Source organism: Thamnophis sirtalis, unplaced genomic scaffold (genome assembly GCF_051295495.1).
Source record: "Thamnophis sirtalis isolate CommonGarterSnake01/CBP01778 unplaced genomic scaffold, rThaSir2_p1.2 scaffold_4, whole genome shotgun sequence".
NCBI classification, from domain to species: Eukaryota; Metazoa; Chordata; class Lepidosauria; order Squamata; family Natricidae; genus Thamnophis; species Thamnophis sirtalis.
Genome location: NW_028261384.1, coordinates 136,911,580 through 136,962,458, shown reverse-complemented (window position 1 = coordinate 136,962,458; position 50,879 = coordinate 136,911,580). Strand labels below are relative to the sequence as shown.

Below are 50,879 nucleotides of genomic sequence, written 5' to 3'. Positions count from 1 at the left end.
TGCATTCATCAAGAATCATAAGCTACAACACTTAGTGATAGACATAGGTTACCAATAAGCAAATCATCCTAGGAAATAGCTAAAACAATATAAAACAATCCTTACAGTGGTAAATCATAACGTTTTAGAGAAGGATGTTTTGTAAATTCAATTCCAAAAACGTTATGAATTATGTGAGATACCATCCCACCTATGATGAGGTCACCAGGCTGGCACCACTCATGGGGAACAGGTAAAATATTGCTCGCAGGGCAGCTCAGAGTAACTGCTTTCTGCACCAAGAGAATCAGAAGGAACAACATCTTCAGGCATTTGTCATAGGGAAAATATTTGTGTCTCCTGTCCATAAGGAAGTTTGTATTTCAGTGGTTCATTCAATGATTAAGCAAAGGTTTATATCTGACAATGCACCTAATAAGAAATCCCATCATTTGCTATCTGAAGTTCCATATGTGTAGCAAATTTGTACACTGATTATCACTAGGATTGAACAGATGTTCTAGGGGAAAAAAGGAGGGAGGAAACTTGTAAAAATGAGTCTATTAGAGCCATTATTATCCCTTTGTGCCAAACTCCCTGGAGTTCAAGAGTTACTTTATAGCCAAATAGATGCCTTAAGTGTTGCTGAATTTAAATACCTTTATGTACAGACCTTGAGGTTTTGGCTTAGCTAAAAAAAATACGTTGATTCCTGTAGGAGATAATTATTTTGTTTTTGCTGAGAGAATAAGGAATTCAAATGATGGTTCAACTTTGTTTAAATGAGAAATGCTAATAAAAGTAATCTAACATTGGCAATTAAAAACAGCCTCAAGTGTTGAAATTCATGTTCATTCCTTACAATGGAACAAGGTTCCCATTTTCCATATAAAATGAACAGAATTGTTTAGTAGAGAATAGGAAATATTTTTGACATGTTAAGGTCTGACAAATAAGTCAATAATTTTTTGGGAGGGTTTATCCACATTTTCAATCAAAGAATGTTGATGAATGAAACAACAACAATATCGATACTGATATTTGAAAAGTTGCATTAGCCATTGCCTTGAGCTTAATAATCTAATTTGTCACTTGACAAAGTGACATTAGTGGGCCAGAGGAATACTATTGATATAATTTACATGGACTACATAAGGCATTTGATAAAGTAGACCATAACCTACTACTACATAAAGTAGAAAAGTATGGGTTAGACAGCATCACCATCAGATGGAGTTGTAATTGGCTGACCAACCTCACTCAACATGAGGTCCTCAACGGAACTGCATCTACATGGAGTAAAGTATGCAGTGGAGTATCCAAAGGTTCTATTCTATTCCCAGTACTCTTCAACATCTTCATCAATGATTAGAGAGCATAGATGGGGAACTCATCAATTTTTCAGATGACAACAAACTGGTAGGAATAGCCAAAACTCCAGAATATAGGCTCAAGATACAGAAAGTTCTTGACAGACTTGAACATTGGGTGCTATCTAACAAAATTAAGTTCAATGGTGAAAAAAGTAAGGTTCTACATTGAAGCAAGAAAAACAAATTTCACAGGTACAATATATTTGGTACCTTGCTCAATAGTAGTAACTGTGAGAGAGATCTTGGAGTTCTAGTGGACAACCATTTAAATAGGAGCCAGCTGTGTGCAGCAGCTGCCAAAAAAGCCAACACAGTTCTAGGCTACATAAACAGAGGGATAGACTCAAGGTCACATGAAGTGTTAATACCACTTGGTAAGGCCACACTTGGAATATGGCATTCAGTTTTCATCATGAAGATGTAAAAAGACGCCAGAAACGGTGCAGGGAAGAGCAACAAAGATGAGTTGGGGACTGGAGTCTAAAACATATGAAGAATGGTTTCAGGAAATGGGTATGTCTAGTTTAATGAAAAGAAGAACTAGGGGAGACCTGATAGCAGTGTTCCAATATCTCAGGGGTTGCCACAAAGAAGAGGGAGTCAAACTATTCTCTGTTATTCTATTCTATTCCTCCAAATATTTAGGTATTTATTTACTTATTTTATTTGTATTATTATTATTATACAATTGTATCACAGCGGCCAGTTGTTTCGCTGGATGTGGCATTATTATTATTTGGTATTATTATTGTTATTATTGTTATTATTATTATTATTATTACTATTATTATTATTTATATATAACTCAAGGCAGAGAAAATATCTAACATACCCTACTGCTATGATAGTATATGATATAATATACTATGATGTGATAGCATATAATAGATATTATAGCAGTGTTCTGATATCTAAAGAAGAGGGCATAAATCTATTCTCCAAAGCACTTGAAGGCAGTACAAGAAGCGATGAGTGGAAACTAATCAAGGAGAGAAGCAACTTGGAACTTAGAAGAAATTTCCTGACAGTTAGAACAATTAATCAATGGAACAGCTTGCCTCCAGACTCCAATAGGAAGTTTCTTGAAAAGAGACTGGATAACCGCTTGTCTGAAGTGCTGTAGGTGTAAGGGCAACTTCCTTGGCCCTTCCAACTCTGTTATTCTGTTAGTCCTATTATCCTCACAACACAGAGGTAGATTCCTACCAGTTCGCATCTATTTGGTAGAACCGGTTCGTCAAATCTACCGAACCGGTTAGAAGAGGTTCCACAGTGGACCCGGAAAGCAGGCCATACCTACAGACGAGGTTCCAAACATTTTTGAAACCCACCACTGTCACAACAGCAAGAAAGTGAACTGATACTCAAAGGAAAGAAAAATTATGGTTGCTGCCTGTGACTGTCACAATTTCCATGGCTCTGTTTCAGTAGGCTGTGTGTTGCGCCATTGAATCCTTGTCTTCATGTGTAATGTCACACAAGGACACTTGAACGTCTTCTTTGAAACCTTCATCTCTCCCTTACCAAATTATAGTATGCAACATACCATATTTCTTGAGTACTGGTTCTATTATTGATGGTTGTCCCAAAGGTAATTTTTTCAAAAGGCGACTGAACTGGACATAGAAACTCTCTAAACATTCACATTTCAAAGACCCAGACCTATCCCAAAGAAATATCCCCCTGATACCATGTTAAATACATCTTCATAAAACATAATTCCCTTTTTACTACATTTATGAAGTCATTTCTAAATAGAAAATATAAAAAGCATGAAAATGGCAATGTCCCATTCTCTAAGGAGATAAATTTACTGGGACTAAGAAGGCAGGCCTTCTTCATGGTGGCTCCCACATCTGGAATATCATCCCTTCAGAAATTAGACTGTCCCCCACTTTGACACTCTTATGTAAAGTACTAAAGGCCTGGTTTTGCCAGCGGCCTAGGGAATCGTGGATGGGATGGAGCACATCAAATGACTTATTTGATTGTGTGTTGTCATTGGGGGGGGGGGGTGTGTATTATTTTTTTATTTTTGTTCGTATATTGTTTTATTGCTTATAAGCTGCCTAGAGTCACTGTGAGCAAGTAGGCAAGCATTTAGATTTGCTTCATAAATAAGTAAACTGCATACATTGGAAAAGATTTAATTCAATATCTCAAATATTCTGACACGACAACTGGATTCTCAACATCTTGCTATCTTGGGGAGTTGAAAGACAGAAGGTGTGTAATTAAATAATATTGGAGAATGATTACAAATACTGCCAAGGTGGCGCAGTGGTTAAAATGCAGCACTGCAGGCTACTGCTAGATCAGCAGGTCAGCGGTTCAAATCTCACCGGCTCAGGGTTGACTCAGCCTTCCATCCTTCCGAGGTGGGTAAAATGAGGACCCAGATTGTTGGGGGCAATATGCTGACTCTCTGTAAACCGCTTAGAGAGGCCTTTCAGGCCTATGAAGCGGTATATAAGTCCACTGCTATTGCTACTGCAGCAGGAGCATTTATTTTCCAATTGGCCACTATAATAAATCTTGGTGACTAGGATAATTTCTCCATTGTCAGAATTAATGACTTCTATATATCTCCAATAGATAGCAAACAATCCTTCTCTTTTTTTGTGTGAGCAATTTCTCAAAGCCAGAAAAATTAGATGATGTGCTATTTTCTCTTTTTGAGTTGCTCCCTGCGGTTGAGGTCAGGCCGCAAAATAATGATGTAGCATTTTGGGAGGAATATGCATCCCAGTAATGCAGCGCTGGAGGCCAAGATGGAGAAGACCTCCACGGCTACCATGAATTTTCCTTTTGTGCTCAGATAGGCTGGAAAGAAGGAGATCCACACACTGCAAAAGGCCAACATGCTGAAGGTGATGAACTTGGCTTCGTTAAAGCTGTCAGGTAATGTACGGGCAAAGAAAGCCACAATAAAGCTAGCGATGGCCAAGATACCCATGTAGCCCAAGACACAATAGAAGAAGAAAGCTGACCCCTCATTGCACTGTAAAATCATTTCTTCGGGCTGTGAATGCTTGTCCAACTCAGGGAATGGAGGTGATGTTGACCACCAAAGAATGCAAAGACATACTTGGAATAGAGAACAGGAAAGGACAGTACAAAAAGCCAATCTATTCCCCACCCATTTTCTCATCTGAGATCCTGGGTTAGTGGCCATGAAGGCTACAACCACAGTGATGGTTTTGACCAGGACACAAGAAATGGCCACTGAGAAGGTGATGCCAAACATTGATTGTCGGAGAAGGCAGGTCACTTTGCCAGGCTGGCTGAGGAAAAGCAAAGAGGAGAGAAAACAGAGCAGAAGAGAGACAAGGAGGGTGTAGGTGAGGGTTCTGTTGTTGGCTTTGACAATGGGAGTGTCCTTGTACTTAATAAAGGTTCCAAGTACCCAAGAGGTCAAGAAGAAGAAACCAAGGGCTGCTGAGGCTAAACCAATTCCTAAGGTTTCTTCAAAAGTTAGAAAGACCAGCAGTTTCAGGATACATCCATTCTTATCTTTATTTGGGTAATGATCTTCTGAACATTGAAAACAGTCATCCATATCTGAAAGGAAAGTCAAGGAAAGCTTTTATACATTCCATATTTCTGAAAATGATATTCTTTATGGGTGCTAAGCATTATCCCGCTCACATTTTTTTTAATTGGCTACCAGTTGGATCATGTTTCTATGGAAATGCAGTTTTTCCATCATTGTATCAGCTGGGACCAGCATAAAAGTAGTACAATGGGAAGGGCAATTATTCTATGAAATGCAGTCCTGTCTAGCACTTCAAAATTAGTAAAATTTAGACCATTTTGACTTTTCCCATTTTTCCAAAACAAAGAGAAGTAATCTGTGAGGTTGGATGTAAGAGCTCAGGTCTTATTGGGCAACCTTGGAATTGAGAATGACAGATTGCGATTCACAAGTATAGAAGTGAATATTCACCTTGAAGAACTCACAAAACTATTTGCTACATTAAAGTAGTGTATTACAGTTTCCTTAGGAGTATCTAATGACAACTGGAATGTCTAACCTACCCGTTTGATTTGAAATCTTTCCTTCTGGGCAAGGAACACAGTCGTAGCAACAGAATTGCTTTCCTTCCAAGCTTTTCTTGCAATATCCAGGGCAGCAGGGATCATTACACAGAGAAATTGGAATAACCTGGTGATAAACATAAATTCCTAAAGGATTAGTCCTGGTGTATGTACAAAGTACAGGTTTCCCTGTCCAGTCATATCCGACTGTAAGGCACAATGCTCATCTCTGTTTCCTTGGCTGAGGGAGCCAGCACTGTCTGAAGTTATTTTCCATGGTCATGTGGTCAACATATATGCAAAAGGAACACTGTTACCTTCCCACCAAAGTGGTACCTATGAATCTACTCACATTTGCATGCTTTTGAATTCCTAGATGAGAAGGAGCTGAGGAAAGAAAAGGAGCTCACCCTAGTGCATAACATGCAGGTGTCAAACCTGGGCTGTCAGCTTTACAGCTGACAAGCTCAGTGGATTTAACCATTGAGCCAAGACATATGTGTACTAGCCAATAAAATGTTGACATTATAAAGGATGTGCAAATCACGTGTTTGGAGAATGGCAGAGAGAATAAAGAAATATATGTGATTACAACTCCTGTGATTTCAAATGGAAATGTAACCCAAATGTGAATACCTATCTTTTAAATTGTAATGTCACTTTGATGAAAGCTTGATCATTGACAATATTTGCACAGAATATGCCCTTTCAAAATGAGAGAGAAAATTAGATTTCTAAAGAGATTATGTTCAATATTGGATCAAAATGGATCAGGGAAGAGTTGATTAAATGAGTCCATACCTGGCTGAAACCTGGATGCCAGACAATCACCTCTTCATCAATGATTAATTCCTTGGCATTTGAAATTTGAGGATCCAACTTTCCAACTCTAACTCTTTGAAAGGATCTGTTTGGAAAAGTGATCAAGTTGGTGATGTCGAATCCACCTGTTGCTTCCCCTTTCTCATTCAGGAATACTCTCTCCCCAGCTGAATTGTTAAAAGAAATTCCTTGAAGAAATGAATGGAGCTACTTGAAAGAGAATGAAAAGGAGAGAGAGAGACATAGAGATAGACAGAGACAGAGAGACAGAGATAGAGAAAATGAGTGAATTGGAAAGATAATAATAATAAAGTGGCCAACATATTTAACTTTCGCTTACTCATTCTTCCCGTTGCTTTAACAAATATCAAATAAGTTCAATTAAAATATAAATAATTTATATTTCAGAGTAAGACACAGGTCTGTTTTAGTATTAATGTAATGTTATTTCTTGGAAGGTGGGGACCAAAACAATAGCAGTTAACAAATTAAAACCAAAGCAAGGTATTGATATTATGCAATTTGATTCAGATATGATTTATATTCACCTTTTAAACAACTAGGCAATCAAATGTGAACCATATCTAAACTCATCATACATTGTTTGTTTTTCATTAGTTCAAAGATTCTTCACATCATGAGACCTCACAAATTTCCTTTAGCCAGATTTTATCATCTTACACTCAATTGTTGAGACAGAGAGAGTGTAAAGTACCCTAACAATGCCTGCTTCATAATAAGCGACCCAATATTGTAATACAAAAAACAGTGATTTATTAACAGCTTCATTAGGCATTCTTCATTAGGCATTTCTTATTTGCAACCATCTTTTTTTTGCTTTCTTTATCTGCTTTTGAACTTTGCCCTTGTTACTGTCCTCCCGTCATAAATCATGTTATCTAATAGCTTTATTCATTTCAACCCAGCTACTTTAATCTGAGATCTGGCTCGCTGCCACTCTGCATGGAATGTCAACACAGAGAGTTGACAGAGAGAGTGGGGGTGGGGGAGAGAGAGGGATGGAAAGAGAAAGAAGGATATAGATATTGAGAGAAAAAAGAGAGAAGGATGGAGAGAGAGATTGAGAGAAAGAGAGAGATGGGTGGGGAGATGGAGAGAATGAGAGAGAGAGAAGGATGGAGAGAGAGAAAGAAAGAGAGAGAGAAGGATGGAGGAGAGAATGAGAGAGAAAAGGATGGAGAGAGAGAAGGATGGAGAGAGAGGGAGAGAATGAGAGAGAGAGAAGGATGGAGAGAGAAGAATGGAGAGAGAGATATTGAGAGAGAGAAGGATGGAGAGAGAGAAAGAAGGAGATAGAGAGAGAAAAGGATGGAGAGAGTGAGAGAGAAAAAGATGGAGAGAGAGAGAGAAGGTTGAGAGAGAAGGATGGAGAAAAAGAGAGAGATGGGTGGAGAGAGGAAGAGAGAGAATGAGAAATTGAGAGAAAGATGGATGGAGAGAGAGAAGGAAGGAGATAGAGAGATTGAGAGAAAGAGAGAGAAATGGATGGAGAGAGGAAGAGAGCGAATGAGAAGAATGAGAGAGGAAGATGGAAAGAGAGAGTATAATGGAGAGAGAGTAGGAAAGAGAGAAGGATCAAGGGAGAGAATGAGAGAGAAAAGGATGGAGAGAGAGAGAAGGATGGAGTGAGGGAGAAGGATGGAGAGAGAGAAGGATGGAGAGAGAGAGAGATGGATGGATAGAGGCAGAGGGAGAACGAGAGAGAGAACGATGGATGGAGAGAGAGAAGGATGGAGAGAATGAGAGAGAAAGATGGAGAGAGAAGGACTGAGAGAGGATGGAGGGAAAGAGAGAATGAGAAAATGAGAGAAAGATGGATGGAGAGAGAGAAGGAAAGGGGGAGAGATTGAGAGAGAGAAAGAGAGAGATGGATGGAGAGAGGAAGAGAGACAATGAGAGAATGAGTGAGAGTGAGAGGAAGATGGAAAGAGAGAGAAAGATGGAGAGAGAAGGATTGAAAGAGAAGGATGGAGAGAAAGAGAGAAAGATGGATGTAGAGAGGGAGAGAGAGAATGAGAGAAAGATGGATGGAGAGAAAGAAGGAGGGAAGGAGAGAGAGCGATTGAGAGAAAGTGAGAGAGAAATAGATGGAGAGAGGAAGAGAGAGAATGAGAGAATGAGAGAGAGGAAGATGGAAAGAGAGAGAAGGATGGATAGATATCTGCATCCCAACTTTGAAATGTTCATGAGCCAAGGGCAAGTTTATTGGAGAACTGGCTGAGGATAATTTTGGACAGCAATAGCACTTAGACTCACATACTGCTTCACAGGGCTTTGCAACTCTCTCTAAGCAGTTTGAAGAGTCAGCATTTGTGCCCAACAACCTGGCTCCTCATTTTACGGAACTCAGAAGGATGGAAGGCTGAGTCAACCTTGAGCCAGTGAGCATTGAACTGCCAAACTGCTGGCAACCGGCAGCCAGTACAAGTAGCCTGCAGTACTTTCTCTAACCACTGCGCCACCATGGTTTATTCACAAGCTAATAAGAAAAGTGAAGTGTCCTACATTTCAGAATATTAGGGGGGGGGGGCACAAAAAGAAGAAAGAGTGCCTTCAGATACAATGCAATTAAATTCTTCTTGGAATCCAGATGGATAAATCCACAAGATAGGCCAATTCTATGTGGAAGTGAAAAGTTATTTATAAAACAAAAATTGATGCATACAGTACATTCCCTTGGCTATACTGAAATTAGTAAAGACACGGTTTAACTTTGTACTCTTATTTTATAAACCTAATAGCTTTGTTGCCTCAGTCTCTCTCAGTCTCTCTATTGAGTTGTAGCCATAAAGATAAAGGTTCCTCTCACACATATGTGCTAGTCATTCCCGACACTACAGGGGGATGCTCATTTCTGTTTCAAAGCCGAAGAGCCAGCGCTGTCTCCGTAGTCATGACTAATGCCAAAGGTGCACGGAAAATGGTTACCTTTCCCCAAAAGGTGGTTCCTATTTTTCTACTTGCATTTTTACATGCTTCCAAAGTGTTAGGTTGGCAGAAGCTGGGACAAGTCATTGGAACTCCCTCCATTAACGCGGCGCTCAGGTTTCAAACTGCCGAACTGCTGACCTTTCTGATCCACAAGCTCAGAGTCTTAGCCACTGAGCCACCATGTCTGTGGCCATAGGACAAGGTAAATAAGCTATGATGACTGAAATACAAGAGAGATGTAGCATGAAAAAATTACCTGCCAAGGCTGCAGATTTGGAAATTCAACACTTTGAACCTCCCTTGGTTGGGATTTTGAGCTCATGGCCTCGTGCAAAGAATGTGCCACGGCATAAACAGCATTGTAGATGCTGTAGCTTTGGCCAGTCATCTGCAACTCAAACAGAGGACCAGGTAGATTCTCCAACTTCTCTTCTCCAGTACAGGTTTCAGTAATCATAGGTGAAGACAATTCTCTATTTGGAAATGAACAATTGAACAATTGCCCCCAAACCTCTTGAAGAAATCCATCTTTGTGGGTTGAAGGTTTGATAACTTGAAGAAATTCTTTGAAGCCTTGAACTTCTCTGGAATGCACAGTAAAGGAAAGAGCCCCATGGAACATCAGGAGGTCCCATCTCCTTTGGATTCCCAACAGGATGAAATCAATCGGATTCATCAGGATCCAAACCTTCCTCAATAACGCACTCTCTTTATTTTCAGGATCCCATAGAAATATGATCGTTCTGAGCCACACTATTGTGGTTGACTCTCCGTGGACAAGAAAAACATTAGCTTTTTGATCCATCAATTTATTAGAAATAACTGAGATTGAATTTAACAATTCTGGCATGTGATCCAAGTCGAGATATTGTGGAATTTTTTGTGTGAAAGCTAAACACACTCCATTCTGTGAAAGCAACAGCTGCAGTTTCTGCAAAAACCGCTCTTCCTTATTTTCGAAAGCAAAGAGTCCAATCCACGTCCATCCAAAATGGAGAAGAAGTTGTATAAGTCCAGTGTACTGATGCTCCTCTTTGGGGACCATGCAATAAAGTGGAAATAACTCAGTAATCTGAAAATCTTCTTGGGCAAAGGAACCATAAATCAACTAAACGAACGGAAAAGAGAAATTCATTATTCATGAAAATCATGGGGAAAATATGAAGAAGACTGCGGGATAGAAACTCAATGAAGCTCTCCCTACATTGACCATTTGTCCAATTTTATGTAGATTATGACATTTTCTGGAAAAGAGAAGCAAGAAAAATTCCTTGATGATATATTTTCTCATCTGAAATATAACTAGATTACAATCACACTCACTTTCCTAATATAGAGGTACAGTATGTTCATCCCCTTAGAACATCTGGAAACTTGCTAACCATCTGAGTTTTTGAGCTCTTCTCAGCCTAAGGAAAGGACTCTTAAGAACTAGCCTTACTGGATTACCTTCTTCCCTTATTTGTAGCAGATAAAATAAAATAATTATACGTGGAAGACTATGCCCATGAGTTTTTGGAGAAGTAGAATTAATCATCTCTTCATTTACTACAATTATTATAGACATCTTCAAAAGTACCAGGTAGCCCCAATACTTCAACAATTTCCATCCAAATCAGTTGAGTTATAAATTCAATTCTTATTTTCAGACCCAACCAAGACGTAGCAAGTAGAGTTGTCACCTGTTTTCAGGTAGCTTGGTGGAATCTGGAGCTGAGTTGAGGATAGCAGTGAAAATGCTGATAGCTTTGATTTCAGGAAGTGGCTGAAAAGAGATCCTCGCTAAAACCACAAGACATGATAGCAGCGTTCCAATATTTGGGATACTCCTACAAAGACAGGGGGGCTCACTCTATTTTCCAAAGCGCCAAAATGCAACATGAGAAACCATGGATGGAAACTAACCAAGGAAAGAAGCAACCTAGAACTAGGAAGAAATTTCCTAACGGTGAAAACAATTAACCAATAGAACAACTTGTCTTCAGATGTTGTGGGTGCTCCATCACTGGAGGCTTTCAAAAAGAGACTGGACAGTAATTTGCCTGAAATGGTATAGGGTCTGTTGCTCGGAGAGGGGGTTGGAATAGAGGACCTCTAATGACTCTTCCAACTCAATAATTCTATCTCCTATGTGATAGCCAGCCTTCTCTATCCTCTTCACACAGCTCCATATCTCACCACAGATAGTGGTCAATGCAAATCGTCAGGTTGCTTTCTCTAGTAAGATTAATTTTGTACTGTAATTTGTGATTTAAATTTAAATTAATAAAGGGTTTAGATTTTCTTGACTGATTTTTTGAGCCAACATCTTGAGTTGTGGGAACTGCAGAAGGGATGGGAAAAAAAGAGAGCCAAATTCTGAAGTCCTGCAGAATGGCATGGCAAAATACTAATCTACAGCACTAGTCCTTCAAAAATGGCTAAGAAAAACACTAAATCACTTTCATCCTACACCAAGCAAATTGTAGCAAGAGTTGTGACCTATTGCTGATTTACAGTCAAAATATAAGTATGATTGTAATAAAAGATTTTGATTTAATTGGATTGGCTTGAGCCAGTCTATTGAGTTGTGGGAAAAACAGACAAGTGGTGATAAAAGTGTATTTAATTGAATTCCTACTGAAAGGAATGGCAAGCAACTAGTATATACTATTAATTACAAACTTCTTTTCTCTCTCACTCCACCCCAAACTACCTGTGGAACTTTGTAGATATGTACAGTTTCGGCCATAAAGGATGATGTCTCAGGACCTAGACCTCCAATGATGGCCATGAGATTCCTCTGGCTATCACATTTGTAGTTTGGGAGAAATTCCCGGGATTTGAAAAGCAGGTCCAGAGTGGTACGATAGGTCATCCTTGGGTTGTTGTAACTGTCATAGATTTGGAACCCGAGAGTGTTGTTAGGTAAGATCTGGGAGTCCTCATTGATCTCCTTCACAGCAAAGGCCAAGGCGAGGACGTGCTGGTAGAATTTGGTGATTATGCTGCAAATAGTTTAAACACCCCTATTAAACAATATAAGTTGACAATTCTATTATGGTGAAAGCATTGATATATGAGTAACAACCATTTCTGTCTTTGGTGTAAGTGAGAAGATGAGAGTCTTTGTAAAACACTCAATAATTTCTATAGTTTTCAACTACAGCATTTCCATGATTTGCAACAAAAATGTATAGAACAAAGTTGTGATTTTTGTTTCAATCATGTATTTCTATTATGTATTCTACAAAATAGAATACAGCCAGCAAGTATTACTCTTTTAATATATGTAAGCAATGCAAGGAGTGACTGCATAGACTGGATAATTATACTCACTAAATGTTCTCTGACAGAAAATGTTTACAAGATGTTCTATAGATGGCATTTAGATCCTAAAAAATTGGCTTCTATTTATTCAAGTTTACAACCCAAATGTTGGAGATGTGGTTCTCTTGATGCTATATACTTCCACATATGGTGGACTTGCCAAAAGGTTAAGGCATTTTGGATAAAAATATGGTGGATTATACAAAATATTCTTTAAAAAAAGGATAAAGTTTACTCCTCAGTTATTCTTGTTAGGTATAATTACTGACTGTACAGCGATAGAGGTTAACCTGATTTTGCATTTAATAAAGGCAGCAAGACTGTTGGTGGTGCAATACTGGAAGAAGGAAGATTTGCCTAGAACCCAAGAATGGACATTGAAAGTCACAAATTTAGCTGAGATGGCTAAAATATCTGCATATCTTAAAGACCATTCAAATGAGAGATATAAACGAGACTGGAAAAAAATGGATCGATTATATTCAAAATAAATATGGGACTAAGAAATACCAGATAGCCTATGTTTAAGATTAGGAATGATTTAAATTGTCTAAAGTTAGCTTAGCAAGGAGGAGCTAAGTTCAACGCAAAGATGTTATTAACTTCTTACTTTTATTTTTTATCAATATATCTTAGACTGTGGTTGTTAAATATCTATGCCATGTACGGGTTCTGGGAAGTCGGAAGGAGGTAGGTTGTGGGGGCTCGGGGGGAGGGTGGGGGGGAAGTATATTAGGCTTGATTTTAAAGCAATATGATTGCACATATATATTGTCCTCTCTTATAACATGATATTGTCTATGTAATAATTTACATGTGATTATATGTTATGGAAATGGTTAATAAAAATTTTATTTATTAAAAAAAATGTTCTCCAAAAATGTTCTCCAAAAGACTTTTTGCCCCTTAACTTCATGCATTTAGTGAATAAGACTTTAATACAATGAGAAGAAAATGATTTGTTTTCCCACAATCAAATATGTTTGAAAGACAAGAGCAAGACAAGCAAGAGTAAGTTTATATAAAAACCTTGCATTTCTTCTCAAAGAACTATTAGTCAAAAAAAGAATTTTGGCAGATCTAACTCAGTTTAGAAAATGAATGGAAAGAAAAATAGAACAGAGCAGAACACAACAAAACATAAATGTTTATTGGCCAAGTGTGACTGGACACAAAATTAATTTGTCTCTGGTTCCTAAAAAAAGTGTTCATAAAAGAAAAAAAAATGCATTCATCATGAATCATAAGCTACAACTCTTAGTGATAGACATAGGTTACCAATAAGCAAATCATCCTAAGAAATAGCTAAAACAATATAAAACAATCCTTACAGTGGTAAATAAAAACGTTTTAGAGAAGGATGTTTTGTAAATTCAATTCCAAAAACGTTGTGAATTATCTGAGATACCATCCCACCTATGATGAGGTCACCAGGCTGGTACCACTCATGGGGAACAGGGAAAATATTGCTCGCAGGGCAGCTCAGTATAACTGCTTTCTGCACCAAGAGAATCAGAAGGAACAACATCTTCAGGCATTTGTCATAGGGAAAATATTTGTGTCTCCTGTCCATAAGGAAGTTTGTATTTCAGTGGTTCATTCAATGATTAAGCAAAGGTTTATATCTGACAATGCACCTAATCAGAAATCCCATCATTTGCTATCTGAAGTTCCATGTGTGTAGCAAATTTGTATACTGATTATCACTAGGATTGAACAGATGTTCTAGGGGAAAAAAGGAGGGAGGAAACTTGTAAAAATGAGTCTAATGGAGCCATTATTATCCCTTTGTGCAAACTCCCTGGAGTTCAAAAGTTACTTTATAGCCAAATAGATGCCTTAAGTGTTGCTGAATTTAAATACCTTTATGTACAGACCTTGAGGTTTTGGCTTAGCTAAAAAAAATACGTTGATTCCTGTAGGAGATAATTATTTTGTTTTTGCTGAGAGAATAAGGAATTCAAATGATGGTTCAACTTTGTTTAAATGAGAAATGCTAATAAAAGTAATCTAACATTGGCAATTAAAAACAGCCTCAAGTGTTGAAATTCATGTTCATTCCTTACAATGGAACAAGGTTCCCATTTTCCATATAAAATGAACAGAATTGTTTAGTAGAGAACAGGAAATATTTTTGACATGTTAAGGTCTGACAAATAAGTCAATAATTTTTTGGGAGGGTTTATCCACATTTTCAATCAAAGAATGTTGATGAATGAAACAACAACAATATTGATACTGATATTTGAAAAGTTGCATTAGCCATTGCCTTGAGCTTAATAATCTAATTTGTCACTTGACAAAGTGACATTAGTGGGCCAGAGGAATACTATTGATATAATTTACATGGACTACATAAGGCATTTGATAAAGTAGACCATAACCTACTACTACATAAAGTAGAAAAGTATGGGTTAGACAGCATCACCATCAGATGGAGTTGTAATTGGCTGACCAACCTCACTCAACATGAGGTCCTCAACAGACCTGCATCTACATGGAGGAAAGTATGCAGTGGAGTATCTAAAGGTTCTATTCTATTCCCAGTACTCTTCAACATCTTCATCAATGATTAGAGAGCATAGATGGGGAACTCATCAATTTTTCAGATGACAACAAACTGGCAGGAATAGCCAAAACTCCAGAATATAGGCTCAAGATACAGAAAGTTCTTGACAGACTTGAACATTGGGTGCTATCTAACAAAATGAAGTTCAATGGTGAATAAAGTAAGGTTCTACATTGAAGCAAGAAAAACAAAAAGCACAGGTACCATATATGTGGTACCTTGCTCAATAGTAGTAACTGTGAGAGGGATCTTGGAGTCCTAGTGGACAAGCATTTAAATAAGAGCCAGCCATGTGCAGCAGCTGCCAAAAAAGCCAACAAAGTTCTAGGCTACATAAACAGAGGGATAGACTCAAGGTCACATGAAGTGTTAATATCACTTTATAATGCCTTGGTAAGGCCACACTTGGAATATTGCATTCAGTTTTCGTCATGAAGATGTAAAAAAGATGTGGAGACGCTAGAAATGGTGCAGAGAAGAGCAACAAAGATGATTAGGGGACTGGAGTCTAAAACATATGAAGAACGGTTTCAGGAACTGGGTATGTCTAGTTTAATGAAAAGAAGGACTAGGGGAGACCTGATAGCAGTGTTCCAATATCTTAGGGGTCGCCACAAAAAAGAGAGAGTCAAACTATTCTCTATTATTCTATTTTATTCTATTCCTCCAAATATTTAGTTATTTATTTACTTATTTTATTTTTGAGTATTTGAAAATTTATTTATAGGCCGCCCTTTTCCCTGGGGGGACTCAGGGCGGCTTACAACTCATGGGGAGGGGGATACAAACAATTTTATTTATATTATTATTATTATTTATAAATAACTCAAGGCAGAGAAAATATCTAATACACCCTACTGCTCTGATAGTATATGATATAATATACTATGATATGATAGCATATAATAGATATTATAGCAGCGTTCTAAAGAAGAGGGCATAAATGTATTCTCCAAAGCACTTGAAGGCAATACAAGAAGCAATGAGTGGAAACTAATCAAGGAGAGAAGCAACTTGGAACTTAGAAGAAATTTCCTGACAGTTAGAACAATTAATCAATGGAACAGCTTGCCTCCAGACTCCAATAGGAAGTTTCTTGAAAAGAGACTGGATAACCGCTTGTCTGAAGTGCTGTAGGTGTAAGGGCAACTTCCTTGGCCCTTCCAACTCTGTTATTCTGTTAGTCCTATTATCCTCACAACACAGAGATGGGTTCCTACCAGTTCGCACCTATTCGGTAGAACCGGTTCGTCAAATCTACCGAACCGGTTAGAAGAGGTTCCACAGTGGACCCGGAAAGCAGGCCACACCTACAGAACATTTTTGAAACCCACCATTGTCACAACAGCAAGAAAGTGGGTTGGGCTGTGAGAGAGTGACTGGGTTAAAGTTACCCAGTTGGCTTTCATGGCTTAAGTGGGACTTGAACTCTCACTTCCTAACCCGCCTCCATCACTAGACCAAAGTGAGTCTCAAATCTGAATCTGACTCCCAAATCAGGGTCTGGATGGGGGTTAACAAGGTTGTACTCAATCCAGACAAGACCGATTGGCTGTTGTGTTTCCCTCCCAAAAACTTGGTCAATATTCCATCACTCAGGCTGGGGGGTGAAAATCTACGCCCCTCAGACAATGCTCGCAACTTGTGGGTCCTCCTGGATCCACAGCTGACTTTAGAACACCATTTGTCAGCTGTGACCAGGGGGGCATTTGCCCAGGTTCGCCTGGTGCACCAGTTGCGTCCCTACCTGGACCGGGAGGCGCTCGCAACAGTTACTCACGCCCTCGTGACCTCAAGACTGGACTACTGCAATGCGCTCTACATGGGGCAGCCCTTGAAGAATATTCGGAGACTTCAACTCGTCCAGAACGCAGCCGCGCGAGCGATTGTGGGTGCACCTTGGTACGCCCACATTACACCTATCCTCCGTGAGCTGCACTGGTTACCGATCAGTCTCCGGATACGCTTCAAGGTGCTAGTCGTAATTTATAACGCCCTTCATGGTATTGGATCTGGGTACTTGAGAGACCGCCTGCTGCCAATTACCTCCCACAGACCCATTAGATCTCACAGGGTTGGCCTCCTAGGGGTGCCATCTACCAACCAATGCCACCTGGCTATTACCTGGGGGAGGGCCTTCTCTGTGGCAGCTCCGGCCCTCTGGAATGAACTCCCCGCAGGGATTCGGACACTCACCTCTCTCCAGGCCTTCCGAAAAGCCGTCAAAACCTGGCCTTGCCGGCAGGCCTGGTTGTGATAAGTTCCCTCCCCTCTCGACATGTATGGTTTTGCGACTGTTGTTTACTTTTATTATTTGTATTTTGTCTTTTTATGTTCCCCTTTTCCCCCCTTTAATTGTTCGCCACCCTGAGTCCTCCCGGAGAAGGGCGGCATACAAATAATGGTTGCTGCCTGTGACTGTCACAATTTCCATGGCTCTGTTTCAATAGGCTGTGTGTTGCTCCATTGAATCCTTGTCTTCATGTGTAATGTCACACAAGGACACTTGAACGTCTTCTCTGAAACTTTCATCTCTCCCTTACCAAATTATAGTCTGCAACATACCATATTTCTTGAGTACTGGTTCTATTATTGATGGTTGTCCCAAAGGTAATTTTTCAAAAGGCAACTGAATTGGACCTAGAAACTCTCTAAACATTCACATTTCAAAGACCCCAGACCTATCCCAAAGGAATATCCCCCTGATACCATGTTAAATACATCTTCATAAAACATAATCCCCTTTTTACTACATTTATGAAGTCATTTATAAATAGAAAATATAAAAACCATGAAAATGGCAAAGTCCCATTCCCTAAGCAGGTAAATTTGGTGGGACTGAGAAGGAGGGCCTTCTTCATGGTGGCTCCCACCCTCATCCCTTCAGAAATTAGACTGTCCCCCACTTTGACACTCTTATGTAAAGTACTAAAGGCTTGGTTTTTCCAGCGGCCTAGGGAATCGTGGGTGGGATGGAGCCCATCAAATGACTTATTTGATTGTGTGTTGTCATTGAGGGGGGGGAGATATCATTTTTTTATTTTTGTTCGTGCATTGTTTTATTGCTTATAAGCTGCCTAGAGTCACTCTGAGCAAGTAGGCAAGCATTTAAATTTGCTTCATAAATAAGTAAACTGCATACATTGGATAAGATTTAATTCAATATCTCAAATATTCTGACACGACAACTGGATTCTCAACATCTTGCTATCTTGGGGCATTGAAAGACAGAAGGTGTGTAATTAAATAATATTGGAGAATGATTACAAATACTGCAGCAGAAGCATTTCTTTTACAATTGGCCACTATAATAAATCTTGGTGACTAGGATAATTTCTCCATTGTCAGAATTAATGACTTCTATATATCTCCAATAGATAGCAAACAATCCTTCTCTTTTTTTGTGTGAGCAATTTCTCAAAGCCAGAAAAATTACATGATGTGCTATTTTCTCTTTTTGAGTTGGTCCCTGTGGTTGAGGTCAGGCCGCAAAACAATGATGTAGCATTTTGGGAGGAATATGCATCCCAGTAATGCAGCACTGGAGGCCAAGATGGAGAAGACCTCCACAGCTACCATGAATTTTCCTTTTGTGCTCAGATAGGTTGGAAAGAAAGCGATCCAAACACTGCAAAAGGCCAACATGCTGAAGGTGATGAACTTGGCTTCGTTAAAGCTGTCAGGTAATGTATGGGCAAAGAAAGCCACAATAAAGCTGGCGATGGCCAAGATACCCATGTAGCCCAAGACACAATAGAAGAAGAAAGCTGACCCCTCATTGCACTGTAAAATCATTTCTTGGGGCTGTGAGTGCTTGTCCAACTCAGGGAATGGAGGTGATGTTGACCACCAAAGAATGCAAAGACATACTTGGAATAGAGAACAGGAAAGGACAGTACAAAAAGCCAATCTATTCCCCACCCATTTTCTCATCTGAGATCCTGGGTTAGTGGCCATGAAGGCTACAACCACAGTGATGGTTTTGACCAGGACACAAGAAATGGCCACTGAGAAGGTGATGCCAAACATTGATTGTTGGAGAAGGCAGGTCACTTTGCCAGGCTGGCTGAGGAAAAGCAAAGAGGAGAGAAAACAGAGCAGAAGAGAGACAAGGAGGGTGTAGGTGAGGGACCTGTTGTTGGCTTTGACAATGGGAGTATCCTTGTACTTAATAAAGGTTCCAAGTACCCAAGAGGTCAAGAAGAAGAAACCAAGAGCTGCTGAAGCTAAACCAATCCCTAAGGTTTCTTCAAAAGTTAGAAAGACCAGCAGTTTCAGGATACATCCATTCTTTTCTTTATTTGGGTAATGATCTTCTGAACATTGAAAACAGTCATCCATATCTGAAAGGAAAGTCAAGGAAAATTTTTATACATTCCATATTTTTGAAAATGATATTCTTTATGGGTGCTAACCATTATCCGGCTCACATTTTTTTTAATTGACTTCCAGTTGGATCATGTTTCTATGAAAATGCAGTTTTTCCATCATTGTATCAGCTGGGACCAGCATAAAAGTAGTACAATGGGAAGGGCAATTATTCTATGAAATGCAGTCCTGTCTAGCACTTCAAAATTAGTAAAATTTAGACCATTTTGACTTTTCCCATTTTTCCAAAACAAAGAGAAGTAATCTGTGAGGTTGGATGTAAGAGCTCAGGTCTTATTGGGCAAACTTGGAATTGAGAATGACAGATTGCGATTCACAAGTATAGAAGTGAATATTCACCTTGAAGAACTCACAAAACTATTTGCTACATTAAAGTAGTGTATTACAGTTTCCCTAGGAGTATCTAATGACAACTGGAATGTCTAACCTACCCGTTTGATTTGAAATCTTTCCTTCTGGGCAAGGAACACAGTCGTAGCAACAGAATTGCTTTCCTTCCAAGCTTTTCTTGCAGTATCCAGGGCAGCAGGGATCATTACACAGAGAAATTGGAATAACCTGGTGATAAACATAAATTCCTAAAGGGTTAGTCCTGATGTATGTACAAAGTACAGGTTTCCCTGTCCAGTCATATCTGACTCGAAGGCACAATGCTCATCTCTGTTTCCTTGGCTGAGGGAGCCAGCACTGTCCGAAGTTATTTTCAATGGTCATGTGGCCAACATGGCTATATGCACAAGGAACACTGTTACCTTCCCACCAAAGGGGGGACACACATTTGCATGCTTTTGAATTCCTAGGTGAGAAGGAGCTGAGGCAAGAAAAGGAGCTCATCCTATTTCATAACATGCAGATGTCAAACCTGGGCTGTCAGCTTTCCAGCTGACAAGCTCAGGGTATTTAACCATTGAGCCAAGGCATATGTGTAGTAGCCAATAAAATGTTGACATTATAAAGGATGTGCAAATCGCGTGTTTGGAGAATGGCAGAGAGAATAAAGAAATATATGTGATTACAACTCCTGTGATTTCAAATGGAAATGTAACTGAAATGTGAATACCTATTTTTTAAATTATAATGTCACTTTGTCAATTTGATGAAAGCTTCATCATTGACAATATTTGCACAGAATATGCCATTTCAAAATGAGAGAGAAAATTAGATTTCTAAAGCGATTATGTTCAATATTGGATCAAAATGGATCAGTGAAGAGTTGATTAAATAAATTCCATACCTGTTTGAAAGCTGGATGCCAGACAATCACCTCTTCATCAATGATTAATTCCTTGGCATTGGAAATTTGAGGATCCATCTTTCCAACTCTAACTCTCTGAAAGGATCTGTTTGGAAAAGTGATCAAGTTGGTGATGTCGAATCCACCTGTTGCTTCCCCTTTCTCATTCAGGAATACTCTCTCCCCAACTGAATTGTTAAAAGAAATGCCTTGAAGAAGTGAATGGAGCTACTTGAAAGAGAATGAAAGAGAGAGAGAGACAGAGAGATAGACAGAGGCAGAGAGACAGAGATAGAGAAAATGAGCGAATTGGAAGGATAATAATAATAAAGTGGCCAACATATTTAACTTTCGCTTACTCATTCTTCCCGTTGCTTTAACAAATATCAAATAAGTTCAATTAAAATATAAATAATTTATATTTCAGAGTAAGACACAGGTCTGTTTTAATATTAATGTAATGTTATTTCTTGGGTGGGGACTCCAAAACAATAGCAGTTAACAAATTAAAACCAAAGCAAGGTATTGATATTATGCAATTTGATTCAGATATGATTTATATTCACTTTTTAAACAACTAGACAATCAAATGTGGACCATATCTAAACTCATCATACATTGTTTGTTTTTCATTAGTTCAAAGATTCTTCACATCGTGAGACCTCACAGATTTCCTTTAGCCAGATTTTATCATCTTACACTCAATTGTTGAGACAGAGAGAGCGTAAAGTACCCTAACAATGCCTGCTTCATAATAAGCGACCCAATATTGTAATACAAAAAACAGGGATTTATTAACAGCTTCATTAGGAATTCTTCATTAGGCATTTCTTATTCACAGCCATCTTTTTTTGCTTTCTTTATCTGCTTTTGAACTTTGCCCGTGTTACTGTCCTCCCTTTAGCCTGTCATAAATCATGTTATCTAATAGCTTTATTCATTTCAACCCAGCTACTGTAATCTGAGATCTGGCTCACTGCCACTCTGCATGGAATGTCAACACAGAGAGTTGACAGAGAGAGTGGGGGTGGGGGAGAGAGAGGGATGGAAAGAGAAAGAAGGATATAGATATTGAGAGGAAAAAGAGAGAAGGATGGAGGGAGAGAATGAAAGAGAAAAGGATGGAGAGAGAGAAGAATGGAGAGAGAGATATTGAGAGATAGAAGGACGGAGATAGAGAAAGAAAGAGATGGAGAGAGAAAAGGATGGAGAGAGTGAGAGAGAAAAAGATGGAGAGAGAGAGAAGGATTGAGAGAGAAGGATGGAGAAAAAGAGAGAGTGGTGGAGAGAGGGAGAGAGGGAATGGGAAATTGAGAGAATGATGGGTGGAGAGAGAAGAAAGGAGATAGAGAGATTGAGAGAAAGAGATAGAGATGGATGGAGAGAGGAAGACAGAGAATGAGAAGAATGAGAGAGAGAGAGGAAGATGGAAAGAGAGTAGGATGGAGAGAGAGAGAGAGAAGGATCAAGGGAGAGAATGGGAGAGAAAAGGATGGAGAGAGTGAGATGGATGTAGAGAGTGAGATGGATGTAGAGAGAGAGAAGGATGGAAAGAAAGAGAGATGGATGGATAAAGGGAGAGGGAGAATGAGAGAGAGAAAGATGGAGAGAGACAGAGAGAAGGATGGAGAGAGAGAGAGATGGATGGAGAGAGAGAATGATTGAGAGAGAAGGATGGAGAGAAAGAGAGAAAGATGGATGGAGAGAAAGAAGGAAGGAGAGAGAGATTGAGAGAAAGTGAGAGAGAAATGGATGGAGAGAGGAAGAGGGAGAATGAGAGAATGAGAGAGAGGAACATGGAAAGTGAGAGAAGGATGAATATATATCTGCATCCCAACTCTGAAATATTCATGAGCCATGGGCAAGTTCATTAGAGAACCGGCTGAGGATAATTTTGGATAGCAATAGCACTTAGACTCACATACCGCTTCACAGTGCTTTGCAACTCTCTCTAAGCAGTTTGAAGAGTCAGCATTTGTGCCCAACAACCTGGCTCCTCATTTTTTTGAACTCAGAAGGATGGAAGGCTGAGTCAACCTTGAGCCAGTGGGCATTGAACTGCCAAACTGCTGGCAACCGGCATTCAGTACAAGTAGCCTGCAGTACTTTCTCTAACCACTGTGCCACCACAAGCTAATAAGAAAAGTGAAGTGTCCTACATTTCAGAATATTGGGAGGGGGGGCACAAAAAGAAGAAAAAGTGCCTTCAGACACAGTGCAATTGAATTCTTCTTGGAATCCAGATGGATAAATCCACAAGACAGGCCAATTCTATGTGGAAGTGAAAAATTATTTATAAAACAAAAATTGATGCATACAGTACATTCCCTTGGCTATACTGAAATTAGTAAAGGCACAGTTTAAGTTTGTACTCTTACTTTATAAACCTAATAGCTTTGTTGCCTCAGTCTCTCTATTGAGTTGTAGCCATAAAGATAAAGGTTCTTCTTGCACATATGTGCTAGTCATTCCCGACACTACAGGGGGATGCTCATCTCCATTTCAAACCCGAAGAGCCAGCGCTGTCTCCATGGTCATGACTCAATGCCGAAGGTGCACGGAACAGTGTTACCTTCCCCCCAAAGGCGGTTCCTATTTTTCTACTTGCATTTTTACATTCTTTTGAAGTGTTAGGTTGGCAGAATCTGGGACAAGTCATGGGAACTCCCTCCATTAACGCGGCGCTCAGGATTCAAACCACCGAATTGCTGACCTTTCTGATCGACAAGTTCAGAGTCTTAGCCACTGAGCCACTATATCTGTGGTCATAGGACAAGATATATAAGCTATGATGGCTGAAATACAAGAGAGATGTAACATAAAAAAATTACCTGCCAAGGATGCAGATTTGGAAATTCAACCCTTTGAACCACCCTTGGTTGGGATTTTGAGCTCATGGCCTCATGCAAAGAATGTGCCACTGCATAAACAGCATTGTAGATGCTGTAGCTTTGGCCAGTCATCTGCAACTCAAACAGAGGACCAGGTAGATTCTCCAACTTCTCTTCTCCAGTACAGGTTTCAGTAATCATAAGTGAGGACCATTCTAATTCTGCCTTTGGAAATGAACAATTGAACAATTGCCCCCAAACCTCTTGAAGAAATCCATCTTTGTGGGTTGAAGGTTTGATGACTTGAATAAATTCTTTGAAGCCTCGAACTTCTCTGGAATGCACAGTAAAGGAAAGAGCCCCGTGGAACATCAGGAGATCCCATCTCCTTTGGAATCCCAACAGGATGAAATCAATCGGATTCATCAGGATCCAAACCTTCCTCAATAACGCACTCTCTTTATTTTCAGGATCCCATAGAAACATGATCATTCTGAGCCACAGTATTGTGGTTGACTCTCCGTGGACAAGAAAAACATTAGCTTTTTGATCCATCAGTTTATTAGAAATAACTGAGATTGAATTGAACAATTCTGGCATGTCATCCAAGTCGAGATATTGTGGAATTTTTTGCGTGAAAGCTAAACAGACCCCATTCTGTGAAAGCAGCGGCTGCAGTTTCTGCAAAAACCGCTCTTCCTTATTTTCGAAAGCAAAGAGTCCAATCCATGTCCATCCAAAATGGAGAAGAAGTTGTATAAGTCCAGTGTACTGATGCTCCTCTTTGGGGACCATGCAATAAAGTGGAAATAACTCAGTAATTTGAAAGTCTTCTTGGGCAAAGGAACCATAAATCAACTAAACGAACGGAAAAGAGAAATTCATTATTCATGAAAATCATGGGAGAAATATGATGAAGACTGCGGGATAGAAACTCAATGAAGCTCTCCCTACATTGAACATTTGTCCAATTCTATGTAGATATTTGCTGGAAAACAGAAGCAAGCAAAATTCCTTGATGATATATTTTCTCATCTGAAATATAACGAGATTACAATCACACTCACTTTCCTAATATAGAGGTCCAGTATGTTCATCCCCTTAGAACATCTGGAAACTTGTTCAGTATCTGACTGCCAGTTAGACATTTAATGAAGCTTTCTCTACATTGAATATTTGTCCAATTCTATGTAAAGTATGACGTTTGCTGGAAAAGAGAAGCAACTATAATTTCTTGACACAATATTTTCTCATCTGAAATATAACTAGATTACAATCACACTCAGTTTCCTAATGCAGCGTTCCAGTATGTTCATCCCCTTAGAACATCTGGAAACTTGCTAACCATCTGAGTTTTTGAGCTCCCTTATTTGTAGCAGATAAAATAAAATAATTATACGTGGAAGACTATGCCCGTCAGTTTTTGGAGGAGTAGAGTTAATCATCTCTTCATTTACTACAATTATTATAGAGATCTTCAAAAGTACCAGGTAGCCCCAATACTCCAACAATTTCCAGCCAAATCAGTTGAGTTTTAAATTCAATTCTTATTTTCAGACCCAACCAAGACACAGCAAGTGGAGTTGTCACCTGTTTTCAGGTAGCTTGGTGGAATCTGGAGCTGAGTTGAGGACAGCAGTGAAAATGCTGATAGCTTTGATTTCAGGAAGTGGCTGAAAGGAAATCCTCCCTAAAACCACAAGACATGATAGCAGCATTCCAATATTTGGGATACTCCTACAAAGTCGTGGGGGGGCTCACACTATTTTCCAAAGCGCCAAAATGCAACATGAGAAACCATGGATGGAAACTAACCAAGGAAAAAATTAACCTAGAACAAGAAAGAAATTTCCTAACGGTGAGAACAATTAACCAATAGAACAACTTGTCTTCAGATGTTGTGGGTGCTCCATCACTGGAGGCTTTCAAAAAGAGACTGGACAGTAATTTTCCTGAAATGGTATAGGGTCTGTTGCTCGGAGAGGGGGTTGGAATAGAGGACCTCTAATGACTCTTCCAACTCAATAATTCTATCTCCTATGTGATAGCCAGCCTTCTCTATCCTCTTCACACAGCTCCATATCTCACCACAGATAGTGGTCAATGCAAATCGTCAGGTTGCCTTCTCTAGTAAGATTAATTTTGTACTGTAATTTGTGATTTAAATTTAAATTAATAAAGGGTTTAGATTTTCTTGACTGATTTTTTTGAGCCAACATCTTGAGTTGTGGGAACTGCAGAAGGGATGGAAAAAAAAGAGAGCCAAATTCTGAAGTCCTGCAGAATGGCATGGCAAAATACTAATCCTACAGCACCAATCCTTCAAAAATGGCTAAGAAAAACACTAAATCACTTTCATCCTACACCAAGCAAATTGTAGCAAGAGTTGTGACCTATTGCTGGTTTACAGTCAAAATATAAGTATGATTGTAATAAAAGATTTTGATTTAATTGGATTGGCTTGAGCCAGTCTATTGAGTTGTGGGAAAAACAGACAAGTGGTGATAAAAGTGTATTTAATTGAATTCCTACAGAAAAGAATGGCAAGCAACTAGTATATACTATTAATTACAAACTTCTTTTCTCTCTCACTCCACCCCAAACTACCTGTGGAACTTTGTAGACATGTACAGTTTCTGCCATAAAGGATGATGTATCAGGACCTAATCCCCCAATTATGGCTATGAGATTTTTCTGGCTGTCACATTTGTAGTTTGGGACAAATTCCTGGGATTTGAAAATCAGGTCCAGAGTGGTACGATAGGTCATCGTTGGGTTGTTGTAACTGTCATAGATGTGGAACCCGAGAGTGATGTTAGGTAAGATCTGGGAGTCCTCATTGATCTCCTTCACAGCAAAGGCCAAGGTGAGGACGTGCTGGTAGAATTTGGTTATGACACTGCAAATAGTTTAAACACCCCCATTGAACAATATAAGTTGACAATTCTATTATGGTGAAAGCATTGATATATGAGTAACAACCATTTCTGTCTTTGGTGTAAGTGAGAAGATGAGAGTCTTTGTAAAACACTCAATAATTTCTATAGTTTTCAACTACAGCATTTCCATTATTTGCAACAAATATGTAGAGAACAAAGTTGTGATTGTTGTTTCAAACATGTATTTCTATTATGTATTCTACAAAATGGAATACAGCCAGCAAGTATCACTCTTTTAATATATGTAAGCAATGCAAGGAGTGACTGCACAGACTGGATAATTATACTCACTAAATGTTCTCCAAAATGTTCTCCAAAAGACTTTTTGCACCTTAACTTCATGCAGTTTGTGAATAACAATTTAATACAATGAGAAGAAAATGATTTGTTTTCCCACAATCAAATATGTTTGAAAAACAAGGAAGGAAGAGCAAATTTATATAAAAAACTTGCATTTATTCTCAAAGAACTATTAGTAAAAAAAAAATTGTGGCATATCTATCTCAGTTTAGAAAATGAATGGGAAAAAAATAGAATAGAACACAACACAACACAACATAACAGAATAGAATACAGTAGAATTCTTTATTGGCCAAGTGTGACTGGACACAAAATTAATTTGTCTCTGGTTCTAAAAGAAGTGCTCATAAAAGAAAAAAAATGCATTCATCAAGAATCATAAGCTACAACAGTGATAGACATAGGTTACCAATAAGCAAATCATACCAGGAAATAGCTAAAACAATATAAAACAATCCTTACAGTGGTAAATCACAACGTTTTTGAGAAGGATATTTTGTAAATTCACGTTCAACAAGATTGTGAATTATCTGAGACACCATCCCACCTATGATGAGGTCACCAGGCTGGTACCATTCATGGGGAACAGGGAAAATATTGCTCGCAGGGCAGCTCAGAGTAACTGCTTTCTGCACCAAGAGAATCAGAAGGAACAACATCTTCAGGCATTTGTCATAGGGAAAAAAATTGTTTCTCCTGTCCATAAGGAAGTTTGTATTTTAGTGGTTCATTCAATGATTAAGCAAAGGTTTATATCTGACAATGCACCTAATCAGAAATCCCATCATTTTCTATCTGAAGTTCCATGTGTGTAGCAAATTTGTATACTGACTATAACTAGGATTGAACAGATATTCTGGGGGTGAAAAGGAGGGAGGAAACTTGTAAGAATGAATCTGATGGAGCCATTATTATCCCTTTGTGCCAAACTCCCTGGAGTTCAAGAGTTACTTTATAACCAAATAGATACCTTAAGTGTTGCTGAATTTTAATACCTTTATGTACAGACCTTGAGGTTTTGGCTTAGCTAAAAAAAATATGGCGATTCCTGTAGGAGATAATTATTTTGTTTTTGCTGAGAGAATAAGGAGTTCAATTGAAGGTTTTTTTTCCCAATGATGAAATTCTAATGAAAGTAATATAAGGGACATTGGCAATTAAAAACAGCCTCAAGTGTTGAAATTCATGTTCATTCCTTATAATGGAGCAAGGTTCCCATTTTCCATATAAAATGAACAGAATTGTTTAGCAGAGAAGAGGAAATATTTTTTTACATATCAAGGTCTGACAAATAAGTCAATAATTTGTTTGGAGGTTTTATCCACATTTTCAGTCAAAGAATGTTGATGAATGAAACAATAAAAATATTGATACTGATATTTCAAAAGTTGCATTAGTTATTGACTAATAATTTAATAATCTACTTTAGGTTTAATAATCTACTTGACATAGTGACAAAATTAGTGGACCATAAGAATACAGTTGATATCATTTACTTGGACTTCAGTAAGGCATTTGATAAAGGAGACAATCACCTACTACTAGATAAAGTAGAAAATTGTGAGTTACACAGCATCACTAACGATGGATTCGTAACTGGCTGACCAACCACATTCAACTTGTAGTCCTCAATGGAACTGAATCTACATGGAGGGAGGTATGCAGTTGAGTACCCCAAGGCTCTGTTTTAGGCCCAGTACTCTTCAACATCTTCATCAATGATTTGGATGAGAGGATAGATGGGGAACTCATCAAATTTGCAGATGACACCAAGCTGGCACAAATAGCCAACAATCCAGAAGAGAGGCTCAAGATACAAGTTGATCTTGAAAGACTTGAACATTGGGCACTATCTAATAAAATGAAATTCAATGGTGAAAAAAGTAAGGTTCTACACTTAGGCAAGAAAAACAAAATGGTTGTAGGGTTTCCTGCCTAGGCAGGAGGTTGGACTAGAAGACCTCCATGATCCTTCCAACTCTGTTATTCTATTATATTCTGCTTGTTTCTTTGTTTGTTCATTTGTGAGAATTTATTTGGCACCCGTTCACTGTCAGGGTTTCTGGGCTGCTGAAAAAAATCCAAAATACAAACAATAGAAATAATAAACTTTCCTCCCCACACACTCCTGGGGATAACAATCCTTTAGATAAGCCATTTGAAGGGCTCCATCCCACTCTGGGCTCCATCCCACTCTGGGCTCCAAAAGCATGTTGGCAAAAGGGCCTTGCTGAAGACAATCAAAGTGGGTGCCAATCTAACCTCCATGGGGATGATATTCCAAAGAGTGGGAGCCACCCTAGGCCCATCTTCTGAGTCCTGCCACATGGAGTTTCTTAGGAGAGAAGACCCTCCACGACTCCCCACTCGACCATGTTAGGATTTAAAGGTAACAACCTTTGCCCAGAAGGAAATTGGCAGCCAATGCAGCTCTTGCAGGAGAGGTGATAGATCTGAACACCTGGGTCTGTACAAAATCTTCTTCTTCTTCTTCTTCTTCTTCTTCTTCTTCTTCTTCTTCTTCTTCTTCTTCTTCTTCTTCTTCTTCTTCTTCTTCTTCTTCTTCTTCTCCTCCTCCTCCTCCTCCTCCTCCTCCTCCTCCTTCTCCTCCTCCTCCTCCTCCTCTTCTTCCTCCTCCTCCTCCTCCTCCTCCTCCTCCTCCTCCTCCTCCTCCTCCTCTCCTTCTCCTCCTCCTCCTCCCCCTAACCTTCATATTATATGGACAGTACATTGACTGGGTCAAATATTTTCTAAACCACATAAACAATAGTAAAACAAATAAATATCTGTACAAATCTTCCAACTTCAACAATATTGGTCTCTTTCCATAGTCCTTTATCATTTTCCAATAGTTCATTTAAACATAAATAGTATTACTTTGGGCCCTATATTTATTACATCCTGCTAAGTAATATCATTTAATATTTTTAAAAATTCCTCCTCCTCCTCCTCCTCCTCCTCCTCCTCCTCCTCCTCCTCCTCCTCCTCCTCCTCCTCCTCCTCCTCCTCCTCCTGCTCCTCCTGCTCCTCCTCCTCCTTCATGATTGGACATTGGGATCATATTAGCAATCCTATTTTTATCAACAGCCACATGAAAAAGTGCTGCTGAGTTTTGTCCAAACCAGTCCCTGAGATTTCAAAGCCATAATGTTCTTCTTCTGCCTGGTCCACATTTGCCTTCAGTCTTTTCCTGGAAGATTAAGTGAAGTATCACATATTTTTCTAGATGTCGTATCACATGTCCAAAATATTCAAACTTTCTCTTTTTTATAGTTTTGATTATTTCTATTGGCTTTCCCAGGCGGCTTATCACCTCCTCATTTCCATTTGGGCAATTGAATTTTGAAACAATTGGAGCCTCTACATATTTTTCAAGGGAAGTCCCATATCTGAATGGTCAAATAATAGGCAACTCCGTATCTCTGCTAAAAAATGTTCTGTCCTACACAGTAGCAACAAAAACCAGAACACCAAATGCAAGCTGGATGGGTATGACCTAATGGATGACCCACACTCTGTCAAGGACATAGGAGTACTCATCTCTAAAGATCTAAGCCCCAGAGCTCACAGTAACCACATTGCCAAAAAAGTTGTCAACCTTATTTTACGAAGTTTTTCTTTGGTAACACTATACTGCTAACTAGGGCATACAAAACCTTTGCTAGAGCAATTCTTGAATACTGCCCCCCTCCCTGGAATCCACATTGTATAGCAGACCTTAATACAATAGAGAGGGTCCAGAGGTATTCCACAAGAACAGTGCTTAACTCATCTGCTCGCAAGAACATACCTTATGCCACCATGCTTGAAATTTTTGGCTTGGACAACCTCGAACTACTCTGCCTATGTTCTGACCTAAGCATAGTACACAAAATTATCTGATATAATGTAAATGACTATTTCAATTTCAACTGCCATAATACACGGGCAAACAATAGATACAAACTCAAAGTAAACCGTTCCAAACTCGATTGCAAAAAATACGACTTCCGCTATAGAGTGGTCAATGCCTGGAATGCTCTACATGACTGTGTTAGTTCCTCAAACTCCCATATCTTTAACCATAATCTGTCCACCGTGGACCTCACATGTTTCCTAAAAGGTCCCTAAGGGGGCATGCATAAGCGCACCTGTGTGCCTACCATACCTGTCACACTGTCCCCATTGATAGTACTCATTTTATGTGTTCATGGTCATGTTACACTTATTTATACCCATCTATTTGGGCAGAGCGGACCTGGCGTGCATTACGGAGACCTGGTTGTGCCATGAGGGGGGTGTTCCCCTTAGTGAATTATGTCCACCAGGCTTCCGGGCATTTCACCAGCCGAGAGCCCAGGGCAGGGGCGGGGTGTGTGTGTGTCGGTGATTATTAGGGAAAGTGTCAGACCTCAGGAGGTCACTGTGCCTCAGATAGGTGGGTGTGAGTTCCTTTTTGTGAAATGGAGCCTTGGAGTTCAGGTGGGCCTTTTTGTTATGTACCTGTCTCCCTGCTATGTTTCATTGGCCCTGCCAGAGCTGCTGAATTGTCTGGATTGGCTGTTGATTTCCCCAGGCTTATGATCCTGGGGGATTTCAATCTGCCTTCCATTGGCAAGACATCTGAGTCAGCTCGGGAGTTCATGGCTTCCATGACGGCTCTGGACCTAACTCAGTTAATTCAAGACCCTACCCATAATGGGGGATGCACGCTTGACCTGATTTTTGTCTCTGGGCAGTGGATGAGTGATCTAGATTTAGGGGATATTTCTATCCAATCCTTGTCATGGTCAGATCATTTCCTCATCAGGCTTGACTTCCATACTGCTACCCCTCACAGCAGGAAGGCGGAACCGACTAGATGGTTCCGCCTCAGGCACCTGATGGACCCTGAAAGGTTCCTGATGGAGCTTGGGACTTTTCCTGAATCCCATTTTCACAACTCGACCGAAGCCCTGGTGGAAGCCTGGGATAGGGCGGCCACTGGGGCTTTGGATCATGTTGTGCCTTTGCGGCCTCTGACCTGGTGTCAATCCCGGGTAGCCCCCTGGTTTACCAAGGAGCTCTGGGAGATGAAATGCCCGAAAAGACACCTAGAGAGTGGTTGGAGGGCCAGCCGGTCTGAATCTGATCGAACACTAGTAAGAATTCATATTAAATCCTACTTCGTGGCGATAAAAGCGGCAAAACGGCAACATTTTTCCGCTCTTATCTCATCTGCAGAGAACTGCCCAGCCGCCCTATTTAGGGTGACCCGCTCCTTACTTAACCAAGGAGCTGGGAAAGACCCCTTGCAGGGTAGGGCTGAAGAATTTGTTCAGTATCTGCAGGATAAAATCACTCAGATCAGGACAGGCTTACACTCTCTGTACTGGTCCTATTAGACCTCTCAGCGCCTTTCGATACCATCAACCATGGTATCCTACTGTGACGACTCAGGGGGTTGGGAGTGGGGGGCACCGTTTTACAGTGGTTCTCCTCCTACCTGTCTGATCGGTCGCAGTTTGTGTTGACTAGAAAGCAAGGATCGACTCCGAGGCGCATCACTGTGAGGTGCTCCAGGGATCAGTTCTCTCACCCCTCCTGTTCAACATATATATGAAACCACTGGGTGAGATCATCTGTGGTTTATGGGTATGGTATCATCAATATGCTGATGATACCCAACTTTTCATCTCTACCATAGACCACCCAAACGATGCCCTCGACGTGATGTTCCAATGCCTGGAGGCTGTACGGAACTGGATGGGGAGGAACAGGCTCAAGCTCAATCCCTCCAAGACGGAGTGCCTGTGGTTTCCGTTATCCCGATTTATGCATCTTGTTCCATCTTTGATGATAGGGGGAGAAATTTTAGCCCCCTCAGAAAGGGCCCACAATCTGGGAGTCCTCCTGGATACGTAGCTTAGTTTAGAAGAACACCTCACGGCCGTGACCAGGGGGGCCTTTTACCAGGTTCGCCTGTACGTCAGTTGCGCCCCTTCCTGGATCAGGATGCTCTGTGCACAGTCACTCATGCCCTCATCCTTTCTTGCTTGGACTATTGTAATGTTCTCTACATGGGGCTGCCCTTGAAGAGCACCCGGAAGCTTCAGCTGGTCCAGAATGCGGCTGCGTGGGTTATCTAGGTGTCCCCATGTTACACCCCTTATAGGCGGCCTGCACTGGTTGCCGGTTGCCTTCTGGGTGCGGTTCAAGGTACTAATTATGACCTTTAAAGTGCTCCATGGCTTAGGCCCAGGGTACCTGCGAGACCACCTACTGCCACCGGTAGCCTCCCATCGTCCAGTGCGATCCCACAGAGTGCGATCCCACCTCAGGGTGCCGTCGGCCAGACAGTGTCAGCTAGTGACCCCCAGGGGGAGAGCCTTCTCTGTGAGAGTGCCTTCCCTCTGGAATGAGCTGCCCCCAGAGCTTCGTATAATCCCCAACCTCCGGTCCTTCCGACGCGCCCTAAAAAGTTGGCTTTTCCAGCAAACCAGCCTGGCCTGAACAAAAAAAAGTAAAGTATTGATCACTGTTAATTTAAGATCGATTTTTTTAAAAAAAATGTATTGTCGATTTTAATTAGGTTTGGGATATTCCATTTAATTTTTTTAACTTTTATATTATGTGTTTCTTTTAATTGTTGTACGCTCTCCTGAGTCCTTGGGAGAAGACGGCATATAAATCTAATAAATCTCAATCTCAAATCTCAATCTATTTGTACTAATCTCATGCAAAAATGTCCATGTCTATATTAATACCTGTTGCCTTGTACATGTTGACAAACAAATAAATTAAATAAATAAATAAATGGAGAGCCCCATATAAAGCTGCTGATCTCATAATTGGTGGTAGAGTCTATGTCTTTTATGAATTGAACTTAAAGGAACATTCCTGTGTAAAGCATTATGCTCTGTTGGACTCATTGCTACAGATTTCTACCCTTTCTTCTCTTCTACCAGAGTATCTGTTCAAATATTGTACAGGATACAAATTTGCACTCACACGGATCTTCAAGTAGAAAAGAATAGATTTTCTCATTAGATGCATTCTCACATATAACCTTGTATTGGTCTTCAGATGAAGTATTGGACTCTCGGTGTTTTCTGATCAGGAGGATGGAAGGGAAAACAATTTCATGATAACAAAAGCATGAAGATGTTTCTGGTGATGTTTTTGGTGCACAAAGTAGTCACTCTGAAATGCCCTGCAAGTGATGCTTTCCTTGCTCCACATGAGTGGTACCAGCCTGGAGACCTCATCATTGGTGGGATGGCATCTCACTTCGCTTACCACCTTTATGAAGCTAAATTTAGTGAAAATCCTTCTCAGAAACCTTATGAGATACCAGTGTAAGAATTTTTTTTCTCTATGTCTAATCTTACTCCGATTTTCAAAAATCCTTTCTATGACTAAAATGTTATTTGTGCGTAACTGTAAGGTGTAAAATATAATCTATGTCTCCCCTTTCTTCCAATTGTATCTGTTTACGAAGGGAGGAATAACCTTTGTGAGATATTAAAATCAATTCTTATACTCACAATGCAAAAGACAACTCTGGTTCACAATTCAAAGATTTATTGCAAAGAAATGAAATAGAGGTTGCAAGTGCGGCCTTCCAGACTCTTCCCGAGTGCAAAGAGTGCAAAAAACAGGTTTCAAGCAATACAATTTATATTTTTCTAATCATTACGCACGATTCTTAAGAAGATCATCTCCACATCCACATCTCCAAAGTCATTCTTTGAAGTTAATTAGCATTTCAAGAGATCAGAGGGACCCTTCCTGCAGACCGCTTTATCTTATCAAAGATTTTCAAAAATCCTTTATATGACTAAAAAGTTCTCTCTGCATAAACATTATGTTTAAAATATTATCTATGCCTTCCCTTTCTTCCAATTGTATCTGTTAAAGAAAGGAGAAATAACCTTCTTAACATTATCTTAAAGTATTTCACATGAAATGTATAAAAGTTCAAATCAAAAAGTCTCTATATGAAGATTTACTGGGATAAGATAATTTTTAGAAAGATTTGACAATATCTCTCCTCACAAAATACATATATTTGGTAAATAAGTGACATCTACTGAATCTGCTCTTCTGTTTGAAATAATTCCAATAAATTCCTTTCCGTATTTATACTTAGAAGAATTTCAGGGAAACAATTCCTTCCTTGCATATATTTTATATGAAAACTCAATCAGGACAATTTCATTTGATCTTACAACTCTAGAGAATACTACTCCATTTTCCTGCAGCTGACATATGGCTCCTTACCCCAAGAGCAATTTCAGACCAATAAGATCTCTTCACTTTATTTCATGGTCCCCAAAGAAGACCATCAGTACATTGGGATTGTCCAACTGCTTCACCATTTCAAGTGGACATGGATTGGGATATTTGCTGTTGACAACAAAGATGGAGAAAATTTCTTACAGAAAATGCTGCCCTTGCTTTCAGAGAACGGAATCTGTATATCATTCATTGAAAGGCTTGAACAGCTAATCCACTTGGAAGACTTTCCAGAAGTAATTGAAAAAATCTTAATTATTTCCACGAATTGGATAATTAGCAAAGCCAATGCATTTCTTGTCTATGGAGAATCATTGACAATTATGTGGCTGAGAGTTGTCACATTTATGATAGATCCTGAAAGCAAGGAAACTGCATTATTTAGAAGGGTGTGGATCATGACTGCCCAGATTGATTTCGTATTATCAGGATTTCAAATCCCATGGGGTCTCCAGATGTTCCATGGGGCTATTTCCTTCGCCATTCATTCAACAGCAGTTGCAGGTTTCAAGGAGTTTCTTCAGACCATGAATCCTCTTTCAGACTACAGAGATCAGTTTCTGCAGGAAGTTTGGGAACAAGCATTTGATTGTTCATTTCCAAAACCAGAGTTAAAAGAAATACAAGACATTTTCCAGAAGGAAGGTAGAATATGCACTGAGGAGATGAAGCTGGAGGATCTTCCTGGATCTGCCTTTGAAATGGAGATGACTGGCCAAAGCTACAGCGTCTACAATGCTGTTTATGCTGTGGCTCATGCTTTGCAGGCTCTGTACACTTTATGGTACAATAGAAAAAAAACAATGATGAGTAAAAATCCTGACCTTCCACATCTCCGAGCTTGGCAGGTATTCCCTTTGCTTTGGCCACTTCTGTTATTTCAATAAGCAGCTTGTCGTAGAATTATGTTTTGAAACCATTATGGAAAGTCTTAATATTTTCTGCATGTGAAATCAAGCACAAGAAACAACCTAGAAATACGGAGGAATTTTGTGATGGTGACAACAATTAACCATTAATTGGTGGAACAGCTTGTCTTCAGAAGTTTTGAATGCTCCAACACTGGAGATTTTTATGAAGCAAAGGACAGCCACTTATATGAAATAGCATAGGGTCTCCTACTTGAGTAGGGTGTTGGATTAGAAGACCTCCAAGTCTTCTGACTCTGAAATGCTGTTCCGTCTTAAATAGATATTGAGAAAAATAGTTTATATTGTTGTTCTGGAGCTACTGCATCAATTATGGTTTAGTTGTCAGTAGAGGTTATTGAATAAATCACAATATATTGCATAATAAGAGATAGTTAAAATTATAATTTAGATTACTTTTCATTGCCTCCTCCAACAATAATCAATTCTCCATGAATTTTGATGTGGCTCATGGACTTGTCATGGGTAACAAGCTGAGCTTTCTGTCTCTATCTGGAGTTTTAGAGGAGTGAAATAAAAGTGGGTCTTTTAGTTGTGAAATCCATCGTATGAAACATGAAACACGTTTGCAATAATCTCTATCTTCCATCTCTCTATGGAGGAATATTTTAGTCTCAGAATATAAAATTTGTGTAACGGACAATGAGGAAATATTAGATATGATCTAGGTTGAATGAATTGTTTATATAGTCAAAATAAATCAGGTGTTTCAAACTCATGGCCCATGGGCCGGATGGATCACACGCTGGCCATGCTCTCCCTTGGTTTAGTTAAGGGGGGGGGAAAGTTGTGACATTTCACATGATGGCATGATGGTGTGAGTTTGACCTCCCTGATCTAAATCATAATTCAAGGAAGGTACATAATTCCAGAACTTTTTATTCATTCTTCTTCTTTTCATTTTTACTCTTCCTTATATTAATATCAATAAGAAATATAGATAGTTAGATAGTTAGATAGATAGATCGATCGATCGATAGATAGATAGATAGATAGATAGATAGATAGATAGATAGATAGATAGATAGATAGATAGATAGATAGATGATAGATAGGACATGTACATTATCAGGCAATATTGATTGTCAAATTTCTAAGTGTTCATACTTAATAATAGTTATAGGAATAGGAAGAATGAGGGAATGAAATTTAAATATGATTTTCTCTTCTTTATTATGTTGCTTTTAATTCCCTCTTTCTTTTATTCTCTTTCAAGTAGCTCCATTCACATCTTCAAGGCATTTCTTTTAACAATTCAGCTGGGGAAAGAGTGTTCCTGAGTGAGAAAGGGAAAGCAACAGGTGGATTCGACATCATCAATTTGATCACCTTCCCAAACGGATCCTTTTGGAAAATTAGAGTTGGAAAGATGGATCTGCAAGCTCTAAAAGGGAAGGAATTGTGGATTAATGAGGATGTGATTGTTTGGAGTCCAGCTTTTAACCAGGTATCAAATTAGTGATCCCACTGTAGTCTATTGTGATCCATGCCTTAACCCATTATTATCACATATTGAACATAATCTCTTTAGAAATCTAATTTCTAGTCTTTTTAAAATAAACAATAGCATATTTTTTCAAATGTTGTGGACGATCAAAGATTCCTCAAATTGACACAATATGATTTTACAATCTAAAAGCCAGGATGGCATATTTGGTGGGCATTTCCACTTGAAATCACAAGAGTGGCCATGTTTGCATGACATCGTTACCATGTATTTACCCTAATCTTCAGACAGGAGTTTTTGTACCTCATTATATTTTCTCAATTATATTTCAGTTGTTGATGAAGCTGTTAATATGCTGTATTCTTTTAGGAAGTCAATAATCATGTTACTACATTAAGGAGAAAATTCAGAAACTGTCTTTAAAACTCTCCTTTTCAAAACATATCCATGCTTTTCATCAGGTTCTTCCGTTTTCTCAATGCAATGACCCTTGTTTCCCTGGGTCCTGGAAGAAAGGAATTGAGGGAAGTCAGTTCTGCTGCTATGACTGTGTTCCATGCCCAGAAGGGAAGATTTCGAATCAAAATGGTAGAGTAGAAATTGTACCAATTTTCATTAGAAATAAGGGAACTTTAATAAACTACATGGGTGCATAAAAATAATATTATTATTTTCAATAATTTGTAAGGCCTAGATGACATTTTTTTATTTTCCTTCCAGATAGGGACGACTGTTTTCAATGTTCAGAAGATCATCACCCAAATAAAGAAAAGAATGGATGTATCCTGAAACTGCTGGTTTTTCTAACTTTTGAAGAAACCTTAGAAATTGGTTTAACCTCAGCAGCTCTTGGTTTCTTCTTCTTGACCTCATGTGTACTTGGAACTGTTTTTAAGAACAGGGATATCCCCATTGTCAAAGCCAATAACCGGTCCCTCACGTACACCCTGCTTGTCTCTCTTCTGCTCTGTTTTCTCTCCTCTTTGCTCTTCCTCAGCCAACCGGGCCAAGTGATCTGCCTTCTCCGACAATCAATGTTTGGCATCATTTTCTCAGTGGACGTTTCTAGTGTACTTGCTAAAACCATCACTGTTGTTGTGGCTTTCTTAGCCACTAAACCAGGATCTCAGATGAGGAGATGGGTGGGGAAAAGATTTGCCTTTTTTATTGTCCTTTCCTGCTCCTTATTACAAGTATGTATTTGTATTCTTTGGTTGTCGACATCTCCCCCATTCCCTGATTTTGACATGCATTCAGAGTTCCAAAAAATGATTTTACAGAGCAATGAGGGTTAAGCTTTCTTCTTCTACAGTGTCTTGGGCTACATGGGTATCTTAGCCATTGCCAGCTTTATTGTGGCTTTCCTTGCCCATAAATTACCCAACAGCTTTAACGAAGCCAAGTTCATCACCTTCAGCATGTTGGCCTTTTGCACTGTGTGGATCTCCTTCTTTCCAGCCTATCTGAGCACAAAGATTAAAGCCATGGTAGCCATGGAGGTCTTCTCCATCTTGGCCTCCAGCGCTGCATTACTGGGATGCATATTCCTCCCAAAGTGCTACATCATTGTTCTCCGGCCTGACCTCAACCACAGAGAGCAACTTATTAAGAGGTGTTAGTACCCCATATGATCTTTCTTGCTAGGAAAAATTGCTGACAAAAAATAAAAAAAATATGTAGAAGTTTCATTTCTGCCAATGGAGGCTTTGTGTAGGATTATTGTGTGTAGCAAGCTTTATTATAGTTGCCTATTCCCAAAACACTAGATGTGCCTTATTTCCTACATTTCCAAAGACTCTTGAAAATTCCCTTGTGTCCCTTTCAAAATTCTATTTCAAAAGACTTTGACAAAATTGATTGGCCATGTGCTGTTAGGACTTTTCTGGAATTGACTCAAAGTGTGTCCAATATTTTACCTGCTACTATCATGATATATATGCCTTCTATTTATAAACCACAACATATAGTCAAGATCGGAATATCATTCTGTAGACATGAATTTAACCCAGCATCATGGTTTCTGAATGCTGTACATTGCACCTTGTTTTTAAAAAATGTTATCTTAGATCATTACCATTCATTTTTAATCTTTAAATACAGCTCCACTGTAACTGATTATCATATTTTAACAATATAGAAAACTAATGTAATGAAATGAAATATATTCTCGCTTCTGCCTCATTCTTTTTTCAAAGTGTATACTGCCCAGTAACTATAATAAAGTGCGAATTTATTTCTGTAGGAGAAGACTGGTAGAGCCAGGGGGAAGAATAAAAAAGGGATCAGTTTAGAGACCTTTCATACCCACAAATGCAACCCCTCCTTGAATGCTATTAACCATTGTTTATTTCTAACCATACTAGCTAATAACCCAGCATAGCCTGGTTGTGCATTTATCCCAATTCCCAAGAGGGAGCCCTCTTGTAAACTACTGCCCAGCTGTTCCCATGGCAACTCCACTGTGCTGTACTGTAGAAGCCATTTTAAGGCACAATAAGCTGTATCTTAATAGAACTTGAATCCAAAATGCACACTATCGCAAAATGCAAGCTATCACTCTCAAAAATACTGTGACTTGACGCTATAATTAAGTCCTTTTCATTTCAGCAGCCCAGGCATTCCAGAGTTATGCTGGAACACACACTGACAGGGACACATCCCGAGGGGTGTTAGAGGTGTCTTACCCTCATAGTATTTGTTTCCAGAGAGTAAGTCATCTGTGTACCAACCTTGGTTGAAATTGCTCAAGGTGTTTGTGTCTGTGTTATGCTGGAAAACACACACACATAAACACAGATACCAATTTATAGATAGATAGATAGATAGATAGATAGATAGATAGATAGATAGATAGATAGATAGATAGATAGATAGATAGATGACGGCCATTTGTTCAATAGATTTCTCTGCATAAATTTTAAGCAATAAATCAATTTACTTTAACCTTCATGACTGGACTTGTTATTTCTTTTGCCTGACATTAATCTCCACTCCCAAAGTTGTTCATGGAGGAGCAATGGAAACCCCCAGCATCACATCTGACAACTAGAAGCAATTGGCCAATTATTGTCTCATCAAAACAAAATAATTATCTCCTACAGGATTCACCTTGTTTTCCTGGCTGGGCAAAACATGAAAGGCTGCACAGGAGGGAATGATATTCAGAAATAGTCAAGGCATTAGCTTGGATAAAAACATAACACTTGAACCACAGAAAGTTTGGCACAAGGGTAATAATGGCTCTGTCAGCCATATTGCTTCAGGTTTCTAACCACTGTTCTCTTCTTCCAGAAGATCAGTTCAAATCCTAGTGCTATTCAAGATACAACTTTGCACTCACATCGATCTTCAAATTGAAAACAATACATCTTCTCATTAAGTGCATTCTCAGATATAAACCTTGGATTAATCTTTAGATGAAGGATTGAATTACATGTGCTTCCTGATTGGTAGGATAGAACGCAAACCACTGTCACAAAAACAAAAGCATGAAGATGTTTCTTGTGATGTTTTTGGTACCCAAAATAGTTACTCTGAGCTGCCCTGCAACTGATGCTTTCCTTGTCCCACATGAGTGGTATCAGCCTGGTGACTTCATCGTTGGTGGGATTACATCTCACATGGGTTACAACTTTTATGAATTTAAATTTAGTGAAAATCCTTCTAAAAAACCTTATGACATACCAAAGTAAGTTTTCCCCCCCTCTTATCTAGATTTTCAAAAATACTTTATATGGCTAAAAAGTTTTTAATATAATTTTCTTTCCAACTTTCTTTTTCTTCCAGGCCTTCCTTCCTTCCTTTCCTTCTTTCTAATGTATCAAGTTATGACAGAAGAAATAACCTTCTTTACATCATTTTAGAGTCTTTCACATGAAGTGAACACTTCAGATCAAGAAGTCTCTATTTGAACATTTACTGAGGGAAAGATAATTTTTAGAAAGATTTGGTATTATCTCTCATCACAAAACATACACATAGAGAGATGTTATTTTTTACAGAGGCATGATTGAGAGCCTTTTCACAAAGTGCATCACTGTTTGGATTAGTGGCAGCAGTGCCTCAGATAGAAAGTCCATACAGAGAGAGTGCTAAGGACAGCCGAGATGTTTATAACAATTTCATTTCCTGTTGTTCAGGATACTGTTTATAAAATCTATGTGCATAGTGCTCAACTGTTTTCTTCACCATGTACATGTATATGTCCAAACTAGACTATGTTGTTTCTCTAGGTCATATAATATACATGGATATATACATAATTTTGTATTTATTTTCAGAAAAATATCATAGAATATAAATATAGTACTGGCAAAAAGTCACTACTTACATTTGTTGTAGTACATATTTGTTGGAGGTCAAGGAAAGGCTGTGTAAATTAAATCTGAACTCTGTAAAGATTACCATTTATTCTCCATAAAGGAGAATATTTTAGTTCCAGATGGAAATGAGGGGTCCTTGGTGATCTCTGAGATGTGTTCTTTCCTTGTAGACATTATTCAAACTAGATAACATCCTCAGTTCTCTGATGATGTTACCTATTTTGGGTAATGAAATGTCTTCAACAAAGACACCACGCTCAGAGAGCACCAAGGATCCTCTGTAGAAATTATTAAGAACATTAGAAAACGCGATTATCTTTTTACTACTATCAGAGAAAGAATTGTTTATCATTCATACAGAAAATGATGCCACTTTATGAGAATTGTCAATTTTCTCCTTCAACTGGGTATTTAAATTTTTGCAGTATATTCCCCAAATTCCATCAACATGTCCTCGCCTTGGCTTTTGCTGTGAAGGAGATCAACAAGGACTCCCAGATCTTATCTAATGTAACTCTTGGATTCCACATCTATGACAGTTACTACAATTCAAGGATGACCTATCGCACCACTCTAGACCTACTTTTCAAATCCCAGGAATTTGTCCCTAACTACAAGTGTGACAGTCAGAAAAATCTCATGGCTATCATTGGGGGACTGGATTTTGTCACATCCTCTTGTATTGCTGAAATTGCAGAATTCTTCAAAATTCCACAAGTAAGATGTGAAAGGGCTAAAGGGAGAAAGTATATACTATTCTCTTTTATTAATTAAGGATTGTTAAAGATTAAAGGGGACAACAGAGAAGGAGGTGGCTGGATGGAGTCACCGAAGCATGAACTTAAATAGACTCCAGAGGATGGTAGACGACAGAAAGGCCTGGATGAAAAATTTTAATGTGGGGTCACAATGGGTCGGACACAACTTCGCAAGTAACAAACAACAACAAAGATTATGCTTAGATGTATATTAAGATGTTCTCCCTGAGTTAAGGTCTATGGGTTAGCATAGTTTTGAACCTACAATGCCAAATACAAGAAGTGAGTATCCAAAGAGACTCCATCCGTAATGGAACATAAAGTTCTTTGTTTCCAGCAAAAGAATCGATCAATTGTATTTGTTTGAAACAATTCCAATAAGTTCATTTCCATATTAATACCTATAAGAATTTCAGGAAAACAATTCATTACCTGAATATATTTTGTATGGAAACTAGATCTGGACAATTTGATCTTACAACTCAAGAAAACATTACTCTACTTCCTTGCAGTTTACATATGGCTCATTGCCCCAAAAGGAATTTGAGACCAGTAAGCTATCTTCAGTTTATTTCATGGTCCCCAAAGAGGACCATCAGTACATTGGGATCATCCAACTGCTTCACCATTTCAGGTGGACGTGGATTGGGATATTTACTGTTGATAACAACAATGGAGAACATTTCTTACAGAAAATGCTGCCCTTGCTTTCAGAGAACAGAATCTGTATATCATTCATAGAAAGACTTCAACAGCTAATCCACTTGGAAGACTTTCCAGAAGTATACCAAACAATCTCTAGTATTATCATAACTTGGGTAAATAGCAAAGCCAATGCATTTCTTGTCTATGGAGTATCGATGTCAATTTTGTGGCTCAGATATGTCACATTTATGATGGATCCTGAAAACAAGGAAACTGTGTTATATAAAAGGGTGTGGATCACGACTGCACAGATTGATTTTGTATTATCAGGATTTCAAATCCCATGGGGTCTCCAGATGTTCCATGGGGCTATTTCCTTGAACATTCATTCAAGAGCAGTTGCAGGTTTCAGGGAATTTCTTCAGACCATTAATCCTCTTTCAGTCCCCAGAGATGGGTTTCTGCAGGAAGTTTGGGAACAAGCATTTGATTGTTCATTTCCAAAACCAGAGTTACAAGAAATGCCAAGTAGGAAATGCACTGGAGAGATGAAGCTGGAAGACCTTCCTGGACCTGTCTTTGAAATGGAGATGACTGGCCAAAGCTACAGCATCTACAATGCTGTTTATTCTGTGGCTCATGCTTTGCAGGTTCTGTACACATTGCATTTCAATAGAAAAAAACCTATGATGGATAAAAATCCTAAACGTCCACGTCTCCAGGCTTGGCAGGTATTCCTTTTGCTTTGGACACTTATATCAATAAGCAGTTTGACATAGAATTATGTTTTGACCCCATTGTGGAAAGTCTTAATATTTTCTGCATGTGGAATCAAGCATGAGAAGTCAAACTAGAAATAAGGAGCAATTTCCTGTTGGTGAGAACAATTATCAATTAATTAGTGGAACAGCTTGCCTTCAGAAGTTGTGGATGCTCCAACATTGGAACTTTTTACAAAGGAGAAGGATAGCCATTTACCTGAAATAGTGAAAGGTCTCATCCTTGAGCACTGTGTTGGATTAGAACACTTCCAAGTCCATTCTGACTCTGATTCTGTTCTGTTTTAAATAGAGACAGAAAAGGGGTTTCTTTCTATCAATGATGAAAGATTATATATGATCTATGTGGAAGTAGTTGTTTAAGTGGTGAATGTAAATCATAATTTAAAGAATTCCAAAGTTCCAAAATGCTTTTTTCATTCTGCTTCAGTTAATTCTGACTTTCCCATATATTGATATCAAGTTAAACACATAGTATCTAAATGTACATTATCATATAATATTGATTAATAAATTTCTAAGCTTAATAAGATTATAGGAATGAGAAGAAAGAGTGAATGAAAGTTAGATATCATTTTCTCTATTATATTGCTTTTCATTCCCTCTATCTTTTATTCCCTTTCAAGTAGCTCCATTCACATCTTCAAGGCATTTCTTTTAACAATTCAGCTGGGGAGAGAGTGTTCCTGAATGAGAAAGGGGAAGCAACGGGTGGATTCGACATCATCAACTTGATCACTTTCCCAAACAAATCCTTCCAGAGAGTTAGAGTTGGAGAGATGGATCTACAGGCTCCAAAAGGAAAGGAATTATTCATTGATGAAGATTTAATTGTCTGGCACCCAACTTTTAACCAGGTATTGAATTAGTGATTCCACCTTAATCATTATGATCCGTGCCTTAACCCACTATGATCCCATATTGAAATATCTTTAGAAATCTAATTCCTATTTTTTTTAAAAATAAACAATGGTATATTCTTTCAAATGTTGTGCATGATGAAAGATTCCTCCAATTGACAAATATGATATTACAATGTAAAAGCCAGGATTTCATATTTAGTGGGCATTTCCACTTGAAATCACAAGAGTGGCCATGTTTGCATGACATCATTACCATGTATAATTATTTGTTTTCCCTGCTCTTCAGACAGCAGGTTTTGTACCTCATTATAATTTCTATATCCTTTCAAGTTGTTGATGAAGTTCTTAAATTCTGTATCCTTTTTGGAAGTCAATAATCATGTTACTCCATTAAGAAGAAAATTCAGAGACTGTTTTAAAAACTCTCCTTTTCAAAACATTTTCTGGTTTATCATCAGGTTCTTCCATTTTCTCGATGCAATGACCCTTGTATCCCTGGATCCTGGAAGAAAGGGATTGAGGGAAATCAGTTTTGTTGCTATGACTGTGTTCCATGCCCTGAAGGGAAGATTTCAAATGAAAATGGTAAGGTAGGAATTCTGTGACATTTCATTTGACTTAATAACATTTTAATAAACTAATTGGAGGCACAAAAACAATGTGATTTTTCAATAATTTGGAAAGTCTAGATGACAAATTCCTTGATTTTCCTTCCAGATATGGATGACTGTTTGGAATGTTCAAAAGACCATTACCCAAATAAAGAAAAGAATGGATGTATCCTGAAACTGCTGGTCTTTCTAACTTTTGAAGAAAAGTTAGGAATTGGTTTAGCCTCAGCAGATCTTGGTTGCTTCTTCTTGACCTCATGGGTACTTGCAACATTCATTAAGTACAGGGATACTCCCATTGTCAAAGCCAATAACCGGTCCCTCACTTATACCCTCCTTGTCTCTCTTCTGCTCTGTTTTCTCTCCTCTTTGCTCTTCCTCAGCCAACCGGGCAAAGTGATCTGCCTTCTCCGACAATCAATGTTTGGCATCACATTCTCAGTGGCCATTTCTAGTGTACTGGCCAAAACCATCACTGTGGTTGTGGCTTTCATAGCCACTAAACCAGGATCTCACATGAGGAAATGGGTGGGGAAAAGATTGGCCTTTTCTATTGTCCTCTCATGCTCTCTCTTACAAGTATGCCTTTGTTTTGTTTGGTTGTCGACATCTCCCCCATTCCCTGAGTTGGACATGCATTCAGAGTTCCAAAAAATGATTTTACAATGCAATGAGGGGTCAGCTTTCTTCTTCTACTGTGTCTTGGGCTACATGGGCATCTTAGCCATTGCCAGCTTTATTGTGGCTTTCCTTGCCCGTAAATTACCCGACAGCTTTAACGAAGCCAAGTTCATCACCTTCAGCATGTTGGCCTTCTGCAGTGTGTGGATCTCCTTCTTTCCAGCCTATCTGAGCACAAAAGGAAAAGCCATGGTAGCTGTGGAGGTTTTCTCCATCTTGGCCTCCAGTGCTGCATTACTGGGATGCATATTCCTCCCAAAATGCTACATCATTGTTTTCCGTCCTGACCTCAACCACAAGGGGCAGCTCATAAAGAGGAATTAGCACATCATGTGATCTTTCTTTCTAGGTAAAATTGCTGAAAACAGAAAAATTGTTTGCTATCTACAGGTATATATAAAACTTATATAAATATTGTTTTATTTTGTTTTTCTGTCAAGGAAGGATTTATGTAAGCTATTTAAGATTTATTTATATTTAAGACCATTCCAAAGTAAGTACTCATGTTTCTGCAATTCCATCATTGTCCAAGATTCTTTAGCCTAATCCATTCTCCTTTTCAACACTCCTTTTGAAGTTGACTTTGATCTAGTTTTCTTAGTTGCTATTAGGGTATTTCAGATATTGACTCTAATGATGTCCAACATTTGAAGTGACATTTTCCTGGGTTTTACACTTTCAATTCGTAAAGCCTTATACCAATATAGTAAAATGCTGACCGCCATTTCATGAATAAATATTTAACACAGTGTTATAGTATATTGCATACGATTTCTGCGGGTTCCTTCTAAATGTAAAATACATTGAGTTTGTGAATACTGAATATTTAACTATATTGAAAGATAATGGCTTTCATACTGGGTAATAACAATTAAATCTCTACGTATGAATCTATTTCCATTGTAAATTAATATCACATATTGATAATATGGGAAAGTTATTGAAATGAAATTTTATCAGGCAAAAAAATACCCACAATACAATCCTAGGCTGCATTAATAGGTAAAGCTAAAGGTTCCACTCACATATACAATATGTAATAGTTGTTCCCAACTCCAGGGGGTGGTGTTCATCTCTGTTTCAAAGCCAAATAGCCAGCACTGTCTGAAGACATCTCCGTGGTCATGTGGCCGGCATGACTAAATGCCGAAGGCACACAGAATGCTGTTACCTTCCCACCAAATGTGGTTTCTATTTTTCTACTTGGATTTTTACATGCTTTTGAAGTGATAGGTTGGCAGAAGCTGGGACAAATAATAGGAGCTCACTCCATTATGCAGTGCTAGGGATTCAAACTGCCAAACTGCCGACCTTTCTGTTCAACAAGCTCAACATCTTGGCCCCTGAGCCACCACATTAATAGAGGGATAGACACAAGATCACATGAAGATGTAGTATTACTTTACAAAGCCTTAATGAAACCACACTCAGAAAACTGTATCTAGTTCTGGTCACCACACTATAAAAAATGTAGTTATGCTAGAAAGAGTTCAGAGAAGAAGCAACAACAGTAATTAGGGGCTGGATGGTACGACATATGAACAGTAGTTAGAGAAAGTGGGTATGACTAGTCTAGAGAAAAGAAGAAGTGGGGTGACATGATAACAATGTTCCAATATTTGAGGGACTCCTATATAGTTCAAACTATTTTTCAAAACACCAAAACACAAGACCAGAAACAATGAATGGCAACTACGCAAGGCTGGAAGCAACTTAGAACTAAGGAGAAATTTCCTAGTGGTGAGAGCAATCAACTAATGGAGTAGCTTGCCTCCAGAAGTTGGGAGATTACTTCATCACTGGAAGCTTTGTAAAAGAGACTGGAAAACCATTTATTTGAAATGGCATAGGACCATGATGGCAAACCAATAGTACGCATGCCAGAGATGGCACATGGAGACATATTTGCCAGCACATGAGCCATCAGCTCTGGCATGCATATGTGCACTAGCCAGCTGATTTTTGTGCTTCTGGAGGGCTGGGGATTGTGAAAACTCCCCCATGCCCAGGTTAGTGGTGATGTCGTACACGTATACACTAATGGGTGAAGTGCATTGTATAAAGGGTGTGGGCAGACACGAATATGAAATATCACATGCGCACACAATTTTGGCACGCCTTTACAAAAAGGTTTGCTATCATTGGTATAGAATCTCCAAACTGGCAGGAATAGCCAACACTCCAGAAGACAGGCTCAAGATAAAAGATTGATCTTGACAGTCTTGAACATTGAGTACTATCGCGACTTCCGGGGAGGGGTCTGCTGCCGCCGGCAGCTTATCTGAGCTGCCTCCAGAGTTCTGGTTCGTTATCTATTTAATACTTTAGATATCTCTTTTTTCAGGCTAGAAAAAAGCAGAGAGCAGTCGATTCATTCGGTGAGAATCTTCTTTGAAGTTTGCAGCTTTTTTTTTGGCTGTGAATGGAGGAAGAGATTCTGCCAAGGCTGAGTCATTTAACTCCGGTCAGATCTTCTCAGCTGTTTTTTACAGTACAAGGCAAGTGACCCCCCCCCCTTCAGAACAATCTTTTGAAACTAGGCTATAGAAAATTAATACGAGCAGAGACCAACCTGAGAACTTTTTTTTGTTTGCTCTATCAAAAATACCAGCTTCAATGATATAAAAAACTCTTTTGAAAAAACTCCTTTGTTTAATGGTTTTCAAAATGGCAATTTTATAGCTTCCGCATTTCTTGAGTACAAATCTTTTTTTATTTCCATTTCATTCTATACAATCACATGTTTACTGTGTAACCGAGGCATATAACATTGAGTAATAAACACAGCCCTCGCTTTTATAGAAAATGCCCCCTACAATACAAACCCAATATACCGCCTTAGCCCACCATACACCCTCTTTCATCCCCCTCCAACTTTCATTCTTTCTTCTCTCATACCCCTCTACACCTACTTCCCCTCCCCCTCTATCTAACCCTAACCCTATCACTCCCTCTCTTAATCCATTCCCTCCCTTCCTTCTCCTCCTCCTCTCTCTCACTCTCTCTACTCTCCTTCTTCTTTCATTCAGCTCCTCCCTTCGGTATCTATTACTTTCCGATATATTCAGTTTGTTCTGTTTTGACACTAACATTAAAAAAACCACAGTATACAAGTGCAATCATGCTTTAAAATTTAACACATATTATATTTCCCCCCTCCCCCCCTCCCCCTAGATCCCCGCCTCCCTTCCCTCCCCCCGACTTCCCAGAGCCCATACATGGTATAACTTTTTGACAATCACAGTCTAAAATATCTCTACATTGAACTCAGCTTCTTGCTGTTACCCAAATTTTTAACAATTTAAGTTATTACTAATTTTAAGCATAAGCTATCTGGAATTTCCTAGTCCCGTATTTGCTTTGTATATAATCAATCCATTTTTTCCAGTCTCGTTTATACTTCTCATTTGAATGTTCTTTAAGATATGCTGAAATTTTTGCCATTTCGGCTAAGTTTGTAACCTTCAAAGTCCATTCTTGAATTGTAGGCAGGTCTTTCTTCTTCCAGTATTGCGCCACCAAGAGTCTTGCTGCCGTTATTAAGTACAGAACCAAATTAATCTCTACTGCTACAAAGTCAATACATATACCTAGTAAAAACAGTTTGGGAGTGAATTTTATCCTTTTTTTGAAGATATTTTGCAGGATCCACCAAATTTTTATCCAAAATGCCTTAACATTACGACATGTCCACCATATATGAAAATATGTAGCATCAAAAGAACCACATCTCCAACATTTAGGCTGAACATTTGAATACATAGAAGCAAGCTTTTGGGGATCTAAGTGCCATCTATAAAACATCTTATAAAAATTTTCTCTCAAATTTTGTGCTTGTGTAAATTTTACATTTCTTACCCATATTTTTTCCCATGTGTCCAACATTATAGGTTCTTCAATATTCTGAGCCCATTTTATCATACAATCTTTAACCATTTCGGTTTCTGAGTCCATCTGTACTAATACATTATATATCCTCTTTATGTGCATTAAACTTTGATCTCTTATTTGTTTAAACAAGTTATCCTCAGCTATTACAAAACCTATTTTTTGGTCTATTTTCCACCTGGCCTGTAGTTGGCCATACTGAAACCACGTTTGAACTACCTTCTCTTTTTTAAGTACCTCTAAGGATTTTAATTGCAGCACCCCTCTTTCTGTAATAAGAAGTTGTCTATAAGTGGTTCTATCGGGGCTTCGAGGGGAGGAGCTGCCGCCGTCGGGAGCTCAGCAAAGCTCCTGCCAGGACTCTGGTTCGTATATCTTATAAGATCTATAGATATCTCCCCTTTCTGGCAGAAAGGGGCAGGGAGAAGGTCAGTCGTTAGGATCTCTTTGTAATTCATAGCTTTTCTTTTTGCTGTGAATGGAGAAGAGGTTCAACATTAGCTGAGCCTTTACTCCGGCCAGTTTTCCGCGCTGCCTTTTTTGCAGCCTAGGCAGATTGCCTCCCCCCCCAGGACAAAGCTAAGCTATTTAAAAGCCAATCCGGGCGGGGACCATTCCCGAGGAATTTCTTCTATTACTATTTAAAATACCAGCTTCAATTTCGCAAAAGGCTCCCTTTCTTTTTTAGCTGCATCACAAGATGGCGATCTCGTAGCTTTTGTGTTTGATGTGACGTACTTAGTCAGCCCTACCCTCCTGAAGGCTTCTCCGTACTAATTGCTAAAAGATTAACTGAGGGGAGCAGAGACTTTGATTTTTGGCTCGCTTGATTGCTTGTCTTTTATTTTTATTCTGGAATGGCTCCCAAACCTAAACAGAAGCGCTTCCTTAATAACATATCTCCAAAAACTGCTATGAAGTCGCTACCCTTGTCTCCTACACCCTCAACGGGAGATTTGCTAACA

General features: G+C 39.0%; 3 protein-coding genes across 3 annotated transcripts; 1 reads left to right on the top strand and 2 right to left on the bottom strand.

The window, feature by feature from the left end:
- Nucleotides 1–4,014: 4,014 nt before the first annotated feature.
- On the bottom strand, nt 4,015–10,209 carry LOC148046850 (vomeronasal type-2 receptor 26-like). Its single transcript, XM_087712106.1, has 4 exons — nt 9,421–10,209; nt 6,192–6,419; nt 5,391–5,517; nt 4,015–4,913 (listed from the first exon to the last, which is right to left on the bottom strand). Exons 1-4 carry the CDS (start codon nt 10,207–10,209, stop codon nt 4,015–4,017), a joined length of 2,043 nt encoding a protein of 680 aa, XP_087568232.1.
- A 7,764-nt stretch (nt 10,210–17,973) lies between these two features.
- Nucleotides 17,974–30,913, bottom strand: LOC148046849 (vomeronasal type-2 receptor 26-like). Its single transcript, XM_087715007.1, has 8 exons — nt 30,883–30,913; nt 30,526–30,590; nt 27,198–27,364; nt 26,104–26,395; nt 23,497–24,354; nt 20,666–20,893; nt 19,863–19,989; nt 17,974–19,385 (listed from the first exon to the last, which is right to left on the bottom strand). The coding sequence occupies exons 1-8, from the start codon at nt 30,911–30,913 to the stop codon at nt 18,487–18,489; spliced, it is 2,667 nt and encodes an 888-aa protein (XP_087571133.1). The 3' UTR covers nt 17,974–18,486.
- A 2,938-nt stretch (nt 30,914–33,851) lies between these two features.
- On the top strand, nt 33,852–46,350 carry LOC148046848 (vomeronasal type-2 receptor 26-like). Its single transcript, XM_087715006.1, has 7 exons — nt 33,852–34,051; nt 34,933–35,636; nt 40,896–41,055; nt 42,115–42,406; nt 43,743–43,823; nt 45,193–45,319; nt 45,452–46,350. The coding sequence occupies exons 1-7, from the start codon at nt 33,852–33,854 to the stop codon at nt 46,348–46,350; spliced, it is 2,463 nt and encodes an 820-aa protein (XP_087571132.1).
- The last annotated feature ends 4,529 nt before the right edge of the window (nt 46,351–50,879 follow it).

Coding starts and splice junctions, on each gene's coding strand:
- LOC148046850 (XM_087712106.1), bottom strand. CDS start 10,209: ATGGTCCCCAAAGAGGAGCATCAGTACACTGGACTTATACAACTTCTT. Junction 6,420..9,420: donor CAAATCTGCAGCCTTGGCAG/GTAATTTTTTCA, acceptor TCTTTCAAGTAG/CTCCATTCATTTCTTCAAGG. Junction 4,914..5,390: donor AAAGATTTCAAATCAAACGG/GTAGGTTAGACA, acceptor CTTTCCTTTCAG/ATATGGATGACTGTTTTCAA.
- LOC148046849 (XM_087715007.1), bottom strand. CDS start 30,913: ATGAGTACTATCAATGGGGACAGTGTGACAG. Junction 24,355..26,103: donor ATGTCTACAAAGTTCCACAG/GTAGTTTGGGGT, acceptor CCGTTCGTTTAG/TTGATTTATGGTTCCTTTGC. Junction 20,894..23,496: donor CAAATCTGCATCCTTGGCAG/GTAATTTTTTTA, acceptor TCTTTCAAGTAG/CTCCATTCACTTCTTCAAGG.
- LOC148046848 (XM_087715006.1), top strand. CDS start 33,852: ATGAAGATGTTTCTGGTGATGTTTTTGGTGCACAAAGTAGTCACTCTG. Junction 34,052..34,932: donor AAACCTTATGAGATACCAGT/GTAAGAATTTTT, acceptor TTACAACTCTAG/AGAATACTACTCCATTTTCC. Junction 42,407..43,742: donor AATTCTTCAAAATTCCACAA/GTAAGATGTGAA, acceptor CATGCTTTGCAG/GTTCTGTACACATTGCATTT.